The sequence below is a fragment of the Nicotiana tomentosiformis genome, chromosome 9 (genome assembly GCF_000390325.3).
Source record: "Nicotiana tomentosiformis chromosome 9, ASM39032v3, whole genome shotgun sequence".
Taxonomy (NCBI): Eukaryota; Viridiplantae; Streptophyta; class Magnoliopsida; order Solanales; family Solanaceae; genus Nicotiana; species Nicotiana tomentosiformis.
The window spans coordinates 3670416-3742504 of record NC_090820.1 but is presented as its reverse complement, the minus strand read 5'-3'; the positions used below and the strand labels follow the sequence as shown (position 1 = coordinate 3742504).

The window sequence follows — 72089 nt, the reverse complement described above, 5'->3', positions numbered from 1 at the left end:
CATAAAGAAACATCAACAAGGGCACTCCCGAGGTACCGCCCCGTAGTCCCAATAATAAATAAATTCGCAATATCTCATTTTCTTATATCACCGCGGGAGCCTTCACATTAAATTTTAATGAAAATATTTTTTCCGAAATGGCATCCCGCGCTTTAGCCACCCTTATCCCGAAATAGTTCCCCTACTAGCCACGCGTATCAAGCCACCCTTATCTCACCGCATGCGTTTCAACACCTAGACCTTATACCACCGTATGCGTATCAATATCACAATATATCACAATTTTCACCTCAAGTGCCAAATATTTCAACTTACCAAAATAAATCAACAATAGTATTTTTCAGCAGTCTCCCAACTTCAATTCTTGATTCGTTAACCATCTGAAACTCACCCGAGGCCCTCGGGACCTCAACCAAATACACCAACAAGTCCTAAAATATCATACAAACTTAGTTGAAACCTCAAATCACATAAACCAACGCTAAGACCACGAATCATACCCCAATTCAAGCTTAAGGAACTTAAGAATTTCCAACTTCTACATTCGATGCCGAAACCTATCAAATCAAGTCCGATTTACCTCAAATTTTGTACACAAGTCATAAATGACATAACGGATCTATGAAAATTTTCAGAACTGGATTTCGACTACGATATCAAAAAGTCAACTCCCCGGTCAAACTTTCCAAAAATTTAACTTTCGCCATTTCAAGCCAAACTCCACTACGGACTTCTAAAATTTTTACGGTCACGCTCCTAAGTCCATAACCACCATACGGAGCTATTGGATTCATCAAAACTCTATTTAGGTATCATTTTCACATAAGTCAACATCCGATCACTATTTCAACTTAACCTTTAAACCTTGGAACTAAGTGTTCCAATTCATTCCTAAAACCTCACTGGACCCAAACTAATCACCCCGGCAAGTCACATAACAAATGTAAAGCATAAATTGAGCAGTAAATGGGAGAATGGGGCTACAACTCTCAAAATGATCGGTCGGTTCGTTACATTCCCCCTCTCTTAAACAAACGTTCGTCCTCTAACGGGTTTAGAATTATACCTGGAGCGGTGAAAAGATGAGGATAACAGTTGCGCATATCATGCTCGGTCTCCCAAGTCGCCTCCTTGACCGGATGACTCCTCCAATGCACTTTAATTGAAGCAATACTCTTTGATCATAGCTTTCTAACCTGTATATCCAAAATGGGCACTGGTTTCTTGACATAAGATAGATCCTTGTCCAACCGGACTGAGCTGAAGTCTAACACATGAGACCGATTATCGTGATACTTCCGAAGCATGGAAATATAGAACACTGGATGAACTGCATAGAGACTAGGTGGTAGTGCAAGTCTGTAAGCCACCTCTCCAACTCTCTCAAGAATCTCAAAAGGTACGATATACCTCGGGCTCAACTTGCCCTTCTTTCCAAACCTCATAACACCCTTCATAGGTGAAACCCGGAGCAAGACCCGCTCACCAACCATGAATGCAACATCACGAACCTTGCGATCCGCATAACTCTTTTGTCTAAATTTGGTTGTACAGAGTCGATCCTGAATCAAATTAACCTTTTCTAAAGCATCTTGAACCAGGTCTGTACCCAATAGTCTAGCCTCGCCCAGTTTGAACTAACCCACTGGAGACCGGTACCGCCTACCATACAAGGCCTCATACGGAGCCATCTGAATGCTCAACTGATAATTATTGTTGTAGGCAAACTCCGCAAGTGGCAAGAACTGATCCCAAGCACCCCCAAATCCATCACACAGGCACGAAACATATCCTCAAATATCTGAATAGTGCGATCGGACTGTCCGTCCATTTGAGGGTGAAATATTGTACTCAACTCTACCCGAGTACCCAACTCTCGTTGTACGGCTCTCCAAAATCGTGATGTAAACTGTGTACCCCAGTCATAGATGATAGATACCGGTACGCCATGAAGCCTAACAATCTCGCGAATGTAAACCTGAGCCAGCTGCTCCGAAGAGTAAGTAGTAACCACAGGAATGAAATGAGCTAACTTGGTCAATCTATCCACAATCATCCAAACTGCATCGAACTTCCTTTGAGTTCGTGGGATCCCAACAAAAAAAATCCATAGTGATTCTCTCCCATTTCCACTCTGGAATCTCTAACTTCTGAAGCAATCCACCGATCGTTGATGCTCATATTTCACCTACTGACAACTTAGGCATCGAGCTACATATTCCACTGTCTTTCTTCATCCACCTCCACCAATAGTATTGCCTCAAGTCTTGATACATCTTCGTGGCACCTGGATGAATGGAGTACCGTGAACTGTGAGTCTTCCGAAGAATCAACTCACGCAAACCATCTACATTAGGCACACATAGCCTGCCTTGCATCTGTAATACATCGTCATCTCCAATAGTGACCTCCTTCGCATCACCATGCTGAATTATGTCCTTAAGGACAAGCAGATGGGGGTCATCATACTGAAGCTCCCTGATACGATTATACAGAGAAGACTGAGAAACCACACAGGCCAAAACTCGTCTCGGCTCGGAAATATCCAATCTAAAAAATGGCCAAGGCCTGAACATCCAAGGTTAAACGCCTCTCTACTACTAGTAAGTATGCTAAGCTGCCCAAACTCTCTGCCTTACGACTCAAGGAATCGGCCACCATATTGGCCTTTCCGAGATGATAGAGGATGGTGATATTATAATCCTTAAGCAACTCCAACCACCTCTACTGCTGCAAATTAAGATCCTTCTGTTTACATAGATGATGTAGACTCCGGTGATCGGTATAAACCTCACAATGGACATCGTACAAATAATGCCGCCAAATCTTCAAGGCATGAACAATAGCTACTAACTCAAGGTCGTGGACCGGATAATTCTTCTCATGTAGCTTTAACTGTCTGGATGCATAGGCAATCACCCTACCGTCTTGCATCAACACAGCACCGAAACCAATGTGTGATGCATCACAATACACAGTATAAGACCTTGAACCTGTAGGCAATACCAATATTTGGGATGTAATCAAAGCTGTCTTGAGCTTTTGAAAGCTCTCCTCATATTCCTCGGTCCACCTGAACGGAGCACCCTTCTAGGTCAATTTGGTCATAGGTACAGCAATAGAAGTGAAACCCTCTACAAATCGGCGATAATACCCCGCCAAGCCAAGAAAATGCCAGATCTCAGTAGCTGATGACGGTCTGGGCCAACTCTGCAATGCTTCAATTTTCTTTGGATCTACTTGGATCCCCTTGTTCGTTACCACATGACCCAAATATCCAACTGAACCAAGCCAGAATCACACTTTGAAAATTTTGCATACAACTTCTTTTCTCTCAAAGTCTGAAGTGCAGTCCTCGGGTGTTGTTCATGATCCTCTCGATTTTGGGAATACATCATAATGTCGTCAATAAACACAATGAAAAAAGAATCAAGATATGGCTGAAATATGCTATTCATTAACTGCATAAATATTGTTGGAGCGTTGGTCAGCCCAAAAGACATCACTAGGAACTCGTAATGACCATACCGAGTCCTGAAAGCAGTTTTCGGGATATCTGGTTCCCGAATCTTCAACTAATGATAGCCCGAATGCAAGTCGGTCTTAGAGAACACTCTAGCACCCTGAAGTTGATCAAATAGGTCATCAATACGTGGCAATGGTTCCTCACTATAACCTTGTTCAGCTGGCGGTAATCAATACACATCTGCATAGAGCCATCCTTCTTCTTCACAAATAAGACAGGATCACCCCAAGGTGATACACTGGGCCTAATGAAGCCCTTTTCAAGTAACTCATGTAACTGCTCTTTTAGTTCTTTCAATTCTGCTGGGGCCATACGATATGGTGGAATAGAAATGGGCTGAGTGCCCGGTAACAGATCAATGCCAAAGTCAATACCCCTGTCAGGTGGCATACCCGGAAGATCAGCGGGAAATACATCAGAAAAATCCCTTACTACATGAACTGACTCCACGATAGGAGTATCAATACTAACATCTCTCACATAGGCCAGATACGCATCGCATCTCTTCTTAACCATTCGTTGAGCCTTAAGAAATGAAACAACCCTGCTAGGAACATGATCCAATACCTTTCCACTCTAGCCGTGGTAGAGCTGGCATAGCCAACGTCACCGTCTTGGAATGACAATCATGGATAGAGTGATAGGGCGACAACCAGTCTATGCCTAAAATAATATCGAAATCCACCATACTGAGTAATAATAAATCAGCTATGGTCTCAAAATCACTGATAACAATCAAACACGACTGATACACGCGGTCAACAATAATAGATTCACCCATGGGTGTAGATACATAAACAGAAGAACTCAAAGAATCATGGGATACGCCCAAATACAGGGCAAAATAAGATGACACATAAGAATAAGTGGAGCCTGGATCAAATAAGATTGATGTATCTTTATGACAGATCGGAACAATACATGTGATTATAGAATTGGATGCAACTGCCTCCGTCCTAGTAGGAAGGGCATAATATCTGGTCTGGCCTCCCCATCTAGGGCGACCTCTACCTGTCCAACCTCCACCGCTAGCTAGTTGTGCAGGTGGAGTAGCAACTTGTGCAGTAATCAAAACCTGAGAAGCCCGAGGGCCCTGTGGAATGGGTGGGGCCTGAGAAATCTGTGAAGGTGCACCCCTCCTAAATCTGGGGCAATCCCTCATTATATGACGAGTGTCACCACACTCAAAACAAGCCCTAGGAGGATGTGGCTATTGGGACTGGCTCGGGCCTGATCGACTGGATTGTCCACTGAAATCACCCCGTACATGAGGTACAGTATACACCGGTTGTGTATAATATGGAACTTGGGGTCTAGGAGTAGCCGGAATAACGCTGGAAGCTAGAAGTGCTGAATGAATAGGACGGCTCGCATAGCCTCTACCCTGACGGGCTACAACCTAGGCATGAGAACTGTTATATGTGCCAGAATCCCGAGGAATCTTAGCTTCCCTCTCTTCTCTCTCCCGAGTCTACATACCCTCCAATCTCCTAGCCATTTACACCACATGTTGGTATGTGATGTCCATCTCTAATTCTCGAGCCATACTGAATCTCATACTATGGTGGAGCCCCTCGATAAATTGACGAACCCGCTCTCGAACAGTAGCAACCAAGGCCGGTGCATGCCTAGCCAAATCTCTAAATCAGACTGCATACTCTGACACAGTCATAGCACCCATGCGCAGCTGCTCAAACTCCGTGCGCCATGCATCTCTAAGACTCTGAGGATCATACTCCCTCAAGGACATATCTGAAAATTGAGTCCAAGTGAGTGAAGCTGTATCAGCCGGACTATCCAACTCATATGCACGCCGCCACTAGTAGGCCGCTATTGTAAGCTGGAATGTCGTGAAAGAAACCCCACTGGAATCCACAATACCCATAGTACGGAGGATACAATGATATTCTTCAAGAAAACCCTGAGCATCCTTTGAAGCTAAACCGCTGAATGTGGGAGGGTGGTACTTTTTGTACCTTTCGAGCCTGAGCTGCTCCCCCTTTGAAATTGCTGCCCTAACCTCGGGCCGAACTGGGATAACAGACTGCACTGGTATAACCTCCGGGGCATGGTCAGCGTGGTCCTGTGGCTCTGGAGTGCTAAATAGCTAGAGTGCCAAACATGCTTAAAACTGTGCAAGAGTCTCCTGAAGTGCAGGAGTAGTAACAGGCGTCTCAGGAGCCTGTTTCTCCAACTGGAGCTACTGTTGGTTCCTCTGCAGCAGCTCGTGCGGGTGCTTTGGCTGCACCACGTGGTCTTCTTCGGCCTCTAGCCCAGCCTCTTGCGACTCTAACAGGAGGTGCGGGTATCTGATCATCGAATCCAGTTGTGTGTGTCCTCATCATCTGTGAGAGAATAGAAATACAATGGTTTAGAACTTCGAAGTCAACAAATATGTACGATAAGGAATCAAAGAAGTGAATATTTTCCTAACAGTTACATAGCCTATCGAAGATAAGTACAGACGTCTCTGTACCGATCCGCGAGACTCTACTAAACCGGCTTATGACTCATAACACCTATGAACCTAGAGCTTTGATACCAACTTGTCACGACCCCAAATTCTCTCTGTAGGATGTCGTGATGGCACCTAGTCTCTAAGACTAGGTAAACCTATCAATGCAGAATAACAATAGAAATCAGAAATAAATAAATCTACAAATTCACATAATTACAACTCCTAAAACCTGGTAGAAATAAGTCATAAGTTTCTAAGGATTTATCCTCAATATCTCTATATATCAAAGTCTAAAGAAAATAAGGAAGCAACATAATAAGGATAGAAGGGGATTCCGGAGTCTGCGGACGCTGGCAGATATACCTCGAAGTCTCCTCGTACGGCTAATTCACCGATGCCTGGTCTGATAAGATGTACGTAGATCTGCACAAAACGATGTGCAGAAGCGTAGTATGCGTACACCACAACGGTACCCAGTAAGTGCCAAGCCTAACCTCGGTAGAGTAGTGACGAGGTCAGGTCAGGCCCTACTGGAATAATAAAAAACATGGAGAAAATTTTAAAAATATAATAACAATAATGACAATTGGGATAAATCAAGTAAGTAGTATGTCACAATTTAACTATGCATAATAAGGGCAATTAACACCTCGCGGAAGGAAAACAGAAATTTACAACTTTAAGGAAAACACCAAAAATAACCAAAGATAATGCAACCATAAAGAAACATCAACAAGGGCACTCCCGGGATACCGCCTCGTAGTCCCAATGATAAATAAATTTATAATATCTCATTTTCTTATATCTCCGCGGGAGCCTTCATATTAAATATTAAAAAAAATATTTTTTACGAAATAACATCCCGCATTTTAGCCACCCTTATCACACTGCATGACTTCTAGTAGTTCCCCGACTAGCCACGCATATCAAGCCACTCTTATCTCACTGCATGCGTTTCAACACACAGACCTTATACCATCGCATGCGTATCAATATCATAATATAACATAATTTACACCTCAAGTGCCCAAATATTTCAACTTGCCAAAATAAATCAACAACAACATTTGTTCACAATAAAGAGCTCACGGCTCATGCCAAAATAAATCAACAATAATATTTTCCATAATAAAGAGCTCACGGCTTCATCACAATGCGTACGAAAATCTCACAAAATATTAAGCAAAAATAATATATCACAAATTTAACACCTTGTCTAAATATCAAATTTTTAAATGTAAAATACTTCATTTTTAATAATATTTAAATTAAAAAATCCACCCTTCAAGTAATGCACACAACAAAAGAAACAGAGTTTCAACTAAACAGTGTGAGTACCTAAATTTTTACCATATTTAGATTTTTTATCACTTTCAGTATTTAAAGAGTTTTTAAGATTAATCTTGATATTTGAGCTTGTATTTCACCTTTTTATAGGTTTTATTTGATAAAATTGAAAATCACAACAAAAAAAAAAGATTTAATTTAGACTAATTCTCCTAGAGTCTTGCTTTGTTCAAATGTCTAAATCAGGACCCCAAATTGGGCAAAACATGAACCCAGTAGCTAAAAGCCCATTTTCTCATAGCCTAATCCCTTAACCCTAAGCCCTTTCTCCTACCATAAAGAAGGATACACACACTTTAGGGAGGGTACCGATTTCTCTCTCAAAAGAATTCTTTCCATTCACTCTTAATGGATTCTCTCATCTTTGTCACTCTCTCAACTATATAACACACATAGAGAAACGAAAAGGGGGAGCTGGAGGCCAAACAAAAACCTAGCAACTTCCTTCTTTTTCACCATTTTTTTATACAAGAATACTTCATATTCCTCACTTAGCTTCACCATAAAAACCATTGTTCACTTCTAAAATTCAGCCATGAAATACAGCTGAATCACCAGCAAAATACACCACAAAAAGCCCCAAAAACCAGCAGCTTGGATCTAGTCCAAAACGTCACACAAAACAGCCCCAAAACTCATGTAAAATTCCATCAAAGTTAGTCACAAACCACCAGCAAAAAGGACCTCCAAACCTAGCTTCATCTCTACCCCATAAACACCTCAAACTTCAGCCCCAAAGAGTAGCGAAAACAGCTGCAAAATTGCAGAAGAATGCTGTGAAAAACTGACCTGAAACATCCCCAAAATCACTCCAAAACCCAGCTAAAAAACCAGCCAAATTCCAGTCCCAAATCAGAGCAAAAGTGGGCCAAAAATGCAGCCAAAAACAACCGCAAATCAGCTGCCGATAACCACCAAAAACAGCCCCGAAAAGCCATAAAAATCGGCTCGAAAACCAGCTGAAACAACCACCTATAACTAGCTGGAATGCAGCACCAAACAACCCCAAAAATAGTCCTCATCGCACCATATTTGTCGATAAGCAAAGCTTCATTTCAACTGGGTAAAACCACCCATGTTTAGTCGAGTTTGAGGCTTCCGGAGCGGGTTTCGATTTGTGGTTCCTTTGGTGCGTGAATTCAGGAGTTTCCTTTGCTCATGTGACTGAAAAAGTTTCCATCTATACAAAGGTCATTTTTCTCTTTATATTATGGTTTTAGTTGATATTTTACTGTGATTGGCCTAGCTAAAAGTTTTCAACTGCTTTTTTTGTTTACATCTCCGAGAACGTGTGTTGGATGTTTGTTTTGTTTGCTAATTCTTGAGAAGAAGAAATATGACTTGAATATTAATCCTTCATAATGCATAAGTTTGGTATTCTGTTTGTGAATTCAAAGGCTTAAGTGAATGAAGTTTTGTGTTTTCTGAGAAACATGTCATTGTGTTTGTACCATTTTAGCCTGAGTCAGTATGTTAAGAATGGCAAATTTAATGTGAATTGCTGCGAATGAATTTGGAACGTGGGGTGCGCTAGGATAATTCAAATAGGCCATTTGGTCGACTGGAATCATAATAGAGTTTCGATCTTTCTTCTAACAGAACTAGGCCGAAAAGATTTAGTCTTGTCAGGCCTAGAGTAATAAATAATACAGTTGGCCCATCTTTCCTTGCCTTACAATCATCTCAAACCTTAAGAAATTAATCTTTTATCGAACATCGTAGCTTGATTTAGGCTCGATTAATAATAAATCATCGTGACTATGGGTACGGTTCCTGTGGCATGGTCATGATACATAAATCACCATTCAAGTGCACGTTTCACACGACTTGACCTCAACTTCAAAAAATAATAAAAATTAACATGTTATGAATCGCGGGTGCATTTCACGTGGAGCGATTCGCAATGTGTACAAAAATAAATGAGTACGTGAAATCGTGACTTGTTCAAACAAATTCCATAAATATTAAAAGCAATGAAAGAGTAAAAATACACAATAGGTTTTAAATATGTACTAAATCAGATGATTAGGCCAATTATTAACAGTTAAGAGACCGTGCTAAGACCACGGAACTCGAGAGTACCTCACACCTTCTCCTGAGTTAACATAATTCCTTACCGGGTCTTCTGTGTACGCGGACCGTAAAATAGAGTCAAATTTCCTCGATATGGGATTTAAAATGAACCGGTGACTTAGGACACCATCATAATTATTCCAAGTGGTGACTCTGAATAAATAAATAAATAAATAAATAATTCCATTTTGAATTATGTCACTTTAATTGAAAAAACTCCCTATCCCTCGGGGAAAAGGAGGTGTCACTACTATGGCGACTCTGCTGGGGAACGAACCCAGATTCTCTGGTTCAGAGTTCAAAATTCGAGCTTAGAATAACTGTTATACTTGGCTTTTGTTTATTATATGATTTGTTTTTACGTGTTTGAGCCTAATGTGTTAAATGTCATTTTTACCGCTTTGATATTGCTTGAACTGTATATAAAACTGTTACGAAACCCTTCTTCTCTCTGAGTCTTTTAAATCTTCTGGGAAGTACACGCTAGCGTGACTTCTTTTCTGTTAGTGTCATACCCTATTTTAGAATGAGGATCGGATCAGTTACAAAGTCGGATGGCCTTTTGGTTCCCGGTACATTGCCCCCCTCCCCGACTCGAGTTGACAGCTCGGGTAAGCCAGGTTTAGAACTCCACACCTTTAAGGTCTTAAACATAGAAGAACATAGCCTCATGAAAAATCCCTAGTAGGTACGCTTGTTTGCATCACGTGCATTTGACTTTGGGGACTCAACACAGGGGTTGGGTCCGTCTAGGACACGTATACCCAAATTAAAAGACCATCCTGATGCATCTTACGTGCTACTTGTGTATTTGTTTGTTCGGCTAGCATGTTGATTGGCTTCTAGAATAGGGAAAGAAAATCAAGAAAAAATAGGAGAGAAAAAATTGACCTGGTTCCTGAAATCCCGGTATTTGAAAAAAAAAATCCTGAAACTCTGCCGAATTTTTAGAAGGTTGTCACAAATGAGTCCAAATTTTCAAAAATGACATTTTCCTCCGGTCCTGAAAAACTGACTAAACTATGCGGGTCCGATTCTCACCGGATGTGAGATACGTAGGCAAACCTCATCGGTTCCGGCCCACAATTTAAAAAAACAAAACCAAAAATTTTCCTTTCTTCTTTAGAAGTTTTTCTTTCGAAATTCCAGGAAAAAAAAAAGAGAAAAAAAAATCGAAATTCAAAAAATATATTTTTTTATTTTTTCTACTTTAGAAGTCTTTCTTTGCAAAAATTCTCAAAAAAAAAAAAGCCAAACAAATCGAAATCCAAAAATATTTTATTTCTTCTTTATAAGTCTTTCTTTCGAAAATTAAAAAAAATCAAAATTCAAAAAAAAGAGCGAGTTTAATTACTTTATTCATGATCTTCCCGAACTACGCAAAGATCTGATTCATATTCCCACATGATACGTAGACAACCCACATTAGGTTCGATCGACCATTAAAACAAATATAATGATGATAATAATAAGGACCGACTGAGTCCATTCTAACGAGTCTTTGGTTTTGAATGGTGAAGAAAGTTTAAGGTGGTCGATTTGTGGTAAGCTGGCAACACATCCAGAATTCATAAGATTCAAAGGAAAATGCCAATGACAACTCGCATCGAAGCTGTTACGAGTGGTTAAGAGACTCAGGGTTAGAGGGTTCAACAGGAGTCTACTGTGGTTGAGGAAAATAGAGTACTGAAGCAGCAAATGACTAAAATGTGTCAAGCATGGGCAATGGCCAAGAACCGCCTTTTTCTATTTATGGTTTCCTCTTCACATCCATCTCGACTAATACCATTCTGGTCTCATTGTCTGATCAATCCTATCCACCTGGGTTCAGTCTTTATCTCAACTGTACGACTACATCTGGAACTTCTGTTGCGCGTTCCCAAAGTGTGCCATTGACAACCAATCAGACAACCACTATTGTTATGCCCGTCTTCACCATCCCACAGCCGACGGTGGCGCAGAGAAAAACTCATGAGTCACAATTTGCTACCCAACAAGAATAGTATCACTCTCCTGAGTACCACTCGTACCTATTTGATCTTCTTGCAAAGATTGAGAAGCCTGCCCGAAAAATGGCACATGAAGAAATGACCCAAAGAATAAAAAGCTTAGAACAACAGTTGAAAAACATGCAAGGGTTGGTAGGTCAGAAGGGTATTGCCTTCAAAGATCTATATATGTTCCCCGATGTTCATTTGCCACTTGGTTTCAAGACTCCCAAATTTGAAAAGTGTGATGGACATGGAGACCTCATAACCACATGAAAAGGTATTTCAATCAACTAAGAGGTGCGGGAGGGAAGGAAGAATTACTAATGGCTTATTTTGGGGAAAGCCTTACGGGAGTAGCCTCCGAATGGTTTATGGATCAAGACACATCTCGCTGGTATGTCTTGGATGACATGGCCCAGGCCTTTGTCAAACAGTTCCAATACAATATCGATATCGCCCCAGAACGCAATTCCATTTCTAACCTAAAGAAGAAACCAACTGAAAATTTTCGAGGAATATGCCATTAAATGGAGAGAGCAAGCGCTAGAGTTAAGCCACCCATAGATGACCGCGAGCTAATCACTATCTTCCTTCAGGCTCAAGAGCCAGATTATTTTCAAAACATGATGTCCGCAGTTCACAAATCCTTCTCGAAAGTGGTTAAAATTGGGGAAATTGTTGAGAATGGCCTTAAGACAGGCAGGATTATAAGTCATTCGGTTCTCAAAGCCGCAACTCAGGCTGTCCAGATTGAATCTGTTAATTATCGTGACACGAATGAGAAGGATGAAGAAACCATGATGACATCAGGGTCGAGAAGAGGTCCTAGGAGAACATCTCGAAGGTACGACCAGCCTTGTCTAGTTTCTGATAATTCCCCTAAGATAATTAGAAAGGATGATCCAGGAAAACCTTATTTTGATCCAAGATATTGACACCGTGAATATTGCACAGAATCCTCTACCTGCACATGATGATGCACACTTTGTAGGGATGATACGTGGTGACATGGAACATGAGTATCCTCTCGGAAACTTGCTAATTAAGGTTAATGATATTGACATTGGAGAAGGCCCTAGTGATTCTGATGAGCAATTTTGTGGCTAAAGGTCAAGCTTAGCAATTGAAAAGTCATTCCCTCCTCACTATGAAGGAATCTAGGTAGCTTGTTTTGATGTTTTTTCTATTATCTGGGTTATTTCAGGGTTGTGATCCATATTTTATTTGTTTTATTGAGTCAAACCCTTTTATCCCTCTATTCTGTTTGTGTGAGTCTTGTTTGTCTGTTTTGTTGCTATTTTCATTATCCAGGTTATTTTAGCGTTGTAACTCGGATTTTAGGTTATTTGTCTTGTTGTCAAACCATTCCATCCTTTACTCAATGAAATACAATTTGTCCATTTGTGCCATTCTGTGCTTAATTCTTTTCCCGCTAGTTTTAGTGATATGACATGCATGCGGAAATTTTTGCCAGATCTTAGAAAATTAATTTAATCTTGAATTGCATAACTGAGAAAAAGATATTTTTGAGGATGAATAAAGAGTCGAAACACTTTGAATTAGGCTCGAGTAAAATTCACCTTCAAATCATTGTGAAGACGGATTTGAGGAAGAACCAATTGAAGTTTGGTGGAAAGTTTGATATTAATGGATGGAAAGTGTTCTTTGACCATGACACACTAAGAAGACAGACACGTTCATCAATGTTGTGATCGCGAAAGGATACTATGTTTTGCGTTCTCGAGGATGGAAGGCCCTTTTTCTGCTATCCAAACACTTTATACCCTTCGCTACCCCTTTTGAGCCTGTGTTATTTTTTTTACCACCCTCTTTTGGATTCAAGTTTAGAAATATAAGTCTAAAAATGAAAATTAAATGGAAAATATGAAAAGGAAAGTCCATGCCCCAAAAGTACGAAATAGGGCAACTGTTAGAAAGTTCTAGTTTAAAAAAAAAAGACAAGAATAGTCAAAGGTCCATGCTCCCAGAAAATAAAGGTTGGGGCAACTTATTTTGAAAAAAAAAAAAAAAGAAACGGAAAGAAATATGAAAAACATAGTTAGGCCAGATGTTTCAACTACGTTTGACCTGGTTCCTTTAAAAAAAAGGATACGTAGGCAGCCTTACACGGTTCGGTCCAACCAAATAAGAATTCAGAAGAAGAAAAAATCCAAAACTCTCCAGTATCTAAAATTGGGGCATGAGTTTGTTTTAGGTTTTTTTAAGAGTCGATTCCAAGAGTTGTAAGTGTACAACCCATCATATTGAGTCTACTTGGAGCCTTCATGCCATCCTTTCTTTCCAACCTTATCCAAAAACCTTCCTAATAAGACATCCCGATATGACTTCAAGAATGTCAAGAGAAGTATGCAATGAGCAATGGTTGTCACGCGACATAGGACACTGTCAAATTGCTCACACAAGAAAGCAAAAGAAAAGGAAAAATAAAGAAGAAAATATGAGAGAGTCTTACTAGTGAAAACTCTTATGGGTACTGTGAGATGACGGTAAGTAGAGATAAAGAAATGAGAGAGACTTGTTGGTGAAAATTTCTCGGGGCACCACTAGTCGAAAGTGAGCCGTGAAGCTGATGCAAATAATTGGCACAAACAAGCCCGACTTCAAATGTCATAGGAATGGTAAAAAGAAAGATTAGATTAGTTTGATAGATCAGGTCGTTGAGTCCAAAATGCATGTCATGATCATTAAGGCTAGTTATTGAAAAGAAAAAAAAATATTCCTTTTGTCCTGCCCGACAGGCATTTCTTATTAATATTGTTTTTTTTGCATCGTTGTGTCCTTCACTTTGAGTCAGTCCTTGTCAAAACAAGCAAGAAAAGATTTCAAAATCTGCTACTAGCTTTTCAGTTGCACAAAGTAAATTTGGCCAGCACACTCAGTTGTTACAGTCAACATACCTTGAGGATTCATGCAAAGGCTCCCCACCAAAAGACTCTTGTCAACCTACTTGGCTAAAGCAAAAATGATAACCTCAAGGTTAATTAGTGATTCTCTATAGTACCGAACAAGGACTATGAAGTGCGCACATCATGCAAAAGGCACTTACCAGTTGTGATTCTCTATGACAGACAAATTGCTCCAAAAGCAAAGGCCATTCAAGATATCAGAAAAGGTTATCCAAGAAAAAAAATCTCTTTTTTGAGATAAGGCTGATTGAGCCACAAAACACAAATGGCACTGGGAGTGAAACAATCAGGGTTGATACAGAAAGTAAAGGTCCCTTGTAAGCAATAACAGAGTCTCCCAGTAATGCAGCCAACTACCAATGCAGTCGCTCTTCCAAACGTTGAATGATCACAAAGCCAAAGCCGCCCATGACTCAAGGCCACAAACCGACCACCACTTTTAAAACTCACAAAATTTTCTTTGTTTGAAACATGAACAGAGCAGTGCAAGGAAAGTGATTCAAAAAAAAAAAGAGTCGACAAAAGGAAGTTTCTCAAATCTTTGTCTTTCTAGTGTGCATAAAAGTTTTCCATTGCTCGTCATATTTTTCCTCCTAGGATAAAAAGTCCTAGTCTGATGGATTTTCTTTTCAATAAAAATCTTAGTCTGATGAATCTTTCTTCTAAGATAAAAAAACCCTAGTCTGATGAATTTTCTTCTAGGATAGAAGTCTTAGTCTAATGAATCTTTCTCCTAAGATAAGAAAACCTAGTCTGATGAATTTTCTCCTAGGATAGAAATCTTAGTCTGATCAACCTTTCTCCTAAGATAAGAAAACCTAGTCTGATGAATTTTCTTCTTGGATTGAAATCTTAGTCTGATGAATCTTTCTCTTAAGATAATAAATTAGAAAATCTAGTCTGATGAATTTTCTCATAGGATAATTAAAAAATGAAGTCTGGATTTAAAAAAAAAAAAGAGGTCAGCTTGAGTTTTCTTAAGTTGTTAATCTTAGTTCCCTTTAGTTCAGGGGTCCCGCCTGGAAAATAGAGTTAGTTTTTAGTTTTCTTAAGTTGTTGATCTTTAACATTCCTTTAGTTTAGGGGTCCTGCATGGAGAATATGGTCAGTTTTTAGTTTAGTTAAGTCGTTAATTTTTAGTTCTCCTTAATGTCAGGGGTCCCGCCTGGAGAATAAGGTTAGTTTTTAGTTTTCTTAAGTTGTTAATCTTTAGCATTCCTTTAGTTCAGGTTTCCCGTCTGGAGAATAGGGTCGGTTTTTAGTTTCCTTAAGTCATTAATCTTTAGTTTTCCTTAAGTTCAGGGGTTCCGCATGGAGAATAGGGTCACTTTTAGTTTCCTTAAGTTGTTAGTCTTTAGTTTTTCTTAAAGTGCAGGGGTCCCGCCTGGAGAATAGAGTCAATTTTTAGTTTAGTCAAGCTTAGTTTATAGTTGTCCTTAAGCTCAATCCCACATGAGACGTACATCCTAGTCGAGTCTTTAATGTTGCTCTCATCATTGCATCCTTCATCAATAGCATAGGTGATTTATAGTTTTGCTAACAACTCACAAATCTTCCTAGTGCAAACTAGGGCAGAAAATCTTGTTCGTTTTGTTTGTTTGATTGCAAGCATCCACCTCGAGAATGAGGGAATTCATTTCAGAATTTATTTCAAATTTCAAGTCAGTAGAAGACGCCCACCTAAAGAACGGGGGAATTCATTTCAGAATTCATTTGAGAATTTATTTCAAATTTCAAGTTAGTAGCAGGCACCCACCTGGAGAACGAGGAAATTCATTCAATTTTCAAGTCAGTAGCAGGCGTCCACCTGGAGAACGAGAGAATTCATTTCAGAGTTATTTCAATTTTCAAGTCAGTAGCAGGCGCCCTCCTGAAAAATGAGAGAATTCATTTCAGAGTTATTTCAATTTTCAAGACAGCAAGATCCCGCCTAAAGAATAGGGGCAACCTCCAGTTTGTTTTCAATTCAAATCGGAAGTAGCACGAGTTGCCTGAAAAATAAGGTTTTTACCTCGAGGCACAGGGTTCGAGATGACCAAAAAAGATGTCTCAATCCAAAATAAAGAAAAGAAAAAAAAAGTGAATCCAAAATGCAGAAGTAGATGAAAGATGTGAATTGCTCAAGACATGGTTGAAGTCATAAGCACTGCATTCCCCGTTTTAATCAGAAAAAGTCGTAGAAGAATGAACTAGCACCTGCAGCTAGCAAGCATCAAGGTTCAAATCAAAAGTCTGTATGAAGAACCATTAAAGACTCAAGATCACGCTTCAGAAAACTTATAGATAGGAATCTTGTAACTCATAACTGATAGGATTGTTTAGTTCCTTTAGATTTTGATTTTAATGTAATAACAGGACCACGGACCGGAGCCTCGACGAAACCTCACTCGACTCTCCAACTCATCATTCCATCATTCTCCTTGAACTACACGCGACTTGATTCCCTTATCACCCGGGATATGTAGGCTGTCCAAAATCAGGGCTCGATTGCACTCTCTTTTCTTTTCTTTGTTTCTTCCTTTTTGAATAATGGTATGGTCAAAAATTAGTCATGCGGCTCACCTTGTCTTTGCCTGAAAACTCTTCATGTTTTCAAACAAAGAGGGGCAGGCTGTGAGCACCTAATTTTTGACCATATTTAGATTTTTTATCACTTTTAGTATTTAAATAGTTCTTAAGATTAATCTTAATATTTTAGCTTGTATTTCATCTTTTATAGGTTTTATTTGATAAAATTGAAAATCACAAAAAAAAAAGGATTTAATTTGGACTAGTTCTCCTAGAGTCTTGCTTTGTTCAAATGTCCAAATCATGACCCGAATTGGGCAAAACCTGAATCCAATAGCCAAAAGCCCGTTTCTCCTAGCCCAATCCCAATCCTAAGCCCTTTCTCCTACCATAAAGAGGGATACACACACTTTAGGGAGGAGACCGATTTCTCTTTGAAAAGAATTATTTTCATTCACTCTTAATGGATTCTGTCATCTTTGTCACTCTCTCAACTATATAACACACACAGAAACGAAAAGGGGGAGCTGGAGGCCAAACAAAACCTAGCAGCTTCCTTCTTCTTCACCATTTTTTATACAAGAATACTTCATCTTCCTCACTTAGCTTCACCATAAAAACCACTGTTCACTTCTAAAATTCAGCCATGAAATGCAGCTGAATCACCAGCAACATACACTCCAAACAGTCCTAAAAACAGCAGCTCGGATCCAGTCCAAAACGTCACACAAAACAGTAAAAATTTGACTTTTCCCCGGTAGAAAATGAAACAGAGAAAAAATTAAGGCCTTCTATTTGCATGCATCTTTCATTTTCTATATTATCTAAGAGAACTTATATTACTTGAATTTGGGTGCCGCAAATGAAGCTCAGGACACAACTGGGACGTTGAATGACCCAATTAAGCCCCAATGGTCGTGGAATGAATTTGTTAATTATTCATATTGCTCAGTTTGCAATTGTTGTGATTCCTGAAAACTGAAGGATCATATTCCTCCTTAATATACTAAATATAATACTTTGTTAAATAATATGAGATTATATCAAGAACCATTACTTTCTACTTTTCTCATAATATATAATACGAGTTGTTAGAAAAATTATTTAAAAAAAAAAGAAGAAGAAGAAGTTGCAGTGTTTACAACTCGAATGTCTATATATTGTGCGCGGAGGCAAAGTCATGCATGCCTTTGTACTCCCTAGCTAAAAGAATTTAATTATATACTATAATGTAAGGTACGAGTTTAAATAAAGGAAAAATAGTGATGGTTTCTCCATTTGCTTTTCACAATTTGTATAATGCGATTTAGCGGTGTTTGTTCGTAATTTTATTTTTTTGGTAACAATGTAAATATTACAATTAACAACAAAAAAAACAATATACCTAGTTACAGAGCACCTAAAATTCCATAGCCACATTCCTCAAAGGGTACTATGAAATATTTGTATGACTTCTGAGTTTTTCCATGGTTATAGTAAAGTTAAGTAAATAAATATTTGTAGTCATATTAAAATCTAAAATAGAAACTTATCTATTATAACCAAAAAGTCATAAATGGGTGTGTTCATAAAAATTCAAAAAACCAAACCAAACCGATCAAAAAATCAATACTTTTTTGGTTTGGTTTGGTTTTGGTTTTGAATTCTAAAAATCGATCAAATTTGGTTTGGTTTTAGTTTTAATAAATAAATAATCGAAAAAATCGAACAAAACCGACTATAGAAGTAGCTATTAAAAATTTATTGTTACACTTATATATACATATATATATATATATATATATATATATATGTATGTATGTATGTATATGTATGTATATTTTTATACAAAGTTTCTGAAAATTTATGGTACATGTTAATCGTTTTCACTTTAAGCCTAGTTCTTTGCTATTATAATAATCTAGTTCTTTTTTGTCTTTACATTCTAGTTTAATTGGTAGTTTTCTTTCGCTAGTTAAGTACAAGAATCTATTTTATGTTAGAAATAATCTATTTTTAATTGAGTTGTCCGAATATTTGTTTAGCAGTGTATATCTCAAATTTAAGAAAAAAATGATAAATAATCGTAAAAATAGAAAAAACGACAAAAACCGAATCGATAAAAAAACTGATTTAATTGGTTTGGTTTCGTTCCATTGAAAAATCGACTTATTTGGTATTTTTTAATTTTTTTAAAAAAAAATCGATCCAAACCGAACCATGAACACCCTTACGTCATAAATTTATCTTTAATTTTTCACGTTCAAGTAATCAAACTATGTGTGTGGATTATTTACAAATTAAAAAAAAAAAAAAAGGTAAAACGAAAATGCATAACCTATAGCTCTAAAAATTGGGCACAAAAAGTTCAATTTTACGTTTTTTGTTTCGACCAGAGCATAGGAATAGTTTATGAGTCAACATTATGAGGACTAAGTTCAGACTTAATATTGTAAGTTGTCGTTCATTGCATGTTCTTGCTCGAATTTATTTATAAAATATTTTGCGTAATTGATTAAATTTCCTTTTGTAGCACTAATTCTTTTAAGGATACGCTTTAGCCACTATCCAAAGTAATTATTCCAAGATCATGCCTTTTCATTCAAATATTAATCCAAAATCTACAAGATCCTAACAAATCAACTCAATGCATCTCCAATAATTATTCAAACATTCCGAAAATCAACAAGAAAAGCAATTTCAAACTTTGCCTTTTTAATTCTTCATCACCAATCTAACGTATCTAACCCATTCCATCAAATTCATTCTCACACGCAAACTTTTTCCTAATACGTTTCAACTCTTTTATGGACTCTTTTATGAACCATAGCTAAATGTACGACGTTGATTGACCTCTCTCCTACAATTTCCACGTGTTTCGAGTAGAAATTCACTAATATTGACCCCTCTAGAAACTATTTTTAGCACATCTTCTATTATGGTTAAGACAATGATCAAACTTTCCTATGTATTATAGTCTTGGAGTCAACAGTGTGGTTAGTAATTTCTATAGAGGTGTTTAAATTTGAAAGAATTGAAAAAAAAATTCAATAAAGGGTGTTCAATGTGTTATATACCTCTAAAACGTAATATTTTACTTATGTACACAGTGCAATTTTTCGACGTAGGGTGGTCAATTGACCACCCTTATGACCATGTGGCTTCGCCACTGGTTATTATAGGGGCTAGGAGCAATGATAAAATTGTCTTCGTGTGACTTATAAATCACAAGTTCGAGCTGAGGAAGCAGCCACTAATGCTTGCTTGTATTAGAGCAGACTCTCTACATCACACCTTAGGGTGCATGTGATCCTTTCTCGAACCCTAGGTGAGCATGAAATACTTAGTGCATCGTGTTGTCCTACCAACGATGATCAATACTTAAAAGGCTCAAACATCATATTCAACAAATTTTAGGAGTGTAACTCGTCGAGTTTATGGTGACGTCGATTATATATCATTGATTACAATTATTCAAAGGCATTTCTTGAAAAGAGGATTGGCGTCGATAAGTTATTATGAATATAAAATAATTAAGGTATTAGGAGTCCAACCGATGTCACGTGATTTTAAATTTACAAAATTAAGTTATTTTACCAATAATAAATAGTCCCACAAGTAGGATCTGGGGATAATAGAGTGTACACATACCTTATCCCTACCTTAAAGAAGGTAGATGGATCGTTTTCTGTAGAGTGTAGACCCTCGGCTCAGAAAATTAAGCTACTTTACCATTAGTAAAAAATGTTGTCTATAATAGTCATATTATTAGAAAAGTTTCATTTTTGCTGTTGACTTCCTAACGGAACTCCTGAGTATGGGTGTCAATGGTTCGGTTCGGCCGGTTATTTTATAAAATTTATACCATATCAATTTTTCGGTTATTCTATTATGTATAACTAAAATTAAACTTTTTGAAACCGTCTCAATCATGTCGGTTTCTCTTCGGTATCGGTACGGTTCGGTTAATTTTCAGTATTTTTTAAAATTTCATGTAAAAGTCACTAGTAAAAATAGAATACAATAACGTTCATACTTTTATAAGACTTAGCAGAACTCTCTAGATATTTTTACTGTTTAAATGGTCGTGAATTATGAAAACACGAAAGATGGCCAGCGTATAGATCCATCAACTACTCTCCGTTGCGTAAAAGAAACTACGCAAAGACAAAGAAAAGATAAATCACACAAGTAGAGAGATATTAACCAAGTTGGGAGTCAAGAATAAAGTCTATAAAAGATTAAATATTCAAAAAGATAAATCTAAATCATGCGAAAGGAAACATATTCAATACATTGTAGTTTGCTACTCATAATCGTTAGAATACTTTATGTCTTTCTAGTGAATATGGTGGAAATAATTTAGTTTCAGTAGGAGTAGCATAATAAGTTTGGGAATTAGGATTTTGATCTTAATTACTTGTTGGCTTGTAATCATTTTCATAATTCCAAGACCCAAGGAAAAATTTAGTACTTTATTATTTTTAAACTTAATATATAAATATATTTTATATATGTAAATTTATTCAGTACGGTTCAGTATTTTTCGGTTTATTTTCATAAAATAAAAAATATACCCTAATTATCAGTATTGTTGTAGATTTATATAAAAACCTACGATTCTATTAAAAGAAACCTAAAAATCGGTTCGGTGCGGTACGGTTCGATCGATTTAGTCGATTTTTAAATATCCATTGACACCCTCCTCACAATTTCTACTGCATTTAAAAGTAAATGTTTAATTTTATACACCACAAATTTCAGCTAATTAAGGCCAAATAGGTGTACGGCCCCTTAAACTTGGCTCCAGTTTCCATTTTGACACCTTAACTAAGCCTATTACCTATTGAACACTTTAAATCAAATCAATGTATGCCTATTAAACACAAAAACGGACATGGCAAGAGAGTTGTATTTCACCCCCTCTTACGCGAGTGAATTTAATGGGTTTGAGATCATTTTTTTTTGGTTTAAATCAAAATTGACTTTTTTTTCTAAAGGCCACCCATAACCACCTGATCCTCGACGAATAACGAAAGCAGAATAAGAACGATAATAAATTTTATTGCCGGAATTAATGGAGATCGCCGGAAAAGTCAGAACTCCGGCCAGGTCCAAAGAGGCGACAAGCAACAGTAATATGTTATCAAGGTTTTAACATTTACACACCAACCACGAAATCAGTAATAGACAGAACACGAACGAATCTCCAATTACACAATGATGGAAGATCAGAAATGGTGATAAATGTCGCCGATTTTAATGGTAGCCCCCGAAATATTAAATGTCCGGTTACTTCTTTCAGTTCTGCTCTTTTATCAGTTAAAACAACAACAAAACATAATAATAGAGATGAAGGAGGAAAGGAAATGAGCAATGGCCGGTGGTTGCTAGAATCGCCAGATTCTTTTTTGTTTCTTCCCTTTTTTTCTCAACTTGGATTTTTTCTTCTCCAGCTAGCTAAAAGAAGGATTTTCAACCCAAAAAAGAAAGAAAAAAATTTGACATAAATTTCTCCCTTCCCCAGATCTAAAAATCCAAAAACGGTACCTGCATTTTTTCCTTTTGGCAGATGAAAACGGTAGTCTTCTGGTGGTTGAAGAGCCAAGAAGATTGGGAAGGCGAATGTGGGTTTCTATGGAAAGAGACTGGTGGGATTCCATGAAATGAAAAAATAAAGGGGGTGGTTGGGAAGAAGGTGACAATAGGAGTGGGGTATTTAAAATAAATCTTTTTTGTTTTCAAAACTTCTTTTTGACTATTTGGACCCAAATGTCACGTGTCTCCCTCTTATTTATCATTTTGCTAAGTCATTCATGTGTGAATTACACACACCTTATTGTTTTTACTGGTTATGAGTAAAGTATTCAATAGATCACTTTATATAATATTAAAATATTCAATAGGAAAAACGCTAAGTTAAAGTATCAAAATGGAAACTTGAGGCAAGTTTAAGGGCGTACACCTATTTGGCCGCTAATTAATGCTAAAGGAAGAGAGAGAATCCGCTACAATTGTGATATGATCTCTCTTCTACAACTGCCACATGTTCCATTTATAATAAGTCGACAAATATGCTAAAGATGTTTAGCACGTGTATAATAGTTATTGGATGAAGTAATGATGTGCACATGGGAAACATGATACGATTAGTTCTTTCTTGGAATTTTACGGCCACGCCAAGTTTTGTTTAAGACACTTCTCTTACGTTACTGAAATGACAAAATTACCACTACTGTAGACTAGTTCAACGCTTGGTCTAAATTCAGCCAAATATAAGTTAATAGAGGGACGCAACAGTCATTTTATACTTATTTGTCGTTACGTGGTGAAGTGCTCATATTCACATTCGAGAAGTCGCTTTTGATCAAACAAATAAAAATGCAACTATTTGTTCTCCTTAAATTTTATTCCTCTCTTAGAATCCAGCTCTTTCCATGAAAAATCTTCCTTAAAAATTCTCCTTAATTCTCTTCCATTGTCTCCTCCTTTTTCCCATTAAAAAAATTTAAAATTAGTATCTGCTTTTGGAGCTCCGGCGGTTTTGTTTTTTCCGGCGGTGGCGATGTTGTCGCTGCAAACCGATCCTCGGCAGTACAATCATCAGCAGCAGCAACAGCAAAATCAGCTGCTGATGATTTCTAGGGTTCCGTCGTATGATGGTGGCGTTACCGCTGGTGATCAGAGGATTGATTCCTCTTTTCCGTTTCAGTCTGAATCCGCATTGCCTTTCGCTAGTATCAAGTCCGAGTTGTCTCGTGAAGGTCAGGCTTATACCTTTTGTTTTTAAATGTGTAAACTTTAAAATTTGTTTGGAAGAAATTTATTGATTGAAAATCGGAACGGAGTATTTATATTCCTACATGTATATGTATTTAGTACTCAATTTCATATGAGGAAGATTACAATTTTTTGTACTTTTTTTTTATTTTTAAGAATTTTCAATGAGATAATTAATTTTTAATTCGGAGGGATATATGTTAGTTTGTACATAGAGATTTTCTTAATTTTTTGCTTGGTTAAAGGCTATGAATTTGTTTGCTATTCAATGTTCTGTGTTTAATTGGTTATTTTCACAAAAGGATGGTCTTTTTTGCATGACTAGTCATCTTGATTCGCAAAAGAAACATTTTTGCATTGTCTTGTTGTCTAATTGAAGTTGCTATATCTCTTGTGGTTCTTATGCATAGCTTATTTAGCTCACGACCTGGCTTTAGCTGGGTTTCAAAGCTTAAGCATGCCTGTAACGAGCCTTTGACAATAGTCAGAAGAGCCTCAATTTAATGATATCTCGATATATCTCAAGCATTGTTGAGGAAAGACTAGCATAAGCAAATACAGATAGAAGAGGGAAGACTCCAACTTGTCTATAGCAAATAAGAGATTATTTTCTCACCTGGAAGCCGCCGTACTAACAACCTATGTTGAATTATTAAAATCTCTAGAAACCAATGTAGGTTAGCTAAGAAAATGAAATAGAAGCAAATGATCTGTAAAGAGGTGGGATTACATAATGCAGGCATAAAGTGGGGGAAGTGTGAGGTCTAGCGAACCGCTGATTCTTAAAATGGATTTTAGTATTGGAATTGACCTGAATAAAGTGAAGGGGTATAGATAGAGGATACATCCAATGGATTTGTGATTAAAGTTTCGCTAACTGATGGGTTGATACTCTACCTATTATCTATGATGACTTCGATAAAAAATTGGTGTACTTTGTCTAAGTAAAGCTAGTGCACTAGACTGTTAAAAACTGTTACTAATTCGGGAGGTAAGTATCAATGTGTAGTAAATAGGGGAACATAATACATTTTATAGTATGATAGTGTTTTGTTAAACCTTCTGAACCTAAATTACTGAATATTAATCTGTTCTGTGATACCAAGAACCTAAAGGATGTGAGAGTTGAGACTCTGCCATGCTGCCAACAAAAAAAATATCCAGAAAAGGAATAATTCCTTAACAAGACATGGAAAAAGATAGAGAAAGGAAAGGGGAGTTGTTGATTTGTGCCACATGAATTAGAAGATATTTAACCTGGCATCGGTAGATGTCTTCGAATAGCTTAGTTTTGATATATCTTACCGATTGTATTTGTTTTAGGTCATGCAGTCAGCTGTTAGCCAAATACTAGTAATTGCCTTATGTACTGAGGATTGCTATTAGGATCAATTTCTGACATCTCTATTTATTTGCAACAGTAGATGAGGACGCTCTTTTAACTCTTGCTCATCAGAACTACAAAGCTGGGAACTATAAACAGGCACTAGAGCATAGCAAGGCAGTTTATGAGAGAAATCCAGGGCGCACTGATAATCTTCTTCTTTTTGGGGCTATATATTATCAGGTGAGCTTTCCTGGATGGTCCGTACATTTGCTGTGATTTCTTTATCTTGCATTTTTTTAAAAAAAAATTTCAATAAGTTTTTTATTTTTTTTTTACTTTCTTTTCGATGAGATTTGCGGATCTGAAGTAAAGCATGTTACCATTTCTTTGTTTTAGTTGCACGATTTTGATATGTGCATTGCAAAGAATGAAGAAGCCCTAAGGATCGACCCACATTTTGCTGAGTGCTATGGAAATATGGCGAATGCTTGGAAGGTATGATTCTACTAACTCATCTAGAAGCTGCTTCTTGTGGTTTTGGAATTGAGCATTGATAAAGTTTTGCTGGTGCAGGAAAAAGTCAATATTGATGTTGCAATACGCTATTACTTAATTGCAATTGAGGTTTGTATACTTCTGTCTTACATGAATGTATCAAGAGCTTTTCATTTCTGCTCTTATCAATTAGAAGAAAGGTGAAATGGTTGAAGAAAGGTCGAAGCTAATGTTGTGATTTGGAAGAGTAACCAACAAACTCCACATAAGTATAAAAAAGCTCCATCTGATAACTTCCAATTAAGATGTGAATTTACACTCGGTTACATGACATATGTATTATTGATCTAGTAAAGAATTATGTCTCTTACTACAAGCAAATGGTTACATGTGATCTGGAATAGAGTAACCAACAGCATTCATTTAAGAATTTAAATGGTACCATGTGATAACTTGTGAATCTTTGATGCAGAAGAATGCAGGTCAAAGTTGTGAATAGATTGCTTTGTAAAGGAACGTATGTCTAGCTTAGACAGTTATCCTTGCCTTTACTTTTATGTTGGGTACTGAAAGAACTTTTTGGTTGAGGTTATGCGGGCAGTTTTGGAGTCACAATGGGGTTGTAGGTCTAATGCACTTGAGTTTATTCACAAAACCTTGGAGCTTATTGCTTGCAATTCCTTTCATCTCTCAAGTTCGTGTTATTTCAAAAAGTTGCAAATTTTTAAAATATCTGTTTCTCTGCCGTTTGTCTTTTCATTATCTTTGATTAACTAAAGCCTTTTTACGTGGTAGCTTTCTCCTATAAGATATTTATTGTTTGCCAGGTTTATGCTAGGTAATTTGACTTTAAATTGTCTGGTTGCAGCTCCGTCCCAATTTTGCGGATGCATGGTCAAATTTAGCCAGCGCATATATGAGGAAAGGAAGGCTGAATGAGGCAGCCCAGTGTTGCCGCCAGGCTCTAGCATTAAATCCACGTTTGGTACTAATAAATTGAACTCTATAAACGATTAGTTATGTGCTTCTTGCAATCGTACTTTCTTTATTGACTATGATTCTTTTAGGTTGATGCTCACAGCAATCTCGGCAATCTGATGAAAGCACAAGGTCTAGTCCAAGAGGTAAGATAGAGAGGATTTCAATCCACTTTGTGCTCTTCTATTTTGTTGCCTGTGATGGGCTTTTAAGTTCACGAGTGCCTTTTGGATGGTGGGGGGGGGGGGGGATTGGGGTGGAGTTGGGCGGGGGGTTCTTCAACGCTATACATAGTTTGCCTATTGTACCTGAGTTGGTGCAGCATGTGGTCCAGCGTTCTTCTTTTATTCTGGATTTTTACTTGCTTTGTGCAGCTTTGTGAAAATTCTCTGTGCTTATTTTAATGACTATTGGCGTATCTTGTTGTTATGCTTTTGTGTGTCGTTTTTCCCCCCTTTTCTCGATAGATATATCCTGTTGAGTTCCTTGTCCTTTGAGTATTTCTTTTTTTTTTTTGGGTAGGCATACAATTGTTATGTTGAAGCATTGCGTATACAACCTACATTTGCCATCGCATGGTCCAATCTTGCTGGCCTTTTTATGGAGGCAGGTGATCTTAACAGGGCTTTGCAGTACTACAAGGTATGAATAACTTTAAATCATAGTGTACTTGGATTTACTGATCCTAGTGTTGGATTTGTTTTGCATCTGACTGCAATCATGTTTGATTCCCTTTTTGTGGTTTAATCTCCTTCAGGAAGCGGTCAAACTAAAACCGAACTTCTCAGATGCGTATCTGAATCTGGGAAATGTATACAAGGTAAGCCTCATGCATTGTGCTAATTGGGTCCAGTGGCTTCGAGTGCCTGGACGAGGATATGGAGAAATACAAGCATCTTCTTTGCATTTTCCAGGCTTTGGGAATGCCCCAGGAGGCCATTGTGTGTTATCAGCGTGCGCTCCAAGTACGACCAGACTATGCCATGGCTTTTGGTGAGTTCCCTGGTTTTAGTCCTGCCTTAAATTCAGCTCATGATGCATAAATAAAGCTGCCTGTCTCTGGGAGACTGTTTAAACAGCACACATCTTTACTCAGAGATGTCCGTGCGCAGGATTTATTGCAATATGAAAGACACTGTTTTCATCTTCAGTGCGATTTTCTTTTTTCCCTTCAGTGCGACTTGGACACCCTAATAACACATTAACAGCTGGATCTCCTCTCTGCAGGCAACTTAGCTAGTGTGTACTATGAACAAGGAAATATGGAAATGGCAATACTTAACTACAGGAGAGCTATTACTTGTGATGCTGGATTCTTGGAGGCATATAACAATTTGGTTAGATTTTTATCATATCTTAGTCCATACAAATCCTATCTTCACTTTACATTTCTTTCAATTTAATGCTATATGCTCTCCAAAAATGTTGCTTATAGGGTAATGCTCTGAAAGATGCTGGTAGAGTGGAGGAAGCAATTCATTGCTATCGTGTAAGCTGTGTTCCGTTGTTGGTTGGGCGTGTCTTTTCTTTTGTGTTGCTTTTGTGCTGCTTTTTAAACTTTTTTGATGATGCATGCAGCAATGCCTCTCTCTTCAACCTAGCCATCCGCAAGCACTGACCAATCTGGGAAATATTTATATGGAGTGGTAAGGTTTGCTTAGTCACAAAGATTCTCTTCTTAACTCTTTCAATTAAGTAATGAGTTGCTATTCCTACTCTGTAGGAACATGATGAGTGCCGCTGCACAATGTTATAAAGCAACTTTGGTTGTGACAACAGGGCTCTCAGCTCCTTTGAACAATCTAGCCATAATATACAAGCAACAGGTAAATATTTAATCTTTACTTCCGTAGGATGCTTAATTTTTGAGTCAGTAAAAAAGTTTTCTGGAGGTTTTTATACAATAAATATTTAAGATAGTCGAGGGATTATTTTATATACAACTACTAATGCCCTTCCTCTGTCAGGTTTTTAACTAACATGAACTTTTCCTTCTTATGTGATGTAACTTTCAGGGTAATTATGTAGAAGCCATATCTTGCTACAATGAGGTACTCAGGATTGACCCAATGGCAGCTGATGGACTGGTCAATAGGGGTAACACATACAAAGAGATTGGTAGGGTTAATGAAGCTTTACAAGACTACATGCGTGCTATTTCCATTAGGCCTGCTATGGCAGAGGCTCATGCAAATTTGGCTTCAGCTTACAAGGATAGGTATGTTATTAACGGTTGATGGTCCCGTTTGTTTGTGTTCCTACCTGTCCACTCTGCTTGATCATAATGTTTTTTTTTTTTTTTTTGTGTGTGTAGTGGCAACGTTGAAGCAGCTATAAAAAGCTATAGACAAGCTTTGATGCTACGCTCTGACTTCCCTGAAGCAACTTGTAATCTTCTCCACACGTTACAGGTATGTTCATCCTGTTCATTTCCACTATTTTTTTGTCTTGGGTTTATCAGAGTTCATGCACTAACTACTGGGAACTTGATAAGCTTTGCTTATGTATGTCTAAAAGCATGAAGTTAAATAACCTGTCTAATGAACTATACTTCTGCAGTTCATTCGAATTTGTCTGCTTAGTGCGAGGCACACAATTCATGCCATGTTCTGTTTGCTTAATATTGATCTTAAGCTTCCTGTTAGTACTGTTTATTTACCTTGTGTTATTTATCTCTGTTGCCAGTCGCCTTTTTTGCAAAGAAATTTTGAATTTGTCCAGCAATTATTTAAAGAAGCAACTGTGTAAAATTTCATGTGCATCTTGTTTATGCGAACATATAATTGGTTTCATCTAATAAAATGTGCTTTCTAGGTCGGTGACAGGTTCTTTTAAGCTTAATTTGTAGCTTCACAATAGATGACTGTTTGATTGGGTTATTTCTGTTGCATAATCTTCCCATTTATTTCATTATCTGCAGTGTGTCTGTGATTGGGATAACCGAGAGAAGATGTTTACTGAAGTTGAGGGTATACTTAGAAGACAGATTAAGGTATTATAGCTACTTGCCGAACTGTTACATATTTGCTTCATAGGCTATTTTTATCCCTGCAATACTGACTCTATTTTCCTTGATGGTGTGCCCTGTCGCGTATGTGGCAACTTCCCTTTAGATGTCCGTTATCCCAAGCGTTCAGCCTTTCCATGCGATTGCTTACCCTCTTGATCCAATGCTGGCTCTAGATATCAGGTGAGGATTTTTTTTTGGATTAATCACAGGAGTTATGTGAGGTTGAAACTGACTGTTCTTTTGCTTGTTCAGTTGCAAGTATGCCCAGCACTGCTCTGTGATAGCAGCTCGCTACTCACTTCCTCCTTTCACCCATCCTCCCCCACTGCCAAATATGGGAGGTGGCAGGAACGGCAGCCTGAGGGTTGGGTAAGTTTCTATAAGCTGATTTATACTTGGTTGCTTTTCCTGAGGTCGACATCTGCTATAGGCTGTTTGTAAACATTACTGCCTGCTAATAAATTTTTTAAAATGGGTCTAGATATGTGAGCAGTGATTTCGGCAACCACCCACTATCGCATCTAATGGGTTCAGTTTTTGGGATGCATGACAAAGAGAATGTTGAGGTTCAGACAATTTGTTGCTTTTTCTAATCTTTTGCACCATTCACGACTTCGTCTCTTATTCATGCTAAATCTGCTGGTACTTCTTTTCCTAGGTGTTCTGCTATGCTTTAAGTCCAAATGATGGTACAGAGTGGAGGATTCGCACCCAGACAGAAGCGGAGCATTTTATTGATGTGTCATCCTTGTCATCTGATGTGATAGCGAGGATGATTAATGAGGATCAAATACAGATACTTATCAACCTTAATGGTTATACCAAGGTACACATTGGACTCAATCCAGATCAATCTTAATTGGATTTTATATTTGTTTTTTTTAGTGTTGTTTGTGTGTCCTCAACCATGCTGGCGCCCAATTGCTTGGCCCATTAACATAAAGAAACAAAATAAAGGGGGAAAGGAGCTGCCTTTTCTTGGAAATAGTGCACAATAAACAAATAAATCAATGATTTCTTCTGTCTTTTACTTAGCTTAGTTGTAGACGTAAATCTAAACTCGAATAAATCCCGATGAGTGTTTGGGTAGCCATGGCCTCCCTTTTGCTGTTTTGAGCAATGAGTACTATAAGGAGATTGCCTAACGAAACTGCAAACCTGCGAACAGGTCTCATGAGGTCACATTTGTTGGTATATATTATATATTTGTTGTTTGACGCGAACATTGCACGTGTTACATCTTTCACCTGTTCTAATTTCCTCATAATGTGCACATTCTTTGCTTTGCCTTCTTTGCTGAAAGGTGTTTTTCTTTTTTGGTATGACTTCAATTATCTAATATTATCATCTTTGACTTTGGAATGTTGTATTGCAGGGGGCGAGAAATGAGATATTTGCCATGCAGCCCGCTCCAATCCAGGTTTCATACATGGGGTTTCCTGGAACCACAGGGGCAAAGTACATAGATTATTTGGTTACAGATGAGGTAATTTGCTAGTGACTCCTTTGATATTATATTTGCTGTTGACCTTTTCTCTTTATGGGGTCCTTGAGTGTAATTTCCCTATATGCAGTTTGTTTCACCTACGAAGTACGCGCATATTTACTCAGAAAAGCTTGTACATCTCCCTCATTGCTATTTTGTCAATGATTATAAGCAAGTAAGTTTTCCTCACTCAAGTTTCTGATATCAATCGTGTTTCATTCAATCCAACAATGAATCAAGTATGCCTCAATCCCAAATAGTTGGAGTTGGCTATATGACTCAAGTCTCCTTTTCGCTCTACCTAGGTCATTCGATTCAAATACTAGATAATATTTAGTTATTTATGTAATTTATTATGAATAAAATATGAGTGATTTTTTTTTTTTTTTAAAAAGAGATCTCAGCTTCTATCTATGTTGAAATCTTCTGGTTTTATATTTTTCACTGCTGTTGAGTGTCTTGCTGCTGCTCTTTGTAGAAAAACCGTGATGTGCTAGATCCAACCTGCCAACCGAAGCGCTCAGATTATGGACTGCCCGAGGATAAATTCATATTTGCATGTTTCAATCAGCTCTACAAAATGGACCCTGAGATTTTTATAACTTGGTAGTTACTGGATTGATTTAAACTGTTCAGCTGTTACCTTCTCAAGCACTTGCGGTAAACTTGTTGAATTGGATTGTTGCAGGTGCAATATCCTCAAGCGTGTACCGAATAGTGCTCTTTGGCTTCTGAGGTTTCCAGCTGCAGGGGAGATGAGGCTCCGCGCACGTATGTATTTCTTCCACATTGTGTGCATTTCTCAAAGTTTCTCTTATGAAACTTTTGAAACTTCATATCTAGGGAACCTGTTTATTAGTTTATGAGAAGTCTCCCTAATTCAGCTCATTTATTCCAGATGCTGCTGCACAAGGCCTGCAACCGGACCGAATTATTTTCACAGATGTTGCAATGAAACAAGAGCACATCAGGCGCAGCTCCTTGGCTGATCTTTTCCTTGACACGTATGAAGATTAAGAAGATTCAGCATCTTGCTTTCTAGGAATCCAGTTCCATTCATCTCATGTTCTTGAATTTTGGGTTTTTTTCACTTTTAGGCCTCTATGCAACGCACATACCACAGGAACAGATGTTCTCTGGGCTGGTCTACCAATGATAACCCTTCCCCTTGAGAAGATGGCTACTAGAGTTGCTGGTTCCCTATGTGTGGCCACAGGACTTGGGGATGAGATGGTTGTCAGCAGGTAGGTGTTCTAGACTTGTTATGATTTTTATGTCTCTCTCTCTCTCTCTCTCTCTATATATATATATATATATATATATAATGTGTGTGTGTGTGTGTGTGTGTGTGTTGAAGAAGACTGGCGCCTATACCAAAAATTAGATGATTAAATGACAAGACAAAAATGACTGAACTGTGCAATAAGGTCAACATGACACGGTTCCTGTAAAGTAGTCATTTCTGTAATATGAATATTTTTTCCTTAAAATCATCCGTTCCTTGATAATTCGGAGAGGAAGAAAGTCCTCTAGAAATCAGGGACTTCTTGTACGTGGGACTTTTTTGGATGCCCAATTTGGTGACCTTTTGGAACTGGCTTCCTCATCTATTCATATTGTCTACCTCATCCATAGTGGCATTGTCTCAAGGTTTGTTTATTTAAACTCAAGACGGCCATGCAAGTTAAAGGATCTTTGATAATTTTATTCTGCTTGTAAAAATTACTTGAGGACATCTGCATATCCTGCATTGACGTTCATGGTGAATCAGAGAAAAGGGCTGTGTACTTTTTGTTTCCTTAATTCTATTCCTTTTGGTTCTATGAAATTGATTTACTTTACATTTTGCAGTATGAAGGAATATGAGGAGAAGGCAGTGTCATTGGCACTAAATCGTCCAAAGCTCCAAGATCTCACAAATAGACTAAAGGCTGTGCGCATGAGCTGCCCTTTATTTGATACAGCACGCTGGGTGAGTGATCGAATGCAACATCAGATTTACTTCTTGATTCTGGTGTTTTGAGTGACATGGATGCCTAAACACTGCTCATTCTTTCTCCTTGCATTATCAGGTGAGGAATCTGGAACGTTCTTACTTTAAGATGTGGAATCTCTATTGCTCTGGCCAGCACCCTCAGCCCTTCAAAGTGACTGAAAATGACTCAGAGTTTCCTTTTGATCGCTCGTTGTAGAAAGGAAGTCAACATGATTTTGTAGATAAAACCAAGAGAACATAAACTGCTATTTACATATAGAAGTTAGATTACTGGATTTTAGGTGTTTGTTGGAGTTGTGATTAAGTCGTAAGTAGTCTTAAGCATATCCATTCATGGTACTGGATACTCTCGATGAAAGTTTATTAGTTGCTCAAGTGCAAGTGAATGTCGAGACTCACCCATCGTCTAGTTTGGTTTGAATTTGGAGATGCACAAGAGAGAGGCTGGAGGGAGAAGGGTGGTTGTTAGGTGTAAAATCCAAGTATCCGATCAAGGAGATGTCAGGATAGGTGAATGATTGTTTTTGATTGTAAGTTTTTATTCATCGGCCTGTCTTGACATTTTCAGCTGATTTTTATGCAGGTGTCCGATACCCCTAGTAAACCAACAACATTGTGTTTGATCCCTTTGTCTAAAAATTGCTCCATTCTTAACTACTCGTAAACAAACTTCGCCTTCAACCGAACGAGATCACATCATTTTGGAATTAAATGGCAGATGGGAAATCCTATTTGTGATCTGATGCTGTCGTAGACTCCCCACAGTGGGGATAATACTCGCAAATCTATGTGATTGGATAATCAATTTGCTCTCCATTTCCTCGTATTCGCACCAGTTTGTGTTAGTCCTGCTCCATTTCTTGGTCTAATCAATTTTACGAAGACAAACCTGTATGAAAACTTCTTTATATTATATTTTATTCTTCGTTTCACATTATGTGCTGAGCTCACAAGACAAAACACTGCTACTATAATATTTTCACTTTAAGGCAGATTCACTTTAATGCACATTGTTAGTATGATATATCCTCGGCCACTTACGGCAGATCGATTTTAACAACGATTGCGTATTTTTAATTTGCCTATCAATAGGACGCGGTGGGAAGGAAGCAGCCCTAGCCTCTGTCCGGCCGATCATTCCGCTGGCATCTTGACTTCCGCTCGGGTTATGCATGTTGAGTTAACTCCATTAGGCAAGAAGATATCTACCGATACTGACTTGTTGATATACTGTACGTCATAAACTCAATAAACTCTTGAAGAAAACATTTGCCGATGTTATGATATAAAGAAGGCCAAGAATAAATAGATTAAAGAGTGCAGTTTATGGTCATAGATTGCCTTTCGGGAGTTTGAACACAATCCATCCCATTTCAACCAAAAATACAATCCTGTCAAAGGGAGAAAAAGTAGGTTGAAAGATCACCGGGTTTAGGAGGAGGCTAGGTTAGCTCCGAAGTTTAGGATTTAGTGTGCGTTTGGAATAAGAATCGTAAAATTTCGGAAAAAGTGAAAAACAAAATTCAAATAAAAATGATATTTGAAAATTAGAGTTTATGGTTGGAGACGAATATAATTTTGGGATGTTTTTGAATTTCTATGAGTAATCTGAAGTGAAAAATTTTAAAAATAACTTTTCGGAGTTTTTTAAATTTTCGAAAAATTCCGAAATTCATCTTCTAAATGAAAATAAAAAATTTCATGAACAAATACTGATTTTTAAAAAATAAAATTTTTCGAAAAAAATGTATCTTTTTTTTATGGTCAATCGAGCCCTTAGTTTCGAACCGATAGAATTTTTCGAATGGTAATGAAGCTTGCCATTCTGTTTATTTGGCCGAATCGACTCTCAATGGTAATAAAGTTTAGGTTACGAATTCAAAATATTGTATTGATATTGAGAAATCCATTAGATACGTAAAAAAATGTTGATTTAGAATATAAAAATTTAAAAGAATTAAAATCTCGAACAGTAAATTAATACTTGTCACTGGGAAGCTCAAACCCATACAACTGTGCCAAAAAAAAAAAAAAAAAGAAAAAGTAAAGAATCCACTGTGTTGTAACTTCTCGTATGTAACGAAAGCCAGTTATAAGATAAAAATAAAAAACTAAAACAGCAAAGTACCACAAGAGTTCAACAATAACATATGTCGTTCATTGATTATTGCATCACATAGTACAACACTAAAAAGTCACCCAAAATACGTTACAAATCAAAGACTAGAAAAGAAGTTAAAAAACAAAAAGACTTAAAAATTAGATTAAAGTATTCTAATTAAGCATTAGAACCAGCAGCTTAAACGTTTAATCATTATCCCACAATCACTTAGTAGCAGGAGAAGGAGAAAAGTTAAGCAATTCTTTCTTTTTCTCCCAAGCTTTAACAACCAAAACAGCATCAAACATTTTCGGAGCACCTGAGGAAGTAGTTGCGGAGATTTTAAGGTAATATTTAATACCAGAAACAACTTGTTTTTCTGCTTCAACAACCTCAGAAAAACTCAACAACCCATTATTATTATTAACCTTCTGTTTTTGTTTTTGCAAATTTCTGTTATACTCTTCAACACAAAACTTTCCCAAATCTTGAATTTCTTTGTTTGTCTTCACATCTTGGATTTGTGTTCTTCCACCTAGTTTTTTTCCACCTAAAGCATTTGATGGGGTTGAAGAAAATACGGAGATGATAAAGAAAAGGAGGATAAAAGAGAGGATTTTTGTTGTTTTTGCCATTGGAGAAGTGAGTTCCTTTTTAGGAGATGGGGGAATTATATAAGAGTTTTTTTTTTTTTGGGGGGGGGGGGGGGAGAGAAGAGGAGAGTAGTATTGGGACACGTTATAACTTATGAAGATGGTGGCAACACGTACGTGATGCCGCGTTTTTGTGAAACAAAGTGCTGAGATGGCACAAGAGGATAGTAGTCGGGTCCTAATACGAGTATCGATCATATCGGTATCAAGAAAACAAATAAAAAATAACAAGGTTATAATAGTTATAATGGAGTTATAAATACTTATTCATCCTTAATTAGATGTCTCGGGACATGAAGTTATCTTTGATAAGTTATCAAGCGCTCTATCTTTAAGTGGGACTTTTCAGAGCGTATTTGAACCTCAATGCTGGTTAGAGACACAAAATAAAAAATAAAAAAGAGAATAGTAAAAAATTGTAAGTGAGAGTTGTTTACATTAATCTCAATAAACATATATCTTGATTATTGTTTTTTCCTCACTTGGAATTAACATCAAACTAATGATGGTACAATAACGATAATGACACGTGTCTTCCTTATTTTTTTATAGTTTGATTATGATTAATTAATGTACATTTTCAGAGTCTATTACTCACATGATCACTCAACTATCCGAAATTATCTTCCAAAGTTATATTTCTTTCATTTGTAACAACAAAGTCACTTAACTATGCTAATAGCACTCAGAAGATCACTGAACTAGATTTCTCAAATTTTTGATCGCCAAATACCTATTTTACCCTCTAGATTATCAACTTTTATCTTCTTTTTATTTTTTAGCTTTTTAATATAATATTTTTTCTCCTTTAAATCTATATTATGGACTTACTTTAGAAAAAAAAAATTATTTATAAATTTAAAAAGTAAAATAGTATTTAAGCATATACAATGTTGGAATAATAAAATATTGAGCACAATAGAAAGTTAATTAGAACAATTTGTTCATAATAATAATTTTGATATTAACAATAAAAACTCAAAAATTTATTTACACAATTGAGAATGAAAGAATATATATATATATATATATATATATATATATATATATATATGCCATGCACGTACTATATAAAATAATTATTTAAAATAAAAGTATTTTTGTAATAGACATTACATATTCTTGAATATTATGCTCAATTATATTATTATTTCGACATTATATATGCTAGAGTTTTTTTAAAAAATAAATTATGTTTGTTCTATAGGTAAGTACATAATGTTGATTAAAAGGATAAAAAAATCATAATATTAAAAAGCAAAAAAAAGCAGAAGATAAAAGTTGATAATTTAAAAAGGTAAAATAGGTATTTGGCGATTAAAAGTTTGATAAATCTTGGTTTAGTGACTTTTTGAGTGATATAGACATAATTAAGTGACTTTGCTGTTACAAACGAAAGAAATATGACGCTGGTAGATAATTTCGGAAAGCTGAGTGACCGTCTAGGTAATGGACTCTACATTTTCATGGATGATAGGAAGAATATAAATTTCTGAGTTACTTTTTAATGAAACTGTACTTGTACGAAGAAAAGATTGTGATATAGGTTAATAATATGCTTAAAACTAATTAATTCGAAATTTGGAACGAGGCCTTTGAATTCCAACTTATATGCATTAAGTGATATAGCTTTTTAAGCTTAAACTCTAGGGGGTCGTTTGGTTACTTTGTGGAATAGATAAGGACATTATAGCTACCCCACATATATGAGATTTTAATCTTATTATTATTTTAGTCTAAATTTTATCATACCAAACATTGAATAAATAATCTCGAAGTCTATCTCACCGTTAGTATTCTTGTTCCACTAACCAAATGAAACCTTAATATTTTTAGTAAGGATTAATATATTAACTCTAACTTTATGCATAATATTTTTGTTTTGTTAAAAGGAATGTATTTTGGAATTAATAAAATTGCTTTCTGGCACGCATTATTAGTTTCTTGATTCTTTGGAGTTTGGATATGATTGTTTTTGGGTAAATAAATGCTTGTCTGCTTTGGCCATCTCCCCTCTTTGAATGGCTAAAAGGTGACAGTGCAGTGTGGACAAAGGCAATTTGCGAATGTCATTCATTTGTCAATTCTTCTTTGATATGTTGTATGGATTTGTTGTATTACATTAGCTCGTCTTATATATAGGTCATTGACATTCATGACCACAATATATATTTTTTATAATCAATCGAATTAGTTTAAGTGCATCTCGATTAATTTTATCGAATATTTATTAGCTCCTATCAATATAATATCGGATAACTCAAACAATAAAAAATAATAATTCGGTGGACAAGACATCTCGTATTAAGAGAAGAATTGCACCTTAACGGATGTGATGTGCACAGTCTATCCTAAAGCAAATATTAATGACTGTTTCTATGGCTTAAATATGTAATCTAGAAATTGCACGAAGACAATTAAATCAATCAAGACTTAGATAAATAAAATAACCTAATATATTTATCTCCATCAAAATTTGAATATTAGATCTCAAAACATTTCATGGATTAACCACTATGTTACAACATTGGGTGCATTATGACTACAATATTTAGGTACATAATAAATAAATGGAACTATTAGTACTATATATTTTTAGAATATTCCAACTAGCGCTATTTCTGTACTTTGTTAATTGGCTACCTAAACTATTTTAATTCTTTTTTACTTAACAAAAGAGAGTAAAATCAAATTAGACTGTAGAATTTCAAACTTATGATATTACGGTTCGAATTATGATATTTTGATCGTTGGTTTACAAAAGATCAAATGATATCTTCTTTAACTGTTACACATGTTAAAATTAATAAATTAGATACAGATTGAAAATATCATAACTTGGGAGTCTGGTACGTGCAATTCTATCTTTTATGGATCATGTACGGTGCAAATCCACTAATATGAATATTTATCGAATTTTTGTTAATTACTGTAGCTAAACTTTACTATAAAAGTCTTGTTTGTTTCGATATCTTTTGAATGTTATAGCAAAATGTTGTTATACAAAACATATCTTATATCATAACATAAAATTCGATTCCAATAGGACAAGAGAGATATCGTCCCAACTGGCTAGCGATGAGGAGAAAAGAATCTCAATGATTTGATTCATTTTAATTTCTTCTTAAGGGGCCTTTCGTAAGAATTAGAGTACAAAAATAATTATTCACATACTTAAATTTAGTTGATGGATTCCAGTTTTTGACAAATATTGTCCCTTATTTTTTAGGGTAGATCTATTTTGGTCCCTCAAATATAACTTTGAGCATATCTAGTCCCACAAGTATGCTAAAGTGGAGTACCTTTAGTCTCACTGACACAATATGTTCAAAAACTAACGGTGTTACCCAACTCTGATTCACGAAGCAAATCTTCTGCTCTGAAGCAAAACGTTTCCTCTCCTTTTATTGGATAACACAATTATCACTTTAATTCCTCATTTTTAGATAATGTATTCTAAAATTTTGACCTTGAAAATAACCCCTTCTGTGCCAGTTTTCAATGAGAAAATGACATTGTATAGCCGCTGTAAAAATAATAGGCGAAAAATGTATAAAATTTGTATAGTTTTTTGTATATATATACAATTAAAAAAATCGATTGATTTTTTCAAAAAGAAAAGTTAAAATTTGAAAAACATAGAGCTGTCAGGATCACTTCTAAGCATATTATTGAAGCAAACGACTAACCAGGTTGTATTATTATTTTTAGCTCGTGCTAGAAACTATTTACATATGGTAGCGGAAAAAATATTTAAAATTTGTATAATTTTTGTATATTAACATACAAATTTTATACTATTATTTTTACAGCGGCTATACAATGTCATTTTCTTATTGAAAACTGGCACAAAAGGGGTTATTTTCAAGGTCAAAATTTTAGAAGACATTATCTAAATATGAGGAATTAAAGTGATAATTTGCGTTATCCAATAAAAGGAGAGGAAACGTTTTGGTTCAGAGCAGAAAATTTACTTCATAAATTAGAGTTGGGTAATACCATTAATTTTTTAATATATTGTGTCAGTGAGATTAAATGTGCTCCACTTTAACACATTTAAGGAACTAGATATGCTCAAGATTATATTTGAGAGACCAAAATAAACTTACCTCAAAAAGATTAGGATTATAATTTCTAAAACTCTAGTTCATAAACTTAAAAGAGATCCTACCAATATTTAACACTGAAAATGACATGAGATAAGAGGAAGAATGGCTAGCGCTTGTCGCCTAGGAATTAAAAAAGCTACGGAGTCAGAGGTCTTGGAATCCGTTATTTGCAAATTCGATACACATCTTTTTTTCCTCTGTCATTTTCACTCACTTTCTTTGTATTTAATTGAGGATTGAATAATTCGTTGATGTTTAATCTGTTACTATTTGATCCTCGTAAAAACAAATATGCGACTGATATATTACTTATGCGATTATAAATAATATATGAACGATTTTTAAATAATATATAGATGATTTATAATTTTATTAGGAATTTTTACCTTATAAAAAACGATTAAGCGATCAATCGGAGATCACTTAGGCGATCATAAATAATACATGACCGGTTTCTAGATAACACATAGGCGGTCATAAATAATATACGTGTGAATTCTAGACGACATATATGCAATTTATGATTTCACCAGAATCTCCACTTTATAAAACACGTCTTGGTAATAACTAACAAGCGATCACTTAGGCAATCATAAAAAATACACGAGTGATTTCTAGATAAAACATAGGCGATCAATGATTTTATTACGTTTCCCATTTTATAAAAAATAATCTTGCTAATAACTTATAGCAATAAACCGAAGATCATTTAGGAAAGTACAAATAATACATGGGTGATTTCTAGATAAAAAATACTAAAAATAACTATTAAGCGATCAATCGGAGATCACTTATGCAATCATAAATAATACATGGTCGATTTTTAGACCACATTATGATCTATGATTTCACTAGGATCTCCCACTTTATAAAAATATGATCTTGGTATTAATTAATAAGCGATCAACCGAAGATCCTTCATGAATTATGGAAACAGGATCCAAATCGCCTAAATATTTGTGAGCCCATCAGAAATGACCTAATGAACAATAGTCATTGCTCCGCCATGATCGTTCCCCTTTTTTTGGCGTTTTAGGGCCATAAAATAAGAATTCAGGACGATTTATAATTTTTCGTGTGGTAATATCCACACCATTTTCATGAATTCAACCGACGGGCTACGGATCGTCTAAATTTTGTAGGCCATTATAGATGACCTAATGAACAACTGTCATTGCTTTGTCGTGACTGTTCCTCATTTTTAGCATTTTAGGGACATAAATTAGGAATTCACGACGATTTCTAAATTTTTTTGTATGCTAATGTCCATGCCATCTTCACTTTTAGGATTACACTAAGTTGTGATTGTTGTTGTTGTTGTTGTTGTTATTGTTGTTGTTGTTGTTGTTGTTGTTGTTGTTGTTGTTGTTGTTGTTGTTGTTGTAATATCCATGCCATCTTCATAGTTTCGGGCGATGGACTACAAATCGCCTACAATATTGTGGGCGCATCACAAACGCCCTAATGAAAAATATTCATTGCTTCGCCATGACCGTTCCTCATTTTTTGGTATTTTAGAGCCATTAAACAGGAATTCATGATGATTTCGAATTTTTCGTGTACTAATGTTCACAGCATCTTCATGAATTCGGCCGGGTTATGAATCGCCTAAGATTTTATGGGCCAATCAGAAATAACCTAATGAATAATAGTCATTGCTTCGTCATATCCATTCTTCATTTTTGGTGTTTTAGGGATATAAAATAGAAATTCAGGATAATTTCTAATTTTGTGTGTGTTAATGTCCACGCCATTTTTATGAATACGTGCGACGGGTTCCAAATTGCCTAAAATTTTGTGAATCCATCACTAACAACCTAATGAAAATTATTCATTTCTTTGCTATGAGCGTTCCTCATTTTTTGGCATTTTAGGGCCATAAAATAGGAATTTAGGATTATTTTCAATTTTTCGGATACTAATGTCCAAGCCATCCTCAGGAATTCGGGTGACGGATTTTGAATCGCCTAAGATTTTATGGGCCAATAAGAAACGACCTGATAAAATATTAGTAATTACTTCGTCATATATGTTCCTAGTTTTTGGCATTTTAGGGCTATAAAATAGGAATTTAGGACGACTTCCAATTTTTTGTGTGCTAATGTTGACGTCGTCTTCATGAATTTGGGCGAACGTCTCGTAATCACTTATGTTTTTTGGGCCCATCATAAACGACCTAATGAATAATAGTCATCGCTTCGCCATAACTGTTGCTCATTCTTTTTGATATTTTAGGGCCAAAAAATAGGAATTCAGGACGATCTTTAATTTTTTGTGTGCTAATGTCCACATCATCTTCTTGAATTAGGCGACGGGCTCTGAATTGCCTACAATTATGTGGGCAATTTGTTTACCCGTAAAATGGTACAATTAAATTTATACGTAGTTTCTAAACAAGTAAATTAATTCGATTATGAAATAATAAAATAATTAAAGAAATACGCAATACTTAGCCTTGAAGTGAAGATAAAATAGCAGAAATAGTAATTCCGAGAGCAGGACCCCGGGCACAACATCAATGAAATAAAATAATAATAAGAAAAAAATTGTATAAAGTTTTGAATCAATTATAACGTAAGTTTGCCAGAAAAGTCGTGTCATTTACAATGATAACATAACTCACTATTTATAGCCGCACATAGGGAACAAAGTCTGAGGATCATGCCGTTCTTTAATGTCAATTATGAGGGCCATTGAAGAAGGTGTAATAGTGAGCATAAATGACAAATTCTCTGTAACGGACAGTGCACTAAATGTTATGGAATATTCTCCAATAAATGCTACCGGGTGAAGGGTATTTATTGCATCTTTACGAGAGTCATTATTTCCAGTGACAAACGGAATAGTTGCCTTCGGTTTTATTAACATGTACGCAATATTAGTAACAACAACAATAATAGGAATAAATCAGGTAATTCATTTATAATAATTGAAGGCAACTCAGCAGTCATAACTAATTATCATTTTTATTATTTCTATTGCAGCGTGCAACCCGCTCTCACAATGTATCCATATTCAGTTCTATTGCGGCGTGCAACCCGCTCCTCCAACATATTCATTTTAATCAAGTCTGTTGCGGCGTGCAACCCGATCCTCCAATATTAACTTTTTAACAAGTCTGTTGCGGCGTGCAACCCGATCCTCCAATATTGACTTTTAACAAGTCTGTTGCGGCGTGCAACCCGATCCTCCAATATTGACTTTTAATAAGTCTGGTGTGACGTACAACCCGATACTCCATTATTGACTTTTAATAAGTCTGTTGCGGCGTGCAACCCGATACTCCAATATATTCATTATAATCAATCAAGTTGCGGCGTGCAACCCGCTTCTCCAATATTTTCATTTACCAATTCTTATAGAAGAAATTTTTCCAATAAATGTAACAATTAATATAAAATTACAAGACAACAAGCATACAATAATTATGGTTTGATTATGAAGCAAACAATAATAAATAGCAAATTATTATGGAAATCAGGGAGCAAATAGGCAGTTTAATATTTATTATGCTAAATGTCAAATAACAATTGAGGAACATAATTCAAATAGCATGCAATAATTAATGCAGGAATTCAAGAATTTATATTTGCAAAGAATAAGAGAGAAATAATTATTATAATAATTAATTTATGATTAAAAATAATTTATGATTTTTCAAGTAAGTAGGCAAACAATTGATTTGACGACGTATAGACACTCGTCACCTCGCCTATACGTCATTTACACGCAATTCACATAACAAAAAACTTAAGGGTTCTATTCCCTCAAGTCAAGGTTAACCCCGATATTTACCTCGCTTTGCAAATTCCAATCAATTATTCAACCACAACTTTTCCTATTAATTTTTTCCCCGAAAGCTTCAAATGTATTCACAAACAATTCGATATATTCAATACGAATCATAGGAATTAATTCCATATGAATTTACAGATCTTCCGGAAAAAATTCAAAATTCATTAAAATATTCGACAGTGGGACCCATGTCTCAAATCCCGGAAAAACTCATGAAATCTAAACACCCGTTCCGATACGAGTTCAACCATACCAAATTTGTCCAATTCTGATATCAAATGGACCTTCAAATCTTAAATCTTAGTTTTTTTTAGATTTTATAAAAATCTGATTTTTCTTCTATAAATTCACGGATTTATGATATAAATGAGTATGAAATCATGAAATATAATCAATATAGGATAAGGAATACTTACCCCAATATTTTTCTGTAAAAATCACCCAAAAATCGCTTTACCTGAGCTCAAAAATGGGAAAGAATTAAAAATGGGTCGATACCCCATTTTCAGAACTTAAGTTATGTTTCTGGGGTTTTTACCCTTCGCGAACGCGGTCAATGCCTCGCGTTCGCGAAGCACATTTTTGTGCTGCCAAAACTTTACTCTTCGCGAACGCGAAGGCAATGTCGTGAATGCGAGCCTTGCCAAATTTGGCCTTTGCGAACGCGATACACCCTACGCGAACGCGAAGCTTTAACGCTTGGTGCCCGACCAAGCCTTGCCTTCTATGTGAACACGAACGCTTCCACGCGTTCGCGATGAACACTGCCCTCTTCCCTTTGCGAACGCGTCCCCCTCTTCGCGAAAGCGAATAGTAAATTTCACCTCCTCCAGTTTCTTCTTCGCCAACGCGAGCCACCTCTCGCGAACGCGAAGAAGGATACCAGAAGCAGATTTCTGCAGTTTTTTTCAAGTCCAAAATTGGTCTGTTAACCACCCGAAATCAACCCGAGCCCTCGGGGCTCTAAACCAAATATGCACCTAAGTACTAAAACATCATACGAACTTGCTCGCGCGATCAAATCGCCAAAATAATACCTAGAACTATGAATCGGACACCAAATCAAAGGAAGTTTTCAAGAAAACGTTAAAACTTATATTTTTACAATCGGACGTCCGAATCACGTCAAATCAACTCTGATTCTCACCAAATTCGGCAGACACGTCATAAATATTATAGTGAACCTATATCGGGCTCTGAAACCAAAATACGGACCAGAGGTCAATAAATCCAATATCAGTAATTTCTTAAAACTCATTAAGCTTTCAAGCTTTTAATTTTTTACCAAAATTCTATATCTCAATCTAGGGACCTCGGAATTCGATTCCGGGCATACGCCCAAGTCCCAAATCACGATACGAACCTACCAGAATTTTTAAAATACTGATCCGGGTCCGTTTGCTCAAAATGTTGACTAAAGTCAACTTAGTTGAGTTTTAAAGCTCTATTTCATATTTTAATATATTTTTCACATAAAAACTTTTTCGAAAAATTGTACGGACTGTGTACATAAGTCGAGGAATGATAAATGATATTTTTTGAGGTCTTAGAACATAGAATTACTTATTAAATTTAAAGATGACATTTTGGGTTATCACATTCTCCACCTCTAAAACAAACGTTCGTCCTCGAACGGAGTTAGAAAGAAGTGCTTGAGCTTTTGAATAAGTGTGGACATTTACTCTGCATGTCCGACTCAGACTCCAAGGTATATGCCTCTATCGGCTGACCTCTCCATTGCACCCGAACTGAAGGATAACTCTTTGACCTCAACTGTCGGACCTGCCGGGCTAGAATAGCCACCGGCTCCTCCTCGTAAGTCTAATCTTTGTCCAATTGGACTGAGCTGAAATTTAACACATGGAACGGATCACCATGATATATTCGGCGCATAGACACATGGAACACCGGATGAACCGCTGATAAACTAGGTGGTAATGCAAGCTTGTAGGCTACTTCACCCACCTTTTCAAGAATTTCAAAGGGTCCGATATACCTAGGGCTCTACTTGCCCTTCTTTCCGAACCTCATTACACCTTTCATAGGTGAAACCCGGAGCAATATTCATTCTCCAACCATGAATGCAATATCACGAACTTTACGGTCGACATAACACTTTTGCCTAGACTGAGCTGTGCGAAGTCGATCCTAAATAATCTTGACCTTATCCAAGGCATCCTGTACCAAATCGGTACCCGACAACCGAGCCTCTCCCGGTTCAAACCAACCAACTGGCGATCGGCATCGCCTTCCGTATAATGCCTTATATGGAGCCATCTGAATGCTCGACTGGTAGCTATTATTATAAGCAAACTCCGCAAGTAGTAAGAAATGATCCCAAGAACCTCCAAAGTCTATAACACAAGCGCGAAGCATATCTTCCAATATCTGAATAGTGCGCTCTGACTGTCCGTTTGTATATGGATGAAATGTTGTACTCAACTCCACCCGCGTGCCTAACTCATGTTGTATAACCCTCCAGAAATGTGAGGTAAAATGCGTACCTCGATCTAAAATAATAGACACGGGCACACCATGAAGGCGGAAATCTCACGAATGTAAATTTCAGCTAACCTCTTTGAAGAATAGGTAACTGCCACTGGAATGAAATGGGCTGACTTGGTCAACCTGTCCACAATGACCCCAAACTGCGTCAAATTTTCTCTGAGTCCGTGGGAGCCCAACAATAAAATCCATAGTGATACGCTCCCACTCCCACTCAGGAATTTCTAACTTTTGAAGCAAACCACCAGATCTCTGATGCTCGTACTTAACTTGCTGACAATTCAGACACCGAGCTACATGTGTAACTATATCCTTTTTCATTCTCCTCCACCAATAATGTTGCCGCAAATCTTGATACATTTTAGCGGTACCTGGATGAATAGAATACCTGGAACTGTGTGCCTCTTCAAGAATTAATAAGCCCATCCACATTAGGCACACAAATACGACCCTGCATTCACAGAACTCCATCTTCCCCCATAACAACCTGTTTGGCATCACCGTGCCGCACCGTGTCCTTAAGGACAAGTAAATGTGGATCATCATACTGCCTCTCTCTGATGCGCTCATATAAAGAAGACCGAGCGGCTGTGCAAGTTATAACTCGACTGGGTTCTGAAACATCTAACCTCACGGACTGATTAGCCAAAGTCTGAACATCTGCAGCTAATGGCCTCTCACCAACCAGAATATACACAAGACTGCCCATACTCACAACCATTCCACTAAAAGCATCGGTCACCACATTGGCCTTTCCGGGGTGATACAAAATGGTGATATCATAGTCTTTCAACAACTCCAACCATCTTCTCTGCCTCAAATTAAGATCTTTTCGTTTGAACAGATACTGAAGGCTACGATGATCAGTAAATACCTCACACGAGACACCGTAGAGGTAATTCCTCCAAATCTTCAGCGCATGAACAATGGTTGCCAATTTTAAGTCATGAACATGATAATTCTTCTCGTGAAATTTCAACTGCCGCGACGCATATGCAATTACCTTGCCATTTTACATTAATACTGCACCAAGCCCAATGTGAGATACGTCATAATATACCGTATACAATCTTGAACATGTGGGTAATACCAATACTGGCACCGTAGTCAAAGCAGTCTTGAGCTTCTGAAAGCTCAACTCACACTCGTCTGACCATCTAAATGGAACACCCTTCTGGGTCAATCTGGTCTTAATAGTTGTTCATAATCAATTACAAAATCGTCAATTAACTTCATGTTAACAAAAATCTCGTTTGAAATCTTCACAGTACTAATAACGAGATGCGAGGCATGCAGACCTCATAATTGTTTACCCGAATTAACGAGTCACATTTAATGCCTCCTGGGCGGGCACCTACCTCGTAGGTTACAACTCAATATTACAACACGAATTTGGCAAGTATGCACAGAGAATTTCATACAAATATTTTAAAATAAGCCTAGCAGGAATGACTCCCTATTAGTACTATAGTACAAATTAAATTTCACAAGGGAGGAATTAAACACAAGGATTTTTATCATAAGGATCTCGTCCTTATATAACTTCCACCTCAGTTCGTAGCCCGGTTTAAACATATCATTTTATATTAAAATGCGAGGATCTCGTTCTCAGTTTTGAATCACAAGTAATATGCACATCGTGCCAAGCAAAAATTTTCATTTTCTCCTTTTAAATAATTTCGGTTACCCAAAATCACAACACATAATGAACCCCATACCGGTAGGGCATATCATTCACAATTTGTAATTAATTATCCGAAAATTACATCAAAACTTATTGATATGAGTAATAGAAAGCCACATCTAGCCTCACAACTCTTATTAGTGACCAACATGGAATGATAAGTGTAGTTATCTCCATAGAATCTTCCAACATGAGTAAACACCTAAGTAGATTATAGAATTACGAAGCTCACTCATAAATGGAGCACAATAGGAGGACTCGTCTCGATACTCAGAACCAAATCAAGTTAAGAAAATTATTCCTTTATATTAAATCGAGGTCGCGCCTATATAGACACCATCTGATGTATCAACCTCCGCCATACCATAAAACAATTGTATCAACGGTTGGGCCTCCACTCTAGGACGCCTTATACCCGCCCTTCCTCCTCCCCTAACTGGTCGTGTGGGTGGTGTAGTAACTGCAATGGGGCACGTAGCCTGAGTGCTTTGATGAAATATGTCTCTCCCAAGTCTAGAACAATTTTCTCATGATGTGCCTAGTATCACCGCATTCATAACAACCCATTTGCGAGTTTGGCTGCTTATACTGAGTCTGTGCCAAATAACTTGAATAACCATTGTTGGACACTTATGTCAGTGGTGCATTAAAAGAACTTACTGGAGCACCTCGATTAATCCGATGTGCAAACTGGGCTAGCCGACTGCCCGAGCCCCCACCATAACGATTTATACTCGCTGAGTAGAATCCACTGAATGCCCCAGAACCTCGAGACGTCTTGGTCTCCTTAGTTTCCTTTTTCCTCACCCCGAACATATTCTAATATATTGGCAATTTCTACCACTAGTGGAAATGAAGTATCAGCCTGTAGCTCCCGATTCATACAAAATTTTACGATCATAATTGAGTCCTTTAATGATTATGTGGACTCACTCTCTGGCTGTAGGAAGCAAAGTAGGAATATGACGGGCTAACTTATTGAACCTGATGGCATATTATGACACCGTCATGGTGACCTGACGCAATCGTTCAAATCCTATGCGCCATGCATTACGGAGAGTCCGGGAAACAAACTCTTTCAAAAGTATTTGTGAGAACCGAGCCAAGTGGGCGGTGTTGTATTGGCTGGTCTGCCCTCTTCATAGGCTTGCCACAGACACCTGTGGAGAATTATCTCTCCCAAGGCCAATTTCTTCTTTTGTAATGCTGACTCAACACTGTTGAGCTCACCCATTTCTTAACATACTCTTCAATTCTTCTTTGGGATAAACTTTACCCTTATTTATATACAATGATCACAAAAGTAGAGCTCCATACAGACAATTCTTAGTCCAGAATCTCGTCAACCATTGTACTTCCTCCGAAGCACCCCAAAATCCGCAACCATGACGTCCACGCTGAGTAGGCCTTCTGTAAATTTAATGTTGTTTCTCTAACTCCTTTGGTACTGAAGTATAAGATTATTTCAGAGGCGGGCATACCGCATGTCCCAACCTTATTCTCTATAAGATCTCAGGCCTTAAACACATATAAATTTTGGGAGAACCTTTCAGTACCACATATATACATTTCAGGCCAAAACTAATATAGCACATGACTCGCAATCTATTCATTGATAGTGGACTCCCCCACTCGGCGCGAAGTCATAGTTCACCTCGTCCGATGGTCCACAATATTAACCTTCACAACTCGCATAAATCAACCATATGCCAAGGTACGTTGCACCCCCCCCCCCACATTATTCACTGGGTGATCTCTTTATACGTCCGCATCTTCAGTCGGAATCACACGTTGAGGTAATATTTGAGCATCTATGGCTCCCTCGTAGTTCATCTGCGGCATCACGAACCGTCGATGCACAACTGATACAGAGAGCGCAATGTCATACATGAGTAGATACAAAGGAATGTGAGATATAGGTTTCAATCAAGATCAATGCCGCACGATAAAGAATGAAAGATCAATGCCGACGCCCTAAACTTCATAGCCTCTGAGAGATAAGAACAGACGTCTTCGTACTGATCCTTCAGACTCTACTAAGCTTGCTCATGACTCGTAAGACCTATGTAACCTAGTGCTCTGATACCAACTGTCACGACCCGAAATTCCCACCTCCGGACCGTGATGGCGCCTAACATTTCACTTGCTAATCAAGCCAACGTTAGAATAACATTATCCATTTTTAAAACAATTTTTAAATTTATTAATAACAAGGAAGCAAATGCGGAAGCAATTTTGAAATAATCCATAATAATAACAGTGTCTAAATACCATCCCAGAATTGGTGTCACAAGTATACGAGCTTCTAGAATAAATACAAATAAAGGTCTGAATAAAATAAAGTTGTATGAAAATAAACACACAGCTAAAGTACGATAGGCGGGGACTTCAGAACTGCGAACACCATGCAGTTATACCTCAAGTCTCCTCTGATAGCTGAAATCCGAGCAAGTCTATGGTACGCCGCTGGGACCAACTCCAAAATCTGCACAAGAAGTGCAGAGTGTAGTATCAGTACAACCGACCCCATGTACTGGTAAGTGCTGAGCCTAACCTCGATGAAGTAGTGACGAGACTAAGGCAGTTCACTTACATTAACCTGTACGCAATATTAGTAACAACAACAATAATAGGAATAAATCAGGTAATTCATTTATAATAATTGAAGGCAACTCAGCAGTCATAACCAATTATCATTTCCATTATTTCTGTTGCAGCGTGCAACCCACTCTCACAATATATCCACATTCAGTTCTGTTGCGGCGTGCAACCCGATCCTCCAATATTAACTTTTTAACAAGTCTGTTGCGGCGTGCAACCCAATCCTCCAATATTGACTTTTAACAAGTCTGTTGCGGCGTGCAACCCGATCCTCCAATATTTACTTTTAATAAGTCTGTTGCGGCGTGCAACTCGATCCTCCAATATTAACTTTTAATAAGTCTGTTGCGGCGTGCAATCCGATCCTCCAATATTGACTTTTAATAAGTCTGTTGCAGCGTACAACCCGATCCTCCAATATTGACTTTTAATAAGTCTGTTGCGGCGTGCAACCCGATCCTCTAATATATTCATTATAATCAATCAAGTTGCGGCGTGCAACCCGCTCCTCCAACATTTTCATTTACCAATTCTTATAGAAGAAATTTTCCCAATAAATGTAACAATTAATATAAAATTACAAGACAACAAGCATACAATAATTATGGTTTGATTATGAAGCAAACAATGACAAATAATAAATTATTATGAAAATCAGGGAGCAAATAGGCAGTTTAATATTTATTATGCTAAATGTCAAATAATAATTAAGGAACATAATTCAAATAGCATGTAACAATTAATGCAGGAATTCAAGAATTTATATTTTCAAAGAATAAGAGAGAAACAATTATTATAATAATTAATTTATGATTAAAAATAATTTATGATTTTTCAAGTAAGTAGGCAAATAATTAATTTGACGACGTATAGACACTCGTCAACTCACCTATACGTCGTTTACAAGCAATTCACATAACAAACAATTTAAGGGTTCTATTCCCTCAAGTCAAGATTAACCTCGATACTTACCTCGCTTTGCAAATTCCAATCAATTATTCAACTACAGTTTTTCCTTTTAAATTTGCCTTCATAAGCTTCAAATCTATTCACAAACAGTTCGATATATTCAATATGAATCATAGGAATTAATTACATATGAATTTACAAATCTTCCGGATAAAAATCCGAAATTCATTAAAATATTCGACAGTGGGATCCACGTCTCAAATCCCGAAAAAACTCACAAAATCCGAACACCTGTTCCGATACGAGTTCAACCATACCAAATTTGTCCAATTCCGATATCAAATGGACCTTCAAATCTTAAATCTTCGTTTTTGGAAGATTTTATAAAAATCTAATTTTTCTTCCATAAATTCACGGATTCATGATATAAATGAGTATGAAATCATGAAATATAATCAATATAGTATAAGGAACACTTACCCCAATGTTTTCCCGTGAACATTGCCCAAAAAGCGCCTTACCCGAGCTCACAAATGGGAAAGAATTGAAAATGGGTCGAAACCCTATTTCTAGAACTTAAGTTCTGTTTCTGGGATTTTTACCCTTCGCGAACGCGGTCAGTGCCTCGCGTTCACGAAGCACATTTTTGTGCTGCCAAAACTTTACTCTTCGCGAACGCGAAGGCAATGTCGTGAACGCGAAGCCTTACCAAATTTGGCCTTCGCAAACGTGATAGACCCTACGCGAACGCGAAGCTTTAACGCTTGTTGCCTGGCCAGGCCTCACCTTCTATGAGAACGCGAACGCTTCCATGCGTTCGCGATGAACACTGCCCTCTTCCCTTCGCGAACGTGTCCCCCTCTTTGCGAACGCGAAGAGTAAATTTCACCTCCTCCATTTTCGTCTTAGCGATCGCAAGCCACCTCTCGCGAACGCGAAGAAGGATACCAGAAGCAAATTTCTACAGTTTTTCCCAAGTCCAAAAATGGTCTGTTAACCACCCGAAATCAACCCGAGCCCTCGGAGCTCCAAACCAAACATGCACCCAAGTCCTAAAATATCATACAAACTTACTCGCGCGATCAAATCACCAAAATAACACCTAGAACTACGAATCGGACACCAAATCAAAGGAAGTTTTCAAGAAAATTTTAAAACTTATATTTTTACAACAGGAGGTCCGAATCACATCAAATCAACTCTGATTCTCACCAAATTCGGTAAAAATGTCATAAATATTATAGTGGACCTATACCGGGCTCCGGAACCAAAATACGGACCCGAGGTCAATAAATCCAACATCAGTAATTTCTTAAAACTCATTAAGCTTTCAAGCTTTTAATATTTCATCAAAATTCCATATCTCAAGCTAGGGACCTCGAAATTCGATTCCGGGTATACGCCCAAGTCCCAAATCACGATACGGACCTAACGGAATTATCAAAATACTAATCCGGGTCCGTTTGCTCAAAATGTTGACTAAAGTCAACTTAGTTGAGTTTTAAAGTTCTATTTCACATTTTAATCTATTTTTCACATAAAAACTTTTCTGAAAAAATTGTACGGACTGCGCACGCAAGTCGAGGAATGATAAATGGTACTTTTTGAGGTCTTAGAACACATAATTACTTATTAAATTTAAAGATGACATTTTGGGTAATCACACAAATAGGTCCAATAGTGGCCTGATTTGGACCTTCTTCAGAGGATGTCTCTTGGGATCTAATCCACCTCTTCTTGGACATGAATTTGGACCATAAAATAATTGTAACAACTAAACAACTCATATCCTTTATCCTTGAGCTCTCCATCCTAATTAACAATTTCTTTATTTGCACTTGAAGTCTAATGACCTTGTTTTGTAAATCTTTAGCTTGACATCTTGTTAAAGACCCTCTTTGAGTTTCCAAAGCTTCATTCTTGTCCTTGAGTAGATTTGAGCTTCCTAGGATGCTATCATTCACCTCTTCTTGAGGAAAATGCGTCCTTAAAGATAGATTGAATTCAAGAAAGAGCTTCTTGAATTCAAGAAGTCTATTCTTTAAGTTTATTCCTAACAACAACAATTAGCTAACAAAGAACTAATCGCCTTTGGTAGAGAATTAAAAACAAGAGATAGACTGTAAAACCCAACACTTTAGAATAACAAGAACAACAATAAGCTTAAACTTATCACCTTTCTTGAATACCTAGAAGTAATCAAAAAATTCAAAGGAGTTTAATCTTACCACTTTAAGTTGAGTCTTGAAGGTTGAAGAATAAATCCAAGAGTAGCCACACATAAGAGTGCAAGAAAAATCTCACAATTTTTATTGATAATAGTCTATAATAATCTAAAATCTAAAAACAAAGAAGATACCCCTTTATATAGAGAGTGGGTCACGAAATTCCTACCTAAAAACAAGGAAATAAAGTCCTAAACTACTTTGGACAACATGTCCAAATACCTTAGGAAAAGGAAAAACACTAGGAAACAAAAATCAAGTCAATCTTGGAAAGTAACTCCAACAATCTTAGAAAAAGGAAAACATAACCTTAACTACCTAGGAAAGAAATAAATCTAGTACCAAAATATATGGAAATAAGTTAAAACCAATCTTGGATGGAATCTTGAAAGTCCCAAACTAATCATGGATAGGATCTTGGAAATCTTTATGGCAACTTGCAAGCAACTTGACACCAACTTGTACCCAACTTCTATCACGCCTATTGAACCTTTCTTGGGCAGCAAGTAAGTCCTTTTTATGTTATAAAAATGTGGCTTCATGTAGGACTTATTGGGCTGCAAGTTTGGACACATATTTAGGTGCCAAATAGGTCCAATAGTGGCCTGATTTGGACCTTCTTCAGAGGATGTATCTTGGGATCTAATCCACCTCTTCTTGGACATAAATTTGGACCATAAAATAATTGTAACAACTAAATAACTCATATCCTTTATCCTTGAGTTCTCCATCCCAATTAACAACTTCTTTATTTGCACTTGAAGTCTATTGACCTTGTTTTGCAACTCTTTAGCTTGACATCTTGTTAAAGACCGTCTTTGAGATTCCAAAGCTTCATTCTTGTCCTTGAATAGATTTGAGCCTCCTAGGATTCTATCATTCTCGTGAATGCGAAGAGTAAATTGGACTGGCACGTTTTGTACTTTGCGTTCGCTAAGGGTTGAGGTGCGAAGCTTTGCGTTCGCGATCGAAGCCTCGCGTCCGCGAAGGGAAAGAGACTGTCCAGGTAATTTGCCTTCATGTTCACGAAGGGAATCTCCCATTCGCGAAGGACAAGTCAGGCAAGCTTCGCGTTCGTGAGATAGCCCTCGCGTTCGCGAAGGGTAAAATTAGACAACCCAAATTTGTGCTTCGCGAATGCGAGACACTGACCGTGTTCGCGATGGGTAAAGATCCCAGAAACATAACTTAAGTTCTGGACAATGGGATTCGTCCCATTTTCAACCCTTTTCCATTTTTGAGCTCGGGTAAGGCGATTCTTGGGCGATTTTCATGGGAAAACATTGTGGTAAGTGTTCCTTATCCTATATTGATTATATTTCATGATTCCATACTCATTTACATCATGAATCCGTGAATTTATGGAAGAAAAATCAGATTTTTATAAAATTTTCCAAAAACAAAAATTTAAGATTTGAAGGTTTCATTTGACATCAGAATTGGATAATTTTTGTATGGTTGAAATCGTAGCGGAACGGGAGTTCGGATTTCGTGAGTTTTTCCGGGATTTGAGTAATCGGGCTTCAACATCGTGACAACTCTTTTAAAGGAAGGGTACTAAAAGAGATAGTCGCCACCTAACGGATTAAGGTTTATTAGGGCACCTATTTTGCAAATAACTCTAGATTAACCAATTCGCATCACCAAAGATCGGGTAAGGGCTCAAATTACCCTAAGGAGAAGGTGTTAGGCACTCCTCGAGGTCCACAACTGTGGGTCCCAGCTGAACTCAAATTATATGAATTAGTCTAAGATAAGGGAAGCAATTTGGGCAAATAAAATGATTGACTTTAAGCAAAGGTTGGGGGGGGGGGGGTTCCTAAGTTTTTTAGCCTAAAGGATCACCTCGTGCAACATAAATAATACTTCGTAACTCTCTCAAGATGGGGTGTTACTCCTATTATTCAGCGGGCACAAACTATCATCTCCTGCTACCCGATTACTATCTTTAAGTTGTATACCTAAAGCGCACTAGTCAATTCTAAGTCGTACTCTAAGCGTGCACTACCCGTCCCATGCCTATGGCCTAGGAGGCATTTGGACCTCTATTTCAGGGTGGTTCTAGACTTTAACTTAGGTTGCTCAAAAGGGAAAATACTAGGTGACAAGCAAAACATTTAGGACTTTCACAATTTGTGAATATGGCAGCATGTAAACGCATATTGAATCATACAATTCCCTATAGGCATGGTTTCTAATAAGTAGAAATAGAACACAATTGAATCAAGTATTGAAACCATAGGCATGATTGCTAACATATAATGACTGAACATAATAGGATACCTATAGGCATGATTTCTAACACACTATAACTAAACACACATTATTGAACCTATAGGCAGGATTTCTACCCCATTTATTAAAAATATAAGATACAATTCCCTTTCCCAATTTCACTAACACCCCAAATATTATTACAATAATTATTACAGACCTAGAATGAATAGCATGAATTACATAGGAGAATAACTATAGGGAGCCTACAGCAGGCCCAAAATACACCTGGACAGGCCTGGCCATTATTCTCACAAATCACAACAGTCTCCAAGTTACACACTCATAGACGTACAACATCCAGGAATTGAATGATTCACCCAGTGAGCACAAGATTGAGTTGAGCATATAGAACCAAGGCCCTAGTGTGTCAGAGTTCCCAAGGGCTTCAAGAATCCAAGGCAGTGCTCACACTATGGTGGTTAATAAAAATAGTTCAGAGGAGGGATTAAGGACCAAATCCTAGTGTGTCAGAGTTCACACGGGTCTCTAATGAACCCTGAGCAGCGCTCACACTAAGGAGGCCAACAGACAGAACTTGGGCAGCATTGGCTAAGAATAGGATTTAAAAGAGCTTAGGTGACAGAGAAAGAAAGACCAAAATTGAGAAGACAGGAATTGAGGATTTAAGCATACATGACCAAATTGATTCAACAAGCAGACACTTAAATAGAACTTAAAAAAAACTAGTTTAATGAAACTGATAAACAAGTTTCAAACTCAACACAACAGCAGTCACATGCTAAAAGATGGCAAAGAATATGTTTGCAAGTTTGGCATAGTCATAGATATAGAATGAGTTAAATCATGCTGAATCATGTTAAGTACATAACCTAGTGTTATTATCAAGAAAACCAGAACAACATCATAGAAGGGGGGAGGGCATCATGCTTACAGTCATAAGTCAAGACACACGCACTCAGTAAAATCATGTTAAGTAGCAGGTAACTTTGTTATAATGATCTATCCAAAGATGATCCAGTTTGTATCATAGGATAAAGCAGCAATTTGAACATGATGAGATAACTATTCCAAATTACAAACAAACACTAGAGGGGGTGTGGGATCGAGTGATCATGTTAACATAATAGCAAAAAGGCATATTATAACTAGTAATAAGAGTCACATATGTGAGACATTCACTGCAGGGATTCAGGGTAAAGGGATAAACATGTTCATAGGCATTCAAGGATTGATACATTAGCTGGATAGACCTTAAATAAGTTCAAATAACTTCAACACAGATAACATTAGGAGAAATTAAGTGTTAAAGGGACTAAGACATACATATTTGATAGAGCTATACTTAAACACCTTCCAAAGTATATTGAATAACAAATTTTATAGTAATCACATATACAAATCAGGGACATGTAAGAATGAAAGTGCAGAAGTTAGGTGACTCACCAGTTAAGCAAAACAAATGCACAAAGTATGGAAGTCCACAGTATATAGCAAAATTTCAGATCTGACTGGCCTTGGCTTCCAGTCGGCCAAAGTTAGAGTATAGAATGCAAAATCAGAATAACCTTTGTCTAGTAAGTCTATAGTGAGTCCAGAAAATAGTCGAAGGTCCTTTTAAAAGGGAATGGGGGAAGAGTATATATAGTGATAGAAATCATCACATAAACATGGAAACAAATCATTCATACGCAAGAAAATATTTCAGAATCAGTTATAGGTAATTTAGGGCACAAATCAAGGGATTCAGCAAATCAAGGAAATACCCGAGATTATTCAGATTATTTAAGGTAAATACATAGACATACCAAAACACAAATCGTTCAGACTTATTGAGGTAGATTTTAAAGGACACATAAATAATATCGAAACAAAAATTATTCAGAATATAATACCAAAACAAAAATTATTCAAAATATTTAAACAAATATTAAAGTAAAAATCAGGAAAAACATAAGGAAAGAAAGTAATCGAACACAGAAAGGAAAGATTCACCAGAATCGGTAAGAAAAGGAGAAAGTTTCAAACCCTAGTTTTACGAAAAGTGTGAAATGAGTAGAAAATAAAGTGAAAATCGCACAAAATAAGATGAATAGAAGCGCAATAACATTAAAATCAGAAAATCGGACCTATTTTGGTCCGATTGAAAAGGTTTGAAAATCCTAATTTGGGGTAGGTAAGAATCATCAACAGATATGAAGAATATTCGTTACTCACCAAGAATCAATTATGAACATAGACGGAATAGCCACAGAAATTAGAGGTGTGAACCGATTTGGTTTGATTTTAGCAAGATTTTCTTGCCACGTTAGGCAAGCAACTAAGTAAGCTCATAGACGAGTGGCCAGTGGTGAGGAGAGGTAAATAAGGTAAGGGAATCCATGCTGGATTCCTTTTTGGGGCCGGGTTTGGGGTGGGGTTGATAGGAACAACGGCTAGTGTTCATGAGAGATGAGAGACGAGGAAATTCCAGGGCGGCGAGGTGGTATAGAATGATTAGGGTTAGGGGTTTACGTTGGTTTAAAGGGGAGGATATAACGTGGACCGGTGATCTTAGAGATTAACGGTCACGATTTAAAGGGGTCCTGGGTCAGGTGTTTAAATAGGTATGGGAATTGGGGTAATGGGTCTTGGGACAAGGGTATTGTGCTGGTGTAAGGGTGTTGGGTTAAATCCGAATATAGGGGATTGTAGGGCTAGATTTTAAATACCCACAATTTAAGAAGTCAATAATTTATAAAATAATTAATAAATAACAAAAAATATCATTTGTACATGAAAATGATTAAAAATAACTACTTAATATTATAAAAATATAAAAAGTTATTTTCTGTATGAATAATGTAATTATATATGCATATGGGCTATTATTGCAAAATATGCAATTTGGCCCTAAAAATACAAATGTAATTATGATAGATGCACTGAAAATATTTAAAACCTCATATTGGTATAAATGATAAGTGTAGATGATTAAATCATCACAAAAATAATTTGTAGGGTAATTATTGGATATTTATATAATAAAAATGCAGAAATAAATTGATTTAAAGTCTTTAAAAATTATGGAAAATTCTGAAAAATACTTGTAAATCAAATGATGATGCATATGCACTATTTTGAAGGTATTTGAAAAATATGAGAGAAAAATTGGGTATCAACAGTAATTATGGGAGATTTGTATTGGGATTTCCTTCTCTTTCGGCACCATTGACAAAATTGACTTAGAAGGGAGCTAGGTTTTAGTGGACTGATGCTTGCGAATGGAGTTTCTAGGCATTGAAGGATAGACTAACTTCACCACCGGTTCTAACACTCCAAAGGAAACCGATGGTTATGCTATCTATTGTGATGCTTCGGGCGTTGGATTGGGTTGTGTACTGATGCATCATGGTAATGTTATAGCTTATGATTCTAGACAACTAAGAAAGCATGAGAAGAATTACACGACCCACGATTTTGAGTTAGCCACGGTGATTCATGTACTAAAGATGTGGAGGCACTACTTGTATGGCATTCATGTTGATATCTATACAGATCACAAGAGCCTTCAATATATCTTCAAGAAAAAGGAATTGAATTTACGCTAAAGGAGATGGTTGGAGCTACTTAAAGACTATGACGTTGATATTTTATACCATCCGAGGAAGGCGAATGTGGTAGCCGACGCCCTCAACCGTAGATCTATGGGTAGCCTGTCATATTTACAGTCAGAGAAGAGGGAAATAGCCCATGAGATTCATCAGCTAGCTACACTTGGAGTATGATTATTGGATTCGGGTGATACCAAAATTACTATTCAGGACACGACAACATCCTCTTTAGTACTGAACTGAAGAAACGCCAGTATGAGGATCATGTGTTATCTCATTACAGGGATACAACCCCTCAGAGGGAGAGGACACCATTTGAGAATACATGAGATGGGGTTCTCAGATATCGAGGATGATTATGTGTCCCTAATGTTGCAGGGATGTGTAGGTAGGTTATAAGAGTGACTCACTATTCTCGTTATTCTATCCATCCAGTAGCAACAAAGATGTATCATGATATCAGGGAACTATATTGGCGGGATGAAATGAAAAGGGATATAGCAAATTTTGTTGCTTAGTGCCCTAACTGTCTGCTTGTTAAGATTGAGCATCAAAAGCCTGGTGGATTATTGTAGGCTATAGAGATTCCGACTTGGAAGTGGGAAGTAATCAATATGGATTTCATCGTAGGCTTACCTCGTACCCAACGTAAGTTAGATTCTATATGGGCGATTGTTGATAGACTTACAAAATCAGCCCATGTTCTGCCTGTTAGGACTATATATTCCGGAGAGGATTATGCAAGGCTTTACATTAAGGATATAGTACGACTCCATGGTGTCCCTATATCTATTATCTCATATAGAGGAGCTCAGTTTACATCTAATTTTTGGACGTCTTTCCAAAACAGATTGGGGACTCAGGGCGTACTATTCAGACAGACGGACAGACTGGGCGTACTATTCAGACACTTGAGGATATGTTACGGGCCTGTGTGATAGACTTTTAGGTTAGCTGGGATGATCATCTGCCGCTTATTGAGTTCGCGTATAATAATATCTATCATTCCAGTATTCAAATGGCTCCATACGAAGCTCTTTACGGTCGGAAGTGTAGGTCACCTGTAGGATGGTTCGATGTTGGGAAAACTAAATTAGTAGGACTAGAGTTAGTACAACAAGCAATCGAGAATATTAAGCTTATACAGGAAAGGCTATTAGCAGCCCAAAGCCGTCATAAGTCTTATGCGGATAATCAACGACGAGACTTAGAGTTTCAGGTTGACGACTGGGTATTCCTAAAGGTTATCACCAATGAAAGGAGTTATGAGGTTTGGTAAGAAAGGTAAACTTAGCCCCCGGTACATTGGACCATATAATATCATACGCAAGGTTGGCTAGGTAGCATATGAGTTAGACTTGCCTTCTGACTTGGAGTCTATTCACCTAGTCTTTCATGTGTCTGTGCTTCATAAAGGTATCAGAGATCCTTCTAGAGTCATGTCAGTTGACGATATTCAGGTCACAGAGCAGCTATCATATGAGGAAACTCCCATTGCTATACTAGAAAGACATGTGCGAAGATTGAGGAGTAAAGACGTAGCTTCGGTGAAAGTACTTTGGAGAAACAATAATGTGGAAGAAATGACTTAGGAAGCCGAAGATGACATGAAGTCTAGGTATCCTCACTTATTTCCTCTTCCAGAGAAGTATCCAACTGAGACATCACATCCCTAAGGTAGGAGTATGGATTCTTGTGTTAATTATTTTCACTAGTCGCGTGAGGCCTTTGTCATGATTGATGATTGTGGCAATATGTGGCGTTGAATTATTGAGTTCTCTACATGAAATATTGATAGTATTACTTCTACAAAGGCGACTCTGCCAAAATCCATATAGATCCCGGGGAGTGAAACATTCGAGGATGAATGTTTCTAAGGGGGGAAGGATGTTACATTTAGCGTTTTCGCACATTAAAGTTTCGTCGTCAGTTAATCGACGTAGACTAGGGGATGAGATTATCTTGAGGTTATAAGCATTAATGCTATTTATAACAAGCGATAAGTAAGTGTCGTGAAGGTTAAAGGGTAAATGAATCAAAGAAAATGAGTTTCGTTGAAGGTTGTTGATTTGGGATAAAATACAATATGAGCTATAATACCCAATAATTATGGACTAATGCCATACAAGGTACCCCATGATCATGATAGCATGGTACATAAAGTGTGTTAAAAGTGATTAGTATTTTACGTAATTTGAGATAATTCTTAATTATATGAGTAATTAGTTAATTATTGGTTAATAGGAGATTAACAAGTTAATTAAGAATTGGTGGATAATTAATTAAGAACCTTGGATAAGACCAAGGAACCCCTCAACATGGCAGCCAAGAAAGCCAAATTTTTTGACTCTTACGTTTATATATAGGTGGCATATTTAGAGGATTAAGTGGCTTTGTCATCTAATATGTGGGGCCTACACCCACCAAGGTCTAAAAATCTCTCTAAATCACTTAAGGAGATTTGATATCTCTACAATAGGAGGAATGAAAGCTTCATCCAATTCATATGAGAATTCATATGGTAGCAACGTGATCTTCTTGAAACAAAAATTCAAACGAGAATTCTTAGTATATTAGCAATGTGAGATTTTACAATTTTAAGGGAGTAAGATGCGATCTTTCTAAAGAATATCATACGGATTTTTCCCTACTCCGATCTTGCCGTCACGTATTTTGTCGCAATTGTCGTGTGTTAGAGGGATTGTCCAGAGAACCTACTTAGGTATGTTAAGGCTATCCATTCTTTCTTTTTGGCATGATTCATATGATACAAACGAAATGAGCAAATACGCAACTTGCATAAATGACTCTATTCATAGAATTACTAGGTATGCCTATATTCTTGATTTACCATGTGAATTTTTATTATATCTTATGTTCATGGGTCTCAGAAAAATACGTAGTTGATAAAGTTATCTGAAAGGCATATTGATCTTATAACATTTCGAGAAATCTTATTAACATATTTCTTATGCATTTTATTCATATATACATGTACATTGACCCATGACCAAGATGGCATTATATACGCGTATATTATATGTATATGAGATATGGGAAAAGGTTACGGCGTTATATACGCACCACCACCTGATCAACTAGTATATGTTGATGATTTTGCCCATAGTGGCCGAGATGATATGATGGGATGCTCTCAGAGACTGATGATGTTATGTACACCTATACCTATGCATGATACGACATTTATATGCACGTGCATGACATTATAAATATTTCAGGAATTACAAAGTTACTTAGACTTACATGCGAAATTCTTTATTCCATGTTTTATCTATGTCTCTTATGTACTGATTTTTATGCCTTACATACTCAGTACATTATTCGTACTGACGCCCTATTTCTCAGGGCCTACGTTTCATGCCCACAGGTGTAGGTAGACAGGCTGACGGTCCCCCTTCTTAGGATCCTTGATCAACGAGAGTTGGTGTGCTCCATTTGATCCGGAGCTGCTTTGAGTTTTGGTATGATGTGTTTGTATATATATATGGGTATGACGGGGCTCAGTCCCGTCCCTGTACTATTGTATATTCTATTAGAGGTCTGTAGACAGTCATGTATAGCTGGATAGTTTGTGGCCTTGTCGGCTTCCAGTTTTGGATATATAGTTGTCTATAGCAGCCTTGTCGGCTCGCTCTACGTATTTCGCACGTGTATGCATATATGTCTTTTGGACAGGTTTCCCTCACGTATGCTATTCTCACAATTCAACAGATGTTGTTCATGTTTATCTCTTAGACGCATGCTTAAAGGTGCTTAATGCCCCCGATAAAGCCTGCTTCAACTCCGTCATAGTTTTATCCTGCCGTGTGAGGTGGCCTAGAATGGTTGTTTGTTGCTCTTGTAGGACCCTTACCACATCAACAACAAGCTCCTCTTCAGCATCATCAGGAGTCACCTCCCGAACATGTCATGAGTACCGCCTGTCGTGGACTGACGTGGCATCTTTTCCCTCATTGTGGGTGTCACTGACTGAATCCTCATGATGAGACTGGTCTCCTTGAGATTGCGTGTGTTGTTAACACTATTATCTGTTGTTTTTGTGATTTTTTTTCTAAGACAAATAATAAAAACACGTTAATAAAAGAGGCAAGGATCAACTTAGTTACACGACTGTCTAGGCCCCATAGTGGGTACCACATTGTTTATCCATAAAATGGTACAATTGAATTTATACGTGGTTTCTACACAAATGAATTAATTTGATCCTGAAATAATAAAATAATTGAAGAAATATGCAATACATAGCCTTGAAGTGAAGATAAAATAGCAGAAACAGTAATTTCGGGAGCAGGGCTTCCGTGCATAGCAACAATGAAATCAAAGAATAAGAAGATAAAATTTTATAAAGCTTTGAATCGATTATAGAGTAAGTTTGCCACAAAATTCGTGTCCTTTATAGTGATAATATAGCTCACAATTTATAGTTTCACCTAGCGAACAAGGTCCTAGGACCATGCCCTTCTTTAATGTCAATTATGAGGGCCATTGAAGAAGGTGTAACGGTGAGCATAAATGAAAAATTCTCTATAACAGGAAGTGTATTAAATATTATGGAATATTCTCCATTAAATGCTACCGAGCGAAAGGGTATTTATTTCAATCTTTACGAGTGTCATTCTTTCCAATGACAAACGGAACAGTTGCCTTCGGTTTTAACTATTCTCCGCCTTTGGCTCCACATGTCACTCTCTTAAGCGGCCACTTAGCATAATATATTCTACCCTATACACCATTAAAAATAACCTAATGAATAATATATATGGATTCACCACGAACGTTCCTCAATAGTTTTGCGTTTTAGGGCCACAAAACAATAATTCAAGATGATTTTCAATTTTTCATGTGCTAATGTCCACGCTATCTTTATGAATTCAGAAAATGGTCCCCGAATCACCTAAAACTTTGTAGCCCCATGAGAACGATCTAATGAACAATAATCAATGCTTCGCCATGCTTAATCCTTATTTTTTGGCATTTTAGATCCATAAAACAGGAATTAAGGACTATTTCTAATTTTTCGTATGCTAATATACACAAAGCCTTCATGAATCCGGGTGTCGGGTTCTAAATTGCCTAATATCCATGCATGTGGCATGGGCTATAGCATACGAAATCTGGGAATCTGGTGGAATTCTAGTTTCATGGTCCTAAAATGCCAAAAATAAAAAACGGTCATGACGAGACGAATATGAATGTCCTATAGGTTATTCTTTTTTCCGGAAAATTTTAGGCTATTCGGTGCGGTCGCCGGATCCATGTAGATGGAGTTGGCTATAGCATATAAAAATCTGAGAATCAAGTAAAATTCCAGTATTATGGCTCTAAAAGTCAAAAAATGAGGAACGGTCATTGCGAGACAATGTCTAGTGTTCCGTGCGGACCCATTTCTACATGGTATAAATACATCAAAAACACGTTTTAGAGGACTTTTGACCTACGGAAGATTGGAAGAGCATTAGAGAATCAAAGCACAAGGATTCATCATTCTTTCCTCAACTCAACTCCCGAGTTTGGATTGAATTCATGTTTTCTTATTTTTCAAGTTTATTTATGATGAATTTCTCCATGATTATGGAGTAGTTTACCTTAGGGTTTGACGGATATGATATTTTGAATGATATATACGGATTTTAACTCTAGTTCTTTGCATGAATTCGTTTATGGAGCTTTGAATTGATTGCAACTTTATTCATCAGTATATTTTAAACCGAAATAAGAATATTTTGGTGATTATCTTTGTATTTTTTTGTTTGATTTAATTCGGTGATGAGCGGAGGGACAACTCCTCCGCTCCAATACGTTCCTAAAAAGAAGAAAGATGAAGGTGAATCATCTAATCTCCAAACTAACATGCTAAAGGGGTTAACTCTACCGGTCAAATGAATTGAGGCAGTAAAGTCGTCCTCAATGGTGCTTGCAAGGTTTGTGGCCCAAAATCGTTTGCAGAATATGGCACTCCCTACAAAGCGAACAAATGAAGGTTTTGATCCTAACGCTTACATGCTATTTGAAAAAGCTGGATACAATCCTAATGTGCCGTCAAAGTTAGGGAAGCTACCATCAAAAACTGCGATAAGACAACCATGTGAAGGTTTGGGATACAAGCAACTGTCACCAGTGCGCATCTCCATAAGAAGGGCAAGCATCAATTATATCACTGTAGAAGATGAATCTGCCGCTTCTAACAAGCCTTCTGTCTTTGATCAACTTGGAAAATCAACTGTGAGAACTTCCGTGTTTGAGAGATTGGGTCCATTAAAGAAGGGGAACAAGTTCTAGAGAAATTTTCAAAGCATAAGAACACTCGCTTCGCCCAAAATCCAGAAGATCTATAAGGATTTCCAAAGTTTGGTTCCTTCTAGAATGAGGCGACAAATAAAATATGTGGTTTCATGTAAAGAAGTACTGAAAGTAAATCCATATACTGTCATCTACACTAAGGAATATGACGAAGCTGAAGAAAGTGTGGGTTCTTTGTATCATGTTACTGTACAAGGCGAGAATGGTGTTAAATCTTCAATGGAGGATAATGCAGAATTAGAGGATGTTTTACCATGTTATCACATATCCTTCAACGATGGGGACCCTCAAGAAGATGAAGATGCAAAAGATGCTCCGCCGAAACTTGAAGAAGGGGTGAATGCAACGATTGATTCATTAAAAGAAGTTAACCTTGGCACTGATGAAGAACCAAGACCCACCTACCTAAGTGCTTTAGTAGAAGTTGATGAAGAAAGCACTTATTTTGAGTTACTCAAGGAGTTTAGGGATGTCTTTGCTTGGAGTTACAAAGAAATGCATGGCTTGGACTCTAAAGTAGCAGTCCATCACCTTGCAGTAAAGAATGGCACTCGTCCTGTTAAGCAAGCTCAAAGGCACTTTAGGCCGGACTTGGTTCCCCTGATCGAAACCAAAGATCGATGCTACTACTGGTTATGAGGCAATGTCTTTCATGAACGGTTCATCAGGCTATAACCAAATTCGCATGGCACTAAAAGATGAAGAACTTACTGTTTTTCGCACCCCCAAGGGTATTTATTGCTACAAGGTAATGCCTTTTGGCTTGAAGAACACTGGTTCTACTTAACAAAGGGCTATGCAGAATATTTTTGACGATCTTCTCCACAAGAATGTCGAATGCTATGTTGACGACTTGGTGGTAAAATCAAGAAAGAAGGGTGACCACTTAAAAGACTTGAGAATGGTGTTTGAGTTGCTCCGGAGGTACCAACTTAGGATGAATCCATTGAAATGCGCCTTTGGAGTTACTTTCGGAAACTTCCTTGGTTTCATTGTTCGACATCGAGGGATTGAAATTGATCAAGCCAAAGTAGATGCAATCTTGAAAATGCCTAAGCCTCGGGATATTCACGAATTGAAAAGTCTGCAAGGAAAGTTAGCATACCTTAGGAGATTCATCTCAAACCTAGCTGTGAGGTGCCAACCATTCAGTCACATTATGAAGAAAGATGTCCCTTTCAAATGGGACCAAGCGTGTAGCAATGCCTTTGAGAGCATTAAATCCTACTTGATGAAGCCTCCAGTTTTGGAAGCCCCTATACTTGGAAAGCCACTGATACTATACATTTCAGCACAAGAAAGGTCTGTTGGAGCGCTGTTGGCCCAAGAAAATAGTGAAGGGAAAGAAAACTCCCTTTACTACTTGAGCAGGATGATGACAACAAACGAGCTAAATTATTCGCCAATTGAAAAGTTGTGTTTGGCGCTAGTCTTCTCAATTCAAAAGTTGAAGCACTACTTTCAAGCTCATGTTGCCCGTCTTGTTTCAAAGGCAAATCCCATCAAGTTTGTGATGTCAAAACCTATTCTTATTGATCGACTAGCGAGATGGTACCTCCAATTTCAACAATTCAAAATTTTGTACATCCCTCAAAAGGCTATAAAAGGACAAGCATTGGCCGACTTCTTGGAAGATCATCCGAATCCTGATGACTGTGAGCTAATTGACGAACTACCTGATGAGGACGCAATGGTCGTTGAAGTTCAACCTCCATGGAAGATGTAATTTGATGGTGCTGCGCATCATGGAAGAGCTGGTGCTAGCGTAGTATTTGTCACTTCCCAAGGTGAAGTCTTGCCCTACTCCTTCACCTTGACACAACTCTGTTCCAATAATGTTGCTGAGTATCAAGCATTAATACTTCGGCTTGAAATGGCCGTTGATATGAAGCAATTGCAATTGCAAGTCTTTGGTGACTCCCAGTTAGTGGTCAATCAGCTTTTAGGTAGTTACGAGGTCAAGTAGCCTAAACTACGCCCATATCATGATTACGCTAAAATTTTAATGGGGTGGCTCGGCGATGCGTCTATTCTGCATGTGCCAAGGAAATAAAATAAGAAGGTTGATGCTTTAGCTGCCCTAGCTTCATCGTTAACCCTGCCTGATCAAGCGCAAGTTACTGTCTACCAAAAATGGGTAGTACCACCGCCAAATGAGGCTGAAGGTGAAGAAAATGAACTCAAGCATCTTGTCGCTCTTTCTGAAGTTGAGAAAGAAGAATAGAGACAACCCATTATCGACTACTTATGTTATGGGATACATTCTAGAAAATCGGAGGAGAAGGACTGAAATCTGTCGTCGTGCACCTCGCTTCCTTTACTACAAAGATACTCTATACAGAAGGTCATTCGAGGGAGTACTCTTGCGATGCTTAGGGGAGGAAGAAACACTTCAAGCTTTTCAAGAGGCACATTCTGGTGTATGTGGTTCGCACCAGTATGGACCAAAGCTTCACTTCTATATAAAAAGGATGGGATATTATTGGCCAACGATGGTAAAGATTGCTTGGACTACGCTCGAAGATGCCAGGCTTGTCAATTCCTTGCGAATTTTATTCATCAACCTCCTGAAGTGTTGCACCCAACTGTTGCATCCTGGCCGTTTGAAGCTTGGGGATTGGATATTGTTGGACCACTGCCAAAGTCCTCTGGTGGGCACCTATACATCTTGGCTGCAACTGACTACTTCTCAAAATGGGCTGCAGTTGTTGCTCTTAAGGAAGTAAAGAAGGAAAATGTTGCAAGTTTCATCCGAGTAAATATTATCTATCGCTTTGGCATTCCTCATTACATAATAATGGATAATGGCAAGTCGTTCGACAATAGGTTGATGAACAATATTTGTGAACTCTTCGGCTTCAAGCAACATAACTCTTCTATGTACAATGTTGTTGCCAATGGTCTAGCCGAGGCATTTAACAAGACTCTATGCAACTTGTTAAAGAAAGTCGTCTCCAAATCCAAATGGGATTGGCATGACCGCATGGAGGTAGCTTTGTGGGAATATAGGACAAATCACCGCATGCCAACACAAGCGACCCCTTATGCACTCGTTTATGGAGTTGAAGCCGTCTTGCCACTCAAGCGTCAAATACCTTCATTACGATTAGCTATTCAAGAAGGCATCACTGATGAAGAAAATGCTCGACTTCGATTAGCAGAGTTGGAGGCTCTTGATGAGAGAAGGATGGAAGCTCAACAGAATCTTGAATGTTATCAAGCTCGATTGTCTCGCGCCTTCAATAAAAGAGTTGGCCCAAGATCCTTTCAAGTAGAAGATCAAGTCCTTGCCATAAGAAGACCCATTATTACTTCCCATAAACCTGTAGGGAAGTTCACTTCAAAATGGGATGAGCCATATGTCGTGCAAGAAGCTTATTCAAGTGGGGCTTACAAAGCTAGTTGATGCAGATGGCATGAGAATCGGCCCTATCAATGGAAAGTTTTTGAAGAAGTATTATCCTTGAAGTTGCAGCGCTCCTCGACGCATGAATCTAAACTGCATGTTCCTACACTCCTGGCCCGCATGAGTCTAAACTGTGTACGGTCCACCAAAAAACAAATAGTCCGCTAGGTTGAAAACCTCAAAAGAGGCGGCCTAGGTAAAAGTTAGGACATTAAAAAACAAATCCGCTAGGTTGAAAACCTCGAAATAGGCGGCCTAGGCAAAAGTTAGGACATTAAAAAAAAATATCTGCTACGTTAAAAACCTCGAAAGAGGCGGCCTAGGTAAAAGTTAGGACATAAAAAATAATCACCCATTATGAACTACGGTATGACTTGATCCTCTTCACCGAGGTACGTAGGCAGCTTAGAATTTCATTCTGAGTTCAGTCGCATGATTTCAAAAGATACATAGTGCCCCAATCATTTTTCAAATAAAGTACGATGGAATGTAATCCATTCAATCAGTACTTGAAAATTGAGTTGAGATACCATTTTTCTGTTAAACTTTAGGTCCCATTTGATTTAAAGGGGGCAAGCTGCTATGGTAAAATAGTGTCTTCACTGAAATGATGACAATGTTTGCATCAAAGTCTGGTGATCCGCTATGTCTTCATGTTCACATAAACTTCAAGTTTGTTGGGCTTCATATTCGCTCACTGCCAAAAAAAAGGGGGAAGAGAAGAGAGACGTTAGAAGGGAACACAAGTATAAGAAGAAAGATTGCTTGACACAACGTCCCAAATTCAGTGAGACTTGAACCCAAGATATTTGTGATAATGGAGCTCTTGAATTCTACTGATAGCAAGAAAAACGTCTTGTGATCCCGAGGCTTCCATACCAAAACATAAAAGTTTTGAAGAAGTCGTGCCAATTCAGAACTGTCGGTATATCAAAATCTGATATTGATTTTGAAATACTATTTGAAACTATCCTTAAGGTATTAAATCCTACATTTAGGACATGTCTTAAATCTTGCAGTCTATTTTCCATGAAATCAAGCGGTTAATGATTTCGATGTTTCTACGCCAATATATAATTTGTTTGGTGAAGCTGCACAAATCTGAAACTATCAACGTGTCGGAATCTAAAGTTAGATTCAATATAATATCTGGGATGATTCTAAATTTTATATATGTATTATATTTTGAAGTCTGGTTTCCATGGAATCAAACGGTTTACAATTTTGACCTTCTACACCAATATATGAATTGTTTGGTGAGACTGCGCAAATCTGAAATTTTCAACGTGGTGAAATCAAAAGTTGGTTTCAAATTATTACCGGCGGCGATTCTGAAGGTGTTTGATTTCAAATTTTTGATATGTCTTAGACTTTTAAGTTTAGTTTCTAAGAAATCAAATGGCTTATATTTTTGACATCGTCATATCGAGATAAATATTTCCTACCACAAATGGTTCAAAGGTAATGAATAATATTATCTTCAAAAGACAAATGAGGATGTATATTCAAATACAGAGAACTTCGAGACATGAACGATAGATATGTTTAAAAGAAAGCAAAGTTCTATTTTATGGATGTCAATACATCATGTTATGCAAGCAAATATTGATATTGAACCGGAAAAAAGGGATGTCCATGTCGTAGTTTTTCTTTTAAAGGTTTTCATTGCGAACTTTTAAAGGTATTCGCCTTCGACTTTTAAAGGTTTATTGCGAACTTTTAAAGTGTACATCTCGAATTTTGAAATGTGCCTGTCTTAAACTTTTAAAAGTGCTTACGACGAAATTTAAAGGGTCCTCACTGCCAACTTTTAAATATTTCTATAACGAGCTTTTAAAGGTCTTCACCGTGAATTTTTATAGGTCTTCATCGTGTTCTTTTAAAAGTCTTCACCGCGAACTTTTAAAGGACTTCACTGTGAACTTTTATAGATCTTGACCATGAGCTTTTACGGATCTTTGAAAGAACTTTTATTGGTCTTTGCCATAAATTTTAAAGGTCTTCATCGCGGACTTTTATGGGATTCACCGCAAATTTTAAAGGTTTTCATCGCGAGCTTTTAAGGTTTTTGCCACGAATTTTTAAAGGTCCTCATTGCGTGCTTTTAAAGGTTTTCACCGCGAACATTTAAAAGTCTTCATCACAAACTTTTAGAGATCTTGACCACTAGCTTTTAAGAATCTTTGCACGAACTTTTATGGGTCTTCCCCACAAATTTTAAAGGTCTTAATCGTAAACTTTTAAAGGTATTCATCTCGAACTTTTAAAGTACTTCGTAGTTTGATAAAGTTACTTCTAAAAGAAAAGAAAAAAAGAAAAAAAGACACAACAAAGTACAAAAAAAAGAAAGCACAGGAAAAAAGAATAAATTACCTTTGTGTCAATGCCTTCAAGTCGTCAATAGTTGACTCAAAGCAATTTGCAGACGCCGAAATTGGCACTGAAATTTGTACTAGTAGAATAAAGGGTGTGTGGTATTTATAGATGTCAAAAGTCACCTGTCAAAAATTCATTATCGATGTGGGATCATGTGTATACACGGCAGATACTCCTTCCTTATAAATACAAGGAATGACACTAGCAACCCAATTTGAAGTCTATTATACTTCCTGAAGCATTTCAATTTCGAATAAGGGTCTGATTTGTCCTTCTACTATCATAAATAGGCCTTATTTATCCTCCGTTTAATTTTTCTATCAAAAATATCGTTACAGTTATACATTAGGTTCATATTTACCCCTTAAACGTTTAAAAGAGTTACATTTGCCCTTCGTTATACTTTAGGATCATATTTACCCTCTACTCTTCAAAAAGGGTTACATTTGCCCTTCGTTATACTTTCTTGACATATTTATCCTTACAATTATACCCTACATTTACCTTCATCCGGTAGATCGCCATGTCCCACCTTTGTTTTCCTACATGGGGCCTATGTGGATTTCTTTTTCTTCCAATTTAAATATGGTCAATTATTTAAGATAATTTAACCCGCACACTCAATTTAAATAAGACATACTAACTAAATTAAATGGAAATCATAATTCTCAATCCTCCCCCCACCCCCTCCCCCA

General features: G+C 37.1%; 3 protein-coding genes across 6 annotated transcripts; 2 read left to right on the top strand and 1 right to left on the bottom strand.

The window, feature by feature from the left end:
* Positions 1–23184: 23184 nt before the first annotated feature.
* On the top strand, positions 23185–33504 carry LOC104086665 (probable UDP-N-acetylglucosamine--peptide N-acetylglucosaminyltransferase SEC). 4 transcript variants are annotated; one of them, XR_684142.4, is made up of 29 exons: positions 23190–23573; positions 25011–25156; positions 25313–25411; positions 25490–25540; positions 26280–26396; positions 26479–26535; positions 26912–27031; positions 27147–27209; positions 27304–27382; positions 27617–27726; positions 27825–27878; positions 27968–28035; positions 28113–28215; positions 28405–28607; positions 28704–28800; positions 29310–29381; positions 29503–29579; positions 29652–29768; positions 29881–29965; positions 30058–30225; positions 30775–30885; positions 30974–31060; positions 31364–31491; positions 31574–31656; positions 31784–31889; positions 31983–32129; positions 32737–32857; positions 32958–33391; positions 33465–33504. XR_684142.4 is itself a non-coding variant. In XM_009590983.4 (28 exons), exons 1-28 carry the CDS (start codon positions 23375–23377, stop codon positions 33075–33077), a joined length of 2985 nt encoding a protein of 994 aa, XP_009589278.1. In that variant the 5' UTR covers positions 23185–23374; the 3' UTR covers positions 33078–33504. The 4 variants fall into 4 exon arrangements, 3 of the variants coding, with proteins under 3 accessions (XP_009589278.1, XP_018623057.1, XP_009589277.1); XM_009590983.4 differs by having other exon boundaries at positions 23185–23573; positions 25014–25156; positions 32958–33504; XM_018767541.3 differs by lacking the exon at positions 32958–33391 and having other exon boundaries at positions 23189–23573; positions 32737–32957.
* Positions 33505–35017: 1513 nt separating this feature from the next.
* LOC104086666 (cysteine proteinase inhibitor B) lies at positions 35018–35675 on the bottom strand. The gene has a single exon (XM_009590984.4). It carries the CDS (start codon positions 35615–35617, stop codon positions 35207–35209), a length of 411 nt encoding a protein of 136 aa, XP_009589279.1. The 5' UTR covers positions 35618–35675; the 3' UTR covers positions 35018–35206.
* Positions 35676–68409: 32734 nt separating this feature from the next.
* LOC138899537 (uncharacterized) lies at positions 68410–69079 on the top strand. The gene is made up of 2 exons (XM_070186078.1): positions 68410–68883; positions 68942–69079. Exons 1-2 carry the CDS (start codon positions 68410–68412, stop codon positions 69077–69079), a joined length of 612 nt encoding a protein of 203 aa, XP_070042179.1.
* The last annotated feature ends 3010 nt before the right edge of the window (positions 69080–72089 follow it).

Bases quoted from the DNA above. Each gene is read 5' to 3' on its own strand.
- LOC104086665 (XM_009590982.4), top strand. From the start codon at position 23,375: ATGTTGTCGCTGCAAACCGATCCTCGGCAGTACAATCATCAGCAGCAG. The intron at 23,574-25,010 runs GTCAGGCTTATA...TATTTGCAACAG, and splicing joins GTCCGAGTTGTCTCGTGAAG to TAGATGAGGACGCTCTTTTA. The intron at 31,657-31,783 runs GTATGTATTTCT...CATTTATTCCAG, and splicing joins GGAGATGAGGCTCCGCGCAC to ATGCTGCTGCACAAGGCCTG.
- LOC104086666 (XM_009590984.4), bottom strand. From the start codon at position 35,617: ATGGCAAAAACAACAAAAATCCTCTCTTTTATCCTCCTTTTCTTTATC.
- LOC138899537 (XM_070186078.1), top strand. From the start codon at position 68,410: ATGGATAATGGCAAGTCGTTCGACAATAGGTTGATGAACAATATTTGT. The intron at 68,884-68,941 runs GTAGAAGATCAA...ATAAACCTGTAG, and splicing joins TTGGCCCAAGATCCTTTCAA to GGAAGTTCACTTCAAAATGG.